The sequence below is a fragment of the Fringilla coelebs genome, assembly GCF_963513975.1.
Source record: "Fringilla coelebs genome assembly, chromosome: 4".
Classification (NCBI taxonomy): domain Eukaryota; kingdom Metazoa; phylum Chordata; class Aves; order Passeriformes; family Fringillidae; genus Fringilla; species Fringilla coelebs.
The window spans coordinates 47,701,454-47,773,542 of NC_140032.1; the positions used below are offsets into that span (position 1 = coordinate 47,701,454).

The following is a 72,089-nucleotide window of genomic DNA, read 5'->3' on the forward strand; positions in this document are numbered from 1 at the left end:
ATACAGTCTTCAGTTGTGACTGCTGAAGAAAACATGAAATCTGTTTATCAGACAACATGAAATAAATGTAATAAACACCAATCAGTTTTTTCAGTCCTTATTACAGCTAAGGTTGCAACACGGTTTCCATTCTAACCCTTTTTAACCTCATAATTTTCTACTGCTTTCATTTCAGAGAAGGGAATTTTCCTTACGGTTATTTTTCTTTGGAAAGTTTGAGTAACTTGGCTCAATATTGCTAAAAATATTGCAAAGAAAATGGGTGTATGTAGGCTTGCTAATTATAGATATTTTTCTTGTTTTAACAACTCTTCAACATATGCAGCTGGGGGAGGGAAAGAGGCTGAAATTTCAGCTATTTCCATATCAAGCCAGCCGCCTTTCTGAGCTACCGCAGATTCATGTTTTGGTTTGTGAGTTGTGATCCTCTGGAAAACCACGTGCTGAGCGTTCCTAGTGTCGCTCACAGACATCATCCCCAAGGCTCTTGGTGCTGGGCAAAGCTCTGGTGGGGCCAGCAGCATTCCTGCTCACACACACACATGGCAGGAACACGGGGAATAATGCCTGGCCAATGCTCTGCGCATGTGGCTGGCCCCCAGGGAGATTGTGGGGGCGACTGGGGGGTTTAGCTTGTGGTCTCCCAGGGGTGGGACCTGCCCCTTCATTGTGTTTGGCTGAAACTTTCCTTTTGGAAAGAACTTCTTTGTCTGATCAGTGCTAAAATACATGTGGCTTTGGGAGTGTGGTGAGGTGGTGTTTAGTTCACTGACACGGTGAAGGTGTTTCAGAGAAAAAAAATGAAATGGCTTGAAATAATTTAAGATTACCTATTATTGCATTGGCTTTTGAAGCAATGTTTATCAGTGGTTATTAATTTTGATGGGCTGGGAGTGCTTTGTCATCCTTCCAAGAAGTTGGTTATTCCTGCTCCAACGGGTTAATTGTTGTCAGAGAGGCTGATTGAAATCCTGGACTGTGAGCAACCAAGCTAGTCACAGCACACTGTGTTGTGAATTAACTCTGACACCATCCTGGACTGTTTTAATGAGGAAAAGGAGTTATTTATGAGGAATAACTGTAACATTCAGTACTCATCTTTTTCAAAAAATATCAGCGGGAGAAAAAAATATAAATAACAATTTCAAAACCGTTTTATTGCATCATTTGCCTTCCTGCTCACGAGGAGCATGGTGTTAGGAATTAGACCCAAAAATATAGAAATCAAAGGACGTGATATTTCTCCTCCAGCTTCCGTGCCCGGGGTTGCACGCTGTGAGCCTGCCTCTCTCCAGGCTGCGGTCGTGCCTCCCGCTCGGGCTGCAGCTGGAGCCTCCCGTCGCGACTCAGCCGGGTCAGGCGGCAATTACACCAGTGGCTGTGCTTGCTGACAGTTTTGGGGCGAGGGGAACCTTTGGAGAGGAAGAGGTGAGCTGGGGCTGCTTGATGTGGCCAGGCACGACGTCAGCGGGGGGATGCTCCGCAGCCGGCATCGAGCTCCCGCCAGGGGCGTTGTGGTGGCAGCCGGCGAGCTCTGGCAATGCCACCGCTGCCGGCACCTCCCTGCGCCACCCTGCAGGGCACCGACAGCGTGTCCCACCGCAGTGACTCGTAAGGGATGAAGGCAGAGGAGGAGGAGTTTTACTCCTCTGGCCGTCTGTCCCAGCATCTGCAGCAGGGTCTCCGTGGCACTCTTGGCTCGCAGGGCTATGGCCGCGGCTTTCACACACCATCTGCCAAGAGGGAAAGAGGAGGAGGAGGAGCAGGGGACAGTTCCTGGGGCAGGAGTCCCACCTATGGACTTCAGTGCAACGTGGCATAAGCTCTGATGAGGAGTTTCCTGGGTAGTAATATAGAAATGATGCCTGTGGAGAAGGGGTTTGTGGTGGCCATGGGTTGCATTACTGTGTGTTTCTGGTCACCCGTGTCATGGCTTCAGGCATCAGCTTGTCCTCCGAGGGCTTTGCTGGGGGGCACGGTCCCAGGCCACAAGGTGTTTGCTGGAAGTGCTGGAGTGCAGGCACCTGCCTGCACACTCTTGCCTGTCTACTGCTGTGCAAAGCCTTTTCTGTTGAGAGGGTTTGGTTGTGAGTTTAATACAGAAATGGTGAAAAAAGGAAGGAGGAGATCCTTAAATGTACTTAAAAAAAAATTATTGTTGAGCTATAGCCTTAGCAAAAGCTAGTTATTGTTTGATGGTCCTGACTGAATTTTTTAGTCAGAAATTAAATAAAAGACAGAGTAGGCCCCAGGAGCAGCGCTAGGAGAGATTTGGCCATATCCAAATTGTTAGAGTTTATGTGAGGGGCAATGGAAATTCAGTGCAGCTGGTAAACCTAAAAAATAACAATAAAAAACAATACACCTCTGTGTAATAGAATGTCTTTTGTATGACAAGTATTCCTAAATGCTTTATATAGAATTAAAAACAGATTTAATTTGAAGAACAGGTAATTTTGTTTGTTTAAGGGAAAGAAAAACATAGGACATTAGAGTGAACTAAAGCTGGTGTAAATCAAAAAGGGTTCAACTAAAGTCACATGGCTTAAAATGTAGATGCTGTAAAATACACAGGATTGTAATCGAGCCCATAATATTTTACATTTACAGTGTAATTTTGCCCCTTTGGAGGAGGTCAGGTAAAGGATCTCTTCATTACATTCTATTTCTCTTTTGTCTTTAAATTTGGTTTATCAATTTCTTCTGTTCCTTCATTTCTTCCTTTTGTCTTGACTTCTGCTAGATTCTGCCCTTTCCAAATATTTTGTCTTTTAAAACTTTCAGAGTCAAAGGAAGGGGAAGAGGACAAAAGGTTGCTTTTCTTTTCCATGTCTCTCCTGACACCAAATTCCCCCCACCAAATCCTATTCTCCTCGCAAGAAAAATGAAAAAAAGCCTACAATTAACTTAATGGAACTCCCTGGCAAAGAAAAACAATGAGACAGTAGAAAAGGAATTAAAATATTGATATCTGTGAATTAAAGTACCCCAAATTTAAATAAATTTTATGCATTTTTTTTGTCAAGAATAAGTTGTATAACTGGAAAAATTCTACAAAACTTCTGTTTGCTTAAGGCCACTCAATTCTCTCATTAAATTTATAAATAAGCTTAATTAAAAGAAGCACCAAAGCATTTGTGAAAACGAAGTATGTGTTTGAACCATTTAAACCTCCAACATTTATTCAGGGAATGAATACTGGGTTTAGAAATAAAGAGAATCTCTGTGGTGTGTCTCCTCTGCATGGGTGCAAGTGAGACAAATGAAAAACTCTATGTTTCTTACAGAAAGCATGCTAGTTTAGTTCCAAAGAGATTCAAATGCAGAGTTCTGTATTGCAATAAATGTGGTTTTTATCATGAAAGGAGAGCTGAACACTTGTGGCCCGCTGATGTAGTTCTCAGTGTTTGCACTGGAGGTCTCACTGGCATTTAATGAGCGAGCGAAGCCCTCTTGGCTGTCAGGCTCCTGTGCCTGGGTTGTAACCAGCTCGGCCTCTCTCTCCTTCTGCCTGCTGAAAATCTTCAGGAAGAAGCAGCAGTTACTGTGGAATGTACCCAGAGTCAAGGGATAAGTCCCACCTCTGGAGGATCCCAGGAAGATTTGTGGTTATGTATGCAGTGGTGAGGAGCAGATTCAGTCCCTGCAGGATGGGACTTGGTGAGAGATTTCTCGTGACCTTCCCACATGTGATGTGGGATTTGCCTTTCACGCTGGTTTTTTTGGAGGGTAGTGCTGCTTCCATTATTCTGTATGGTTACTTGCAAAGTGTCCTTTTGAGCAATACTGAATTGCTCTGGGTGGTGTGACTAATCACACACGAAGTATGTGGGCCTTAGCTTCTCCAGAATAGGCATCAAAATTAGAGGAGAACTTAGAGGTAGACTGTTTCTGCATGATGTGTAGTATGACAACCTCTGCTTAGTGCACTCCATGCACTTGGTTCTCTGGTAGAGGAGCCCCATGGCGAAACACAATGTACCCTGTGGCATTTTTATGTTTTAGAAGTTCTTGATGTTTCTCAAAACATAAGTTGCAGTGGCACAGTCATAAATCTAAAAAGCAGAGATGCTTCTTGATATTTTTGCCTCCATACTGTCTTATTTAAGTGGATATTGTGAAATCAGTCTGTATACAGACTCTGAGGTGCATCAGGGCTGCTGAAGTGAGGAGCACAGGCAATTTATGTGTCAGTTTGAAAGTCTGTATTTGACCAGTTTGAAGTAGAAAAGGTGTGGGTTGAATGCTAGTTAAAAGTGGGGGGAAAAAAACAAAACAAAAAACTCCCCATCAAACTACAAATAGCTAGTTTCTCTACAAGTATTTCTCTACTGCAAGCTTTTGTTAAAGGGAGAAAACAAAAGCTCCTCTCTAACAAAGATTTAGTGTCCTGCCCATCTACTTCTGCTTTCTGTGGTCTTGAACATCCTGTTGGTCTGGAAGCAGCTGCCCTGCAGTGAAATGGGTTGTTGCTTCCTCTGGAGGGAAATGTCTGTCAGGCTAATAAAGCAATACCTGTTCCCAGTTCCTCAGAGATGCTGCAAAATATCTTCCCTTCAGAGCAGTGAGTTACAAGATAGGTCTTGCCCTGTTGTAAAGTTACCCATTTCTGTTCCCACTAAATTTAAATTAATGCCCAGAAACTTAGTTGAATACAACTGACTGATGAACTTCATACTTCAGTGAATCCGGACTGATTGACAAAATGAGTTTGGGGCACCTGTTTTCTGAGATAGCTGAAAAGCTTTGATCATTCCTTCCCAGGTTTCTTCAAATTTCTAAGTGTTGTGGATACACAAGGACTTTGTTATTTACTTCTAAAAACTTGTGATGTGGCTTGAGTTTTCCATTTATTAACACAAGTAAAAATTTTAATAAGGTTTTAAACATACATTTAATTAATTTAAAGTCTACTTACTATCTGATCCTTTACGTGCTGTGTGTCTTTTTTAATACCACCCATGTCCATTTATTGCAAGAAGAGCTGCATGATATTTGCATGAGGTCATTGTATTGTGTTTTTAATGGCGTGAATTCTCTTTGCATGTCTCATCAAATTATTTTGTTCTCTTTATAATCTTCCCTTATTCTAAGAAACTCTGGTGGATATTACTCTACCACTGACTTAAAAATTTGTGTTCCCTCCTGGGTAAGAGAAACACAGGTGAGATAAGAATTTTCCGTATCATTACCTATTAGAGCTTTTCCTGTGGGCATGGATGACTGTTTCCTACTGGGTTTGGGAGAGCTGAAGTGCCATGAGGCCTGGGTGTCAAAAGCCAAGTCAAAAACAATCGAAAAAGACTGGCTTATATCTCTTCCCTGTGAAGTAGCAAATTCCTTTCTGATTTTTCAGAAACATTTCCTTAAAAATGTCTCCAAGCATTACCAAGAATTAAGTCTGAAAGGTAATTTTAGTTTATTTGAAGCGGCACAAAGATAGAAAAAAAGGAAATGCTATGAAGAAGACAAACTTGAGGGGTTTTTTTTCATTCTTTGCTCTTTGCCAAACTGAGTACAAAAAAATTTAAATTTTAATTTTGAACCTAAGTTTTTGAAATCAAGTCAAATAAAATTTCTTTTGGTTTCAAACCCAGTAAACCCAAACTCATCTGAAGCCTGAGTCAGACCAAGTGCCATACTCTGTAGGAGAGTTTAAAACTCCTAGAGTTTAAAACTCAGTCTTGGCGCTGACATGTCATTTCAGTTGTTCCTTAAAGGAACAAGAAAAAAAAAAGTAGTAATCCCCTGAAGAGATAATTTGGTAAAGAAGATAAAATATCCAAAAACTGCCCCAGGAGATGGATTTAAATTCTCTCAAACAATTCTAATATTTGAGCTGTGGATAAAGACACAAATTCCTCCATTCTTCACAAGGGGCTATGTTTAATATAATACAGTCCATGATGTTAGGACCCATTGCTAGTAGTCGCATGATGCTAGCTAGACAACATTTGACAAACCTTATCCAAGGTGGTGTGGTTCCTGGGGCATTCCTGCAGAGAGCTCCCAAGTCCCCAGGAGAGCTTCTGCTCACTGTGAGGGAATAGCAGCACTGGAGGCCAAAACGGTGCCCGGCTCCTTTCTGGTTTTTCTTGCCTTGGCAACTGCCATTTGCACAGCAGTTAATTTAGAATAAATGGAATTTCAAAATGCACATTTCTTGTTCCCCCCTTCTGCTATGTAAATGGCTAGAGTAAGAGGAAATGATTGATTAAGAGGAGGGGCCCTCCAGAAGAGGGGAAAAGCATGAAAATTCTCTCCACTGTTCCCAGACAAGGTAATGTTTATACAAGAACATGTGGGACAGCAAGAACGCTGTTCCCCTCTCCATCTTTTGTTCCCTCCACCGCCTTTCACATGTCCAGGGGAAGGACAAGGGCTTGTAGCTGCTCCATGGCAGTAACTGAGTGCCTCACAGTGATGTTCTCTGCTTTTTTCTAGAGCTTTTGCAGGGAAAAGTTAAGAGCTGTACCGTTCTGCTAATTTTATGCTCTGTGTCCCTGTATATCTTCTGTTTCTGAAACGCGCTGTTTTGGTGCCGCAGCGAGGTGATGCGTTGGATGGTGTGCATCTTCGTAGCACTGGGGGTTTTATTACAATCGAATGTGTGCTCATGCCAAAGAAATGGGGAAGGTGGATACGAAGAAAGTGTCTTGGATTGATATTGACATTGTGGTATGAGAAGGGGCAGGTGTGGGAGAGTGCAGAGCAGCCTTCTCGGCTGGACGTGCCCTTAGCTCGGACATCGCTGGCTCGGGCAGCAGGTTCGGCAGGATTCGCTTGCCGGCCCCGCGCCTTCCCAGTTCTGCGGGTGTGACGGACTTTGCGCGTCCGAGCGCTTTGGGGAGCCGGGGCACCTCGACAAGCGTCCCAGTGCGGCTGCCCGATGTCGGGGAGGGGGTCGGCACGGCAGGAGCCGCAGCCGGGAGCGGGGCACGCCCGGCCCGGGCTGACCTCGCCGCCGAGAGGGGGAACCCGCCGGGCTGGAGGGAAGGGGGACGGAAGGCGCTGCGCGGCGTGTCCCCCCGGGGATGGGGATTGCGGGCTGCGGAGGGGCCAGCGAGAGACTTCGAGACCACCGAGTGCGAGGGGCAGCGGCGCAGGAAGCCCGACGGGGACTCTGCCTCCTCTGCCGGGTCTCGGCGCTCCCGCCGCCAGTGGGGCTGGCGCTGGGGCTGTCCCGCCGCCGGATGCCCAGAACCCCTCACCCCGCACCGGCCGGGCTGCAGGAGGAGGAGGAGGAGGAGGAGGAGTAGGAGGAGACCGGGCGCTTTCACTCCTGCTGACTGCTGAGGCAAAAGGCAGAAAAAGGAGGAGGGGAATAAAAAGTAAAGAGGGGGGAGAGAGTGAGAGAAAACTAAGCCCAGCTTTTGCCGGTGCTGCTTGGATTGGATCTGGTTTGAGTTTCCTCTCTGCTGGCTTGAGCAGCAAGAGAAGGAGGAGTGGGGGGAAGTCGCTCACTCTTCCTCTGAAGCTTTAGCAAACGTGCTGGTGCCTGTGCTGGCGGGGAGTTGCCCGGGTGCAGTTCCTTCGCAGCATAATTGCTCTCATTGCCTGGACTTCTCGAAGATCTGGAGGAAAAAGGCATCACAGACCTGACAGTTGCTCACTGCCTATAGACTTGTCACTTTTTTTTTTTTTTTTTCCTAGGGGATTCTTTTTTAAAAATATTTTTCTCCCGGGTCACAGAACAGCAGTTCATTGAGTGGCTTTGAAATCCATTGCGTCCTTATCAACTTCGGGAGATATTTTAAAAAATTTTTCCCCCCTCTCTTCTGTTTTCATAGCCAAAAAAAAAAAAAAAAAAAAAAAAAGAAAAGAAAAGAAAAGAAAAAAAGGAGAAAAAAAGATAATCCTTTTGGGGGAGGGGAGATGATCGTGCTGATGTGGAATAAGTGCTCCTGCTGTCTCCTCTTACTAGCCGCGGTCCTGATCGTGGAGAGCTCCCAGCTAGACAGCTCCAGCTCCAAGGTGAACTCCATCAAGTCCACCCTGATGGGGGAGGCTCCAACTCAGGCAACCAACAGATCTGCAGGCATCCACCAGGGACTGATGCTTGCTAGCAGTAAGAAGGGCAAAATGCTAGAGCAGATGGGAAAACCTCCCAAGCACTATCACCGGCAAGGAGAGGTAGGACATGGTTTCATTGCTCGAGTGTCTGTCCATGTGCTGTATGTAAATAATTGCTAGTCTTCCCCCTCATATTATTTTCATAGCTTTAATATGCTAAATTAATTAATTTACTTCATTGGGCTTGCCTGGGACAATATATTCTTGTAATAGGTGTTAAGAACTGTGCAAGTGGGAGGTTTAAACCATTCATTTTTCTCTGTAGGGTTAATAACTGATGGAAGAAAGAGCAATCTAAAAAACTATCATCTTCAGCATTTCTTTTTTTGACTCCTTCAAAAGGCTGCCAGAAGCAAAGGAAGAAATTTCTTGTTAACTCTCAAGATAGTAAATGAGTTGAATTTAAATAGGTGAGGAAAATTTGAACATGAAGTAAAAAAATTCACAGCAGTGTAACAAACTTGGTTTTAGAAATCACACCTGGCAAGTTGATCTCTGGTATCTTTATCCTTGGTGAGAATAAAAAAGCATGCTATCCCTGTGGTATACTTTAAGGTGCAGTCCTTTGTTTAATAAGACAGAAAACAAATTCTATGTTCCTTGTCCAGAAGATGTTCCAATGATTGTGGAAGTTTTGTTTGGTTATGAGAATTTGAATGGAAAGAAGATAGAAAAGGTTATAGAAAAAGAAAAAGAAGGTTAAGAGGAAAAAACACAACACCCTGACTCGGTTGTGCAGTCTTCTTTCCTCTCTACCCAGCCTGGAAACTTGCAATTGTGATAGAAAATAATCTTCATTCAACTATCTTTGCGCTTAACTACAAAGCAGCACTTTAAGTCATCAGTCCTGTTCTTCCAAGTCTTAACTTGGATGGTACGAATGTTCATGTTGTGATGTTGAAAGAGGTAGACTTTTACAGAAAATGTAGATTTTATTGGGTATTATTAGTATCTCTAAATACAGCTGCTTTTCATATGCAACATTGTAGCAGCAAGAGAGTGTGCCAGTATTCAGCACTAAAAAGGCAAAATACTCAATGTCTGAAGGGTCTGTACTGGCATAAATTTTCCTTATAACAGCAGAGAAGCTGAAAATTCAAGTAATCCACTGAATTTGCTAAAGTTTCACATCAGCTTCCTAATAATTGAATGTTATAATTTGGTTTTGTGCATAGGCATAGTAACAGTAGTGGTAGTTTTGGTTTTTGTGTGTGAGAAATTTCCAAGCTTTTTTTTCCTAGCCTCAACTGCTTTATAATTTACCCAGAATTTGGTTGCCTCTCCTTACCTCTAAGCAAAGTTTAGCAAGAGATGCTGTGATGAAGTTTCATATTACTAAAGTACTGTGCTTTTCTCTAATTCACATTTTACTAATTACAATTACATTGCTATGTTGAATCGCCTTGAGAAGATAGAGGTGCCCAATGCACCTTCTTATATGTTCTCCTTGGATTTCCTTTTGTTTTCAACGAATTCACAAAATGTCCAAATGCAGGTCTTATTTTCCCACTGAGTGTTAGCAGTCTCATGAGTTTTTTGAGTCTGTGCTGCCCAGCTTTTGCCTTTTGGAGAAGTCTTGCCACCTTCCCCCATGTACAACATCCTCAGTGCTTCACAGTGTGTTCAGCGCAATGTTGAGAATAATTGATTATAATTCACCCAGTTCCTGAAAAACAATTTGTGCTACCCACTGATTGTATTTGCAAGATTTGCCCCTAACTTGCCAGCCTGGACTGGGATTTCTGGGTGCTTCTAGTTACTGGCATGAGCTCACAAGGCACACTTTAAATCAGAGACTGCGCTGTAAGTATCTGTAGTGGTAGAGGAGGTGTCATGCATGTTAAGATTTCATGTTTGTAGCATAAGCAAAGACCCCCAGAGAATTGGTGGCTGTGACTCCCAGGGAGGAAAACCTGACCTCCCATCAAGGGCTGTCAGCACTGAATTTACCCTCTCTCTAAGATTCTGTCCCCAGATCCGGCATGGCCTCACACAGATGTATGTGAAAATGACACAGATTTGCTCCCAATAATTCTAGATGCTACTTCTGGCCACCTGCCTGAAGCAACACGGTTAATGGAGAATTGCAATAGAAAAAGGAAAAAAAGGGAAAAGACAAGTAAAAGAAAATGAAAGAAAGGAAAGAAAATAGGAAAAGAAAAAAGTAAAGAAAAGAAAAAATAAAAAAGAGAAGAGAAAAAGAGTGTCTTTTCTGAAAAGGTTTTCTCTTTGGTGATACTTCCCGCTGTAGGGCTGGTAAGCCGCTGCATTTTTTTAACAGCAGGGTCACGCATATCAACCAATTAAGACATCATATTTTCATAATCTTTTTTGAAGTACTCTCTTATTAGGTTAGTATTTAATTTGTTTAGATTATGGGACTTTGCACTGAAGTTTACCAGGCCACTTGAAAAAGAGCAGGCCTATGCATTTCTTTCTAAAACAATCTGTTGAATTAGTGGAATTTGTAATGTCTCAAAAATAAGAGTATCTTTTATATCTTGGCAACATTAGATGGTGAGTTGAGTGTCTTGTTTACAACTAGGAAATAGTTTTAACAAAGACCAAGGATATGCATGTTAAAGACAAATTAATAGAATTTTGCTGTTGTGAAGTCTCTGAGCTGTGCTTTCAGGTCTGGACTTACACGTGGTGGAAATCACCAAAACTGATGAAAGGACCATCAGCCTACAACCTATTTGCTTTTCAGTTATGTTAATTTTCAGGACTAGGAGCAACTTGGGAGTGTTTAATCAGCAATAAATCAACTGATACAATAGCTGATGGCTTATCTGGAGTGTTGATGTTTTTCAGCTGGTAGTTACAGTGCTTCTGCCCAGAAAGGGAAGATCCAGCGCTCTTTTGTCAGGCAAAGTTCCAGTTTAAATTAATGAAAATACTCACATGAGCAAAGCAAGTTGATCCAGCTTGCAGAGAGACTGGCGGGGCAAATGGGGATTTTAGTAAGACTTAACATTTTTATGTCTTTCTGAGGAATATTATTTATTTTCTGGTCTTATTCCCTTTACTGCCTTGGATAAGCAGAGAATGAGAAGCACTGATGTGCTAATCGGTGAGATTTCATTCTCTTCACTGTTCTTTACTGTCACTGCTGCCTTTCCTTTTCTACAAACTGCTAATGTTTCCCCAATTTCACAGAGAATCAGAAAGTGTCTACAGCATTTGCACAAGGGAAATTTTTGCTCAAAGCCAGTATTGTACAGTGCATGCTAATCTAGGTTACTTTGGGGGAGTCAGGATTATATACTGTCAGCTGTTTATTTCCTTTCAAAACTTGATTTAGAGAAATGCTTCTAGGGATATCCAGCACCTCAGTTCCGTGAGCTGTCTGTGAAAGTGTTCTGGATATATCCCTCTCTAGGAAAATATGATACAGTGAACAGGGTCATAATTGACAGTGAAGATAGATTAATTTTTCTGTGTGTTAGCTATAGCTTCCACTATGTTTGGGCAAGGTCTCCCACAAGAGTGATGTAGCTCAACTATAGAGATGCAACCTGAAAGGAAAAACAGAACCTGAAAGGAAAAACAGAACATACTGTACGATGCTTGAAAGGCATAGCCATTCCACAGATTCCTGGTTGATGACTGTGTAGCCTCTTTAATTCACTTCACCATCTTTTAGACTTCTTGCCTCTGGGTTTTAGTCCCCTCTCTCCTCTGAGACGTGTCCCCTCTGTCAATGCTGGAGTTTGCATGCCTTCACACTCAATTACCTTTAATGATCTGGTAGGCTGTGACCTACCAAGCTTTATTTCCAGCTATTTTCCTTCTTTAATCTATGGGTGCTATTTTCTTCTTCCCTTCCCTCCTCCTGGCCACAAGCTGTCGCTTCGGTTCATTCCCCAGCAAGATGCGTCTCTCATTCCCTTTGTCCCTTTGCTACTGCATAGCTGTTTGGGTTTGTGCTTCCCCTTGAGACTTTCCCTTCCCCATGAACATGATGGGAGCAGTAGTAATGAAGGGAAGAACTGGGACATCCAGTAGAGGGAACTGACACATCTGTGGGGCTGACTAAGAGATAATGAGGTCTGGAAAAGGGAGAGAGAAGTGAAAAGCTGGGACAAGTTTTAGTGCTGTAGAGGCACAACAGACAGCTATCAGATAAGCCTTAGTATTCCAAATGCACTGGATTAAATGTTAAAATGTGTTTATTTTTTTTTAATTATACTGCAGCTTGAGCTAAGAGGTTCAAGACCACAGAAACCAAACCTAAGAGGCATTTATTCAAATGACTAATTTGATACTGATCTCATACCTATTAACGCATGGACATACATGTGTTTCTTGGACAGGACATAGTTACCCACAAGGACTTGCTAGAAAATGTTTGGATGATGCTTTGTAGCAAGTAAAGCAGCATGAGATGTAGTAATTGAATGCAGTGCCCTGACACTGTTACAATAAAATGTACCAAAGACACCAAAAATGTAACCACAATATATTAAATAGCCAGCAACCAAGACAGTAAAAATTATTTCTTCATGGGATTAAAAATAAATTAATTAAAATAGCTAGAAATTACATCCAGCAATCCAGCAATGCCTTTTTTAATTAAAAAAAATACAGAATTGCTAAATCTGCAGAGGCCACCAGAGGATTAATTCTTTGCTCTTGCTGTTTGGTGTTAGAAATCTGGGTGACATACTGGTTTACTGGCAGCAGTCTTGCTAAATAACCTACTAGCTTCCCTCTTAACTGCAAAAATGGGGTGCAGAGTATTATCTCCTTCCTGGTGTCCCCTTCAAATTGTTATTATTAACTGATGTCATAGTATAGAGCAAAAGCTCCTATAAAGTAGATTTACTGCCAGTATTTCATATTAGCTTTGCAACATTGCCTAGAAAATTTCTAGAACGCTGATGTGCTGCTGGGTGTGCAAGTACTTAGGAAGAGTCAGTTTCTGTATGGAAAGTCTGTCAGTGCTTAATGACAACACAGAAGACGATGAAGCATGATTACATTTTCCTCTCAGAAAAGTGAGTCTGATTAACTCATTATGTTTGATTATTAACTGATGCTTTGCAGATGCAAATATAGCACAAGTTTAATTTTGATCTTAATTATCTCAACACCGGATGTGTCTTGCAAGCACTTCGTATCTCATGGCTTGTCAATAGAGACTTTGGTCCTTTTACACTTGTTCTTACAAATGCCTCACCCTGGAAGTGTTGTTCAGGAGGAATTTAGCTCTGCAAAGGAGGAGCCCCATGAAGCTTCTGCTTCTGTTTGGTTTTCTAGCACGCCTTTCTTCTCCAGGTTTGGTATATCTGCTTATTTTTTTCAGTATATCCAAACAAATTTTAGATATATGTAAAATTGTTAATTTGGAGAACACCTTGAAAACAGAGAGCTTCCCCTCCTGCATGTGCTTGCCAAGGTCCCTACCAAGTCCATGCTACCGCCTGCATGCACACACGGGCTCTGGCTGGCAGGAATCAGGGTGTGGTGGGACACACCTGGAGCCAGCAGCCCCTGCTTGGCCCATCATTGCCATCATTGTAGGCTTGTCACCATGTCCTGTGGAGCTTTGTGTTGGTTTTGGCACTGCAGTCATGAAATGTTTAAGATGGATTTAAGGAGCTGGAGTTTGTGTGACACCATCGACATGGTGGACAAAGCTAGAAGCCATCATTCTGCTCTTCCTGCACTGGTAAAATTCCAAGTGTATTAAGAATTTTATATTTATTCTTTTTTTTTTGTGAACTGAAGATAATCCTTTTGAAATCTTTGTCTTTTACTGCTGTGTTTTAGGTGGTGTTTCTGGTACTTTTAGCTTGAAACCTATAGGAAACTTCTATGAGCTTAATATCCATGGGTGTGAAAGGCCAATACAAAAGCCAAGAAGATCAGAAGGTTTGCTTTGCTACTCTTTTAAAATTAATTTTGCCTGAAAAAGTTTTTATTTCTATTTGAGACCATGAACTTCATCTCATCTTTTTTTCACCAAGTGTAGGATGTGCATTGGCAGTGTGTGTCCCCAGACCATCACTTTTCTTCAGTGTAACTTCTTCCTTTTTGGTTGAAGGTCAAATTTATTCTAATGGAAATTGTAATGAACATTAGGCAATTTTCAAATGGTAATGACACGTGGAAATAAGTGATTTATGGTATTTCCAAGCTAATTGCAGAATTCTTTCCTTCAGAATGGGCTACAGAATGTAGTGTTAGGGAGTGAGCAAGATGGCTTAAAAGGATACATGTGTTCATACTAAGGGACAGCAAAATACTAAATCACAGCAATTTTCAAATAAAATACAGAGTTTTGTTCATCTTGGTTACTGTTTTTTGGGGATAGGCCTTAAATCCATCTATGATTTATACATTTGTGTTCACACAAACAGAACTTGAGTTATGAAAATAAATGGAATACAAATACGCAGTGGGAACATGGAGTTCACTCATTCAGCAGCTATTTTGTTCTTACTAACGGAAAGAGCAGAGCAATGCTACAAAAAAGAAAAAAAAAAACTTAAAAGTTGTTGGGTTTCCCCCCCTCAAAGCACATAAGCACACGGTTCAGCCCCTTGGGACTTTCTTAAAGCTAAGCTTTGATATGATTGAATTTTCATATGCATAGTAATGAATCTTTGAGACATGCATGTTGCACATGTGTAGTGCAAATGGCACTGGTTTAGCATTTTTAGCAGTAAGCAAAGGCAGACTGCTCTGCACATGCTTGGGAATGAGGTGTTGCTTCACTCTGCAAGCCCTCTGCCTCATTCTCTGTGCATCATGTAAGTGTGAACCAGGCTGTGCATGCTTTTAAAAGCATATTTATCGGTCCAGTGAATGAGAGGACAGGGTTCAGTTCTACGTGTTTTGGCAGCTTGCCTTGAGTAAAGCAATGACTTGCTGTCAGCATGATCTCCTCTCTGCAATCTGAAATGACTACAGTGGAGATCTCTTAAAGGAACTGTGAACACAATGCATTGATGTTCCAGCAGGAAACTTTTATTCTTGGAATCTCATTCCGTAACTGGAACAGCGTCAGGGAAAGTAGTGCATCTGCTGGGGAAGATCTCTTTTACTTTTCCTTTTGCATAGAGCAAGGTAGCTGCCCAAATTGGGTTCGTTTTTGGGGGTTTTTTGCTATATGTTCCTACAGCAAATGGTACACCTCTTCTTGGCAGTCTGAAAAGATACTAAACTGGACATTCTGCAGTGGCCTGACCTGTCAGGATTAGTATATGCAACTTGCCATATTTCTTTGTTTCTTTTCTTTTGGCTTGAAAATGAGAGCACAGAGCCCTCCCACCCAGTTTGCTGTGGACTCAGGATGCTGTTTTCTGCCTCAAAAAGTAAAAGTTTGTGTTTATTTCTGTCTTCTGGGGTTTTAGGTTGCCCACACAGAGACTGAGCTGAGTCTTTTACTCTCCTACACTTTGGTAGGAGTACTGGGTGCGTACTTCCTTTCTTTTTCAAACATCATCTCCCTGTCATTCTTCAGGAGGGAGGGAAGACAGGACATATCAAATGGTCATGTTTTACCAGACCTGCCATTCTTAAATTTCAGTTTATCATCCACTGAGGTAGCAATAATGACACCATCTGGCTCACATAACCAACCACTCTGCGTGAACTGAATGCAATGGAGTTGCCCAGTGAGACTGAAAGTTGTTCCTTCAGACCTGTTCAGTTGCTGTTACTCCCAACAAAGCTAAATTTCCATTTTTATATTATTCATAACTAATACCTGTGGTAGGGTGAGACAGTGTGGATGCAGGAATGGAAATTTTGGGAACCAAGGAAGGACCATGAAAACAGGAGGTTGCCATCCTCTCTCCACACTTTCTCCATATGGAGCCAAATGTTGATGTTGCCTCATGTCATATTACAGGTAAAGAGAAAAACTGCCAAGGCTTAGAAGTCTACTTTTTAGTTTGGTGGTTAGTACTAAACTGCTTAGCTGCATACAATGTTTTTGTAATTGTTTAAATAAACACAGAGTTCTTAAAATGCTCTTTAGGAATGCTTGTAAACTTCTGTGCTTGGATTTGTCCCCATTGCTATCTTCCAGACATCCCACTCCTCGCCAGGAAAATGGCTTTTTAACAAGAAGAATACTCTGGAAATTACTTTCTGAGAGGGTCCTGGCCACAGCAGCTGCAACAAATTGCCACTGAACTTCAGTCCCAATTGTTTTTTATTGCTAAAAGGATAAGTGACCAAGTGATTACTTGTATTATAGCTTCACGACAGTTTATTAAGTATCAAACTGTAGTGTGTGATCTTGTCTAACCAGATTAAGGTTTTCTCTGCGGAGAAAAATTTCCCTCAGACTTTGTACTGATGCTTAAGCTGCAAGAGGGTGAGAAAGTCCTGCCAGTCCCAAACTGTTCTGTGGTTAGGCTGGCTTGGGGTTTTCCTCTGCTGGGGCTGGTTGGTGATGTCAGCACAAGCAGAGCTATAACAGCATGAAGCAGCTGAGAAGTCAAGGCACTGCAGTCCATTGCATGTTGGTCCACCTCCTGCTGAGGAAACAAGTCCATGGGGGGCATTTCCTGAGCAAGAGGGTTTTGAGTGGCAGCACAGCTTCAGCATAGCTCCGATATGCTAACTGGGAAGCATTTTCAGCATGATTTTCCAAATACGCAATACAGAGCCCAGGAAGGTCAATAAAGGATGGAACAAAACTTTGAGATGGTACAGGAGGCATGCTTGTGTCCTTGAGCAGGATTTGCCACCTGGAAAGGAGGTGCAGGTATGCTTACCCTCTTCTCAGCCTCTCTGCTCTAACTCTGAGGATCCCTCCTTCCCCAGACACACTGCCCTCGCTGTCACTGCTGTAGCTTTGGGGCTTGGGTTTGGTTTTGTCCAATGCATTTAAAAGGATGATGCCTTTTCTTAAGCACTATCCTCTCAAGTTATCAGTGAAGAATAGATAAGAGAATCTTTATTTCAGGCACACATGTGCACTCCAGGTGTGAAGGGAACTCTTAAACTGTTTATGAGTGCACAAAGCCCCATGAACAAAGAGGGCAAAAAAGAACGTTGTCATTTTAAGGAAAAATATGTTTTAAGGCCCTGTTAAAAAATAAAGCCAAAACAGAGCTGCAAATGGGCTGCAGATTGTCTGTGTAAGAGGGATTAGCACTCTGAAAATCTCTGATAGGCTTATGCCACAGACAGTCCCAGGCAGCCAAGATGCCATTTGACAGTGGAGGGGGTATCCACTGTCAGGCTTGTGTCTTGGAGATCTACCCACAAAATCCACTTCCAATAGGCATACACAGGTAAGCAGGATAGCACTGCCTTGACTGTGTTTTAAAGGTTTTAGATGACTAGAAGTCAATGGAGACATTGTATGAAAGGTGTGAGATAGTGGGGTGTGAGTTCCAGATCTGGGTGCCCTAATCGCTTTTAAGTTTGGTGGGGTTGAAGTCTATTTTACTGTTAAAAGGTCAGAAGGGTCAAGGATGGCTAAAATGAGAGAAAACACATTACTTTAATAGCCATGTGAGGATGTCTTAATTTGTTTGGAGCAGCTTTCAGGTACACTGAGGGTAGCATCCATAATGGTGGTGACAATTCAAACAAACAAAAGTGATGTAACTCACTCCCCTCCTGCACTGTTTTCCAGCCAATGCACCAAAAAAGTTTGGCCATAGACACAAGTTCATGCTGCCAGAAATGCTACACTTCAGCTCTTTGCTCTGCAAAATATGCTTCTTTATTGCCCTTCTTATCCAAGAAGTGCCACACACTTCTGCACAGAAAGCCATCTCAAAGGTCTGGCCCTGTTTACCGATAGGGTAAGTCTGAAATGTACTTATGTACCTAACTCCCTGAATGTTTTCAGTGGGAATTAGGTTCTTCATGCATTTAGGGAGTGTAGTCATGGTCTTTGCCATGCACAAGAGAAGTTCAGAGGAAGTCATCTATCTGAGACTCGGTGCAAAGCATGCTCAGGAACAAGGACCTCTATTCTCCTTCATCACCTATGTAAGGTAGTCCGAGTCTGGTCATCAGAATAATTTGTTATAATTATTATTACAGAAAAGTTTAATTAGAATAATTTATGCTGTTGCCTCAATGATGAAATAATTATCAAAAAAATCAGTTATAAGTCATATCTAATATAGCAGACATGGTTACGCTGGCCCTTCTCTCTGGGTTACAATCTTTATCCAGAGTAACTTTTTTCTTAAACCAGCATATTTTTTTTTATTTTCTTTTTTCTGTAAAATTGGACATGGATGCAGAGATGTTGCAAGGAAAGCTGTAGAGCTTGTCTTTAATGAGCCTCTTCCTGACCCACCCTGTGTAAAGCAGTTGACACATCATGTGTTGTGCAGCTGGGACGGCTACCCTGGCACATATCTCTGATATGTGAATGTTTTGACTTTGGCCTTTTGGAAGCACTGGTCCCATGCTGTTCTCCAGAGTTGTGTTTAAGTCATTTCCCAGATACCGTGGATATAGGGCTGGTAGGAGCAAAAGCTGCAGTGGAATTCACGAGTACAGATTTAGCTGATTCTGTGAAAACAGATTGCACAACACAGACTGACAATTTCTGGATTTGATTTTCTCTCTTTCCTTGGTTTGACCTCCAGTGCTCTTTCTGTCAACTGGTCAGTATTTGGTTCTGAAGTTGTAGAGTTTGTGCATTGTGTGTGTATGTGTGAATGCTTTTTATTTGTTTGTTTTGGTTTTTTTGTGGGGTTGTTTTAATTTTGCAATGTAACCCTTTAAATTTGAATTTTACCCCTTGATCAAAAGTCAGGCCAGTTTCTGTGAGGCAGCAGCTAGAGGGCTTGAAGGGTGCTGAGGGGGTGCAGGGGTGAAATTCATGCAGGTTGATCCACACTGCTGAGCGGTCTGAGCAGACAAGAGCAGCCATGGACAAAGTTCATGCCTTGTCAGTGGAACAATGCACATCTCTGTCCCTGTAGTATGGGGAGCTCAGCTGCTCCTGATACTCTTGGCTCTATTGGAAGTGTTCTTGTTTGCTTTGTTAATAAAATGGTCACTGCTTTTACTTTTGATCCCCTTCTGCCCTAAATAACCCTATTGTCAGGAAATCAATTTAAAGAGTAGCTACTAGAGGACATTTTGTGAACATTCGATCAAAATCAAGTTACCCCATCTTTGCTCTTCAAATACTTATGCCAATGGAGCTATAGCTCAAGTACAAAAACTTTAAAAAAACAGAATTTCCAAGGTATAACCCATTTCGTAACTGATTAGAATAACTGATAATTGATCAAAAATAGCCAGGATTAAGCTGCCATATTTCACTATACAGGGAGGCTATGAGCAAAGCTTCACATAAATGTTTCAGGACTGATGCTGTTCAACTTACTGGCAAATTTTCTGGAAAATGGGCACAGAAATTTTGACAAAAATTTATGCACAACAGTAAAAACTTAAGTGAACCACAGAGTTGCAGTAAAAGCCATCTGACCATCTGAGAGATAGATCCCATGGGTAAAATTCCATTTCTAATTGTGTAAAGCAATATAATATGGCACCATGTGATGGCAATTTGGCACATAAGTGATAACCTGTAATTTAGAGTAAATTTAGCTATCTTTCATGGTGAAGCAGCAGCACAGAGACAAAAATTAAATACCAAGAACATATTAAAACAAATCCAATTGGAATATCAGGAAGTGGAAAAAAACCAGAGAGCATTTTTAAACTGGTTCTAATCTCATGTGCTGAGTAACTGTTAAAAGATATAAAAGCAGTCAGGATTAAATGGAGGAGGGATGATCATAACACCAGAACTGCTTAAACACTGGAGAAAGTAAATAGATTGCAAAGACCCAGTTTGGAAAAGGGATGCCCATGGGAGAACAGGAGGGAGAGAAATAAAGTACTGAAGAGTCAGAAGAAGGTGAGTGGGGAGCAATTGCTCAATGTTTGCTGTAGAAGAAGAGCCAAGAGCAGACAGTGTGAAATTATCAGACAGCCAGGAACTACTTTTTCATGTTGTGGAGCCACAAGATCCTGTGAGAGCCATGTGTGGGAACTGCTCACATGGGGAGGAGACAGACATAGAGGCAAGAGGTGCCACTAGTAGGTACTGAACATCCAGCCTCAGATGTGTCTAAGTGGCTGTTGGCAGAAGCTGAGAGAATGCAACTGGGAGAAGTCCTTCTGTGCTTGCCTATAACCTTATTCCTCTGAGTATTTGCATCTAGCTGGATGCTGGCCTGACCACTTTTCTCTGATAGGCTATAGCAACTTTTGTGTACTTATGCAGGTAATAATTTTTATCAACATAAAGATCAAGAATTTTTTTTATCAGTATCATAAGTAGCCCAGCTTGTTGCCTTAATTTATCAGGAAACTTAAGTATATCTTCTTCAAGGTATGCATTTGTGTTTTGTGTACTTCTGTTAGGATGTGCATATACAAATATGATGCAAAAACTTAACTTCTGAGCTGAACCCAATCCTTGGGTCTATGATAGTAGGCACTGATTTTCTTATCCTCTCCAGTGCCCATGAACATCAGTGTTAACACTCCCATGAATGCCAATGTGGCTTTGTTATCCACACTTCTAGTCAAAATGTTAAATAGTCCAAAGAGGTTGCTGCAGCAAATGGAAAACATGACTGCAATGAAAAGGAAATGGAAAAAAGAAGCAAGAGGCAAAGAGGCTTAGAACAGATTTACAAAGTATGTAGGATACAAAAGTCAGGGGAGACTTTTCAAAGATTTTTTCTAAAATTTAATCAGCTACAGAAGTAAATACTTTCTAAAAAGAGTAAGATTTTCAACTCATTCATTAATCAGAAGAAAGATTTTGGGGGTTTGCGGGGGAAAGGGGTGCGTCTTTTTTCTTTTCTTTCTAATTTCCTCAAGAATTTTGCTAATGAGTAAATCCTTCCCTTGCAAATTTTCATTATACAGAGGGCTGAGTATCTTCAAATTTTTAAAAAGTCTGATGTTTCCAAAGTTGTTACAGTTTTGATAGAAACTACTCTGATGCCAGGGAAGTACAGGGTTGGTTGGCTCTGTCTACAAATAGATAAAAAAAGCTGAGGACAAAGAGCAGCTCAGGATTACAGTCAAACTCCAATAATCTCCTGTTTTCTCTTTAATGCCAATTTGACCAGAGATTTTAGGAGCCTAAATAGAATTCTCAGTGTTGTAAGTGCTGGTATGTGTATGTTTGTGTGCATGTCTTTCCCTGCTTTCACCAGATCCTTCTCTGCATCAGGCAAAAGTTGGAGTACAGAAAATTTTGTGCTACCTCTGTTGTTTTCCTCTTGCAGCAGTCTCTGGTCACCATCTCTGACTTAATGAGTATTGATAGTATTAAAAAATTGATTTTTAAACCCTCCTTTGATCTCTTCCACCTGCAAACTCCAAAAGAGTTAAAAGCTGTGGTTAAAACACATGTTTAAATACTTTGGCATTCAAACTTGGATTCCAACCATGCAGGTTCAGTAAAAAACTCGGCAGGACTGCTGCCTCTCCACTGTGCTTGACAGCAAGGTGTGACATCTTATGACCAGTTGATTGATGTGAAGATATCTGGTGCATTTATGGCTAATGCAGTACATGAATTTTGGTAGATGAGACCAAGTCCAGTCTGCTCCTTTCTCAAAAGCACACCTGGAAAGGAACGTGCTATCCTGAACTTGTCTGCTTGCTAAAATCTCTGACACCTTTTTTGCTGGTGAAAAAAAAATCCCAGCTAATGGTGTGTATTTGCTCATTCTGCTGTTTTTGTGCATATGGTGTGTTAGCTATCTGAGCAGAGTGTTTTCAATGGCTCTGTGAAATGGTATTTTATAGGGTCACAAATACTATAGTATTTTATAGTATTATATGGGGCCACAAATGCTATGTTGATTCGACTTCAAGCATAATACTTGGTTGGCTCAATGATCAGTTATGCTAAATTTCTATGGCATTGATTCAAAAAAGCATGTCAGTGTTTGCCATCTGAATTTCCCCATCAGTAAAATGCTCCTCTTCAAAACAAATATATGTTTTAAGGAACAGAAAGCACTTGGAAGATCATAACATAGATAACCAATCCAAACATTTACACAATGGGGAGTACTTTTAGAGAAGAGACACACAGATGTTAAATGTCATAAAGTTTAATAGGAAGTGCACAGGTTGAATATGTCCCTGTTCAAGTCAATATGCTTTTAAACAGTAGTTTTTCTAAACATGCCTTGGCACATTTTTATTTTTAAATTTGCATACCTAACATAAAAATTCTTGTAATAAAAAGAATCTGTTTTTTTCTGTTTAGTTGTTCAATGTAAAAAAAAAGGTGCTGTTTTCACAATTGGTACAGATTCTAAGCAGAACAATATCATAATTTATTGCAGAAAGGAAAAATATTTGTTTTGAGAACCTGCATTTGCTCTTGAATCAGCAGGTTATGCTGCATTCATTTCATATCCTTCTCAGCTTTCATGCTCTCTCATCCATCTCTTTCTGATATTATATTAAACTCTTGAGTGCATAGAAATTTAGGTTCCCAGGACTCTGAGTTGGACTGGAACTCAATTCATCTGACAGACTTTGGAAACTGGGAGTGTAATTCCCAGTTCATTTAGATACTTAATGATCATTCAATCTTCTGTCTGTGTTTCTACTTGCTCACTCACTTTTTACACAGTAGGAGTCAGTCAGTCTTCAGATCAGAAGCATATGGTACCCCTCCAGCAGACAAACATTTTCCACCAACATTTTGAAGAGAATGAAAATCTAAATAAATAACCCCCTAGGCTGAAAGCAGCCTATTCACCAAACAGCAATTCCACAGGAAAAATAAATGTTCAGCAAAGTGATCTTTCATTTGAAAATTGGATCCAGACTCTACAAACCGAGAAGGGTGAACAACTGTGTCATATGTGGTGCAATGCAGTTTGTCTGCAAAGTGTGCTGCCACAAGGTACTGATGTTCTGCTTATGGGGAAAAGCAAACTGGGCAAAAGTTAAACAGTTTGTTTGTCAGCAAACTGTTGAAATCATGGTACCATGAATATTATCCCTCATGAATTATAAATGGTTAATGTGTATGGACCATCCATCAGCTAGTTCAGAATGATGCAATTCAGAACAGATTCATCTTTCAACACTTTGTTTTGAAAAGTGTAGATTTTTGTTCGTTGAGGAAAGATGGTAAAATCTGAAAGGCAAACAAAAATTAGTCTTTTAGGAAGGTCAGACACACAGTCCCATGTTTATCTTTTGGTCTAATATTGTAGTTTCTTGGTAAATTAATCATTGTTGCCTTGTTTTGTTTTTTTTTTTTTTTCCAAGGAATTCACTTCTTCCATGGAGCTAAGTTCAGTATTAGGAGTAGTAATAGTAGTAGTATCTTATTGAGGATGGAGGGAGGAGAAGTAGTGTAAGGACTGAAGGGGCAGTTATCCTGTCAAAATGGAGTGTTATAGCTCGTCTGCCTTTTCAAGCAGCCATGTGAATTTGAAATCTAAGTGTTCTTTTCTAAAAAGAAAAATCACCATAAGTATTATAACTTAGAAAATACCATTTTTCCTCAGTTGCACTGATTTTTTTTCCCCCTGTGCAAGTCATCTGAATTGAAAGGAAATTTCAACAATTCAATAATTATAAGTTTCAAATACTTATAATAACTAAATCTAGTATCTTTGTGCTTAAGGTGAATTTGTGCTTAAATTGATTTAGAAAGTGATTAGTCAGGAAAAGATTTTAAGAAGGTAACTAAAGCATTTCTACCTTTAAAATACTTACAAAATTTTAGCCAAGGACATAATTTTAGGGGTGGTATAGTAAAGACATTATCTATCATTTTCCTTCTGTAATAGCATACGCTAGTTTGATATTTTTAATATTATATTTGACTTAAATATCTGTACATATGTGCCTATATACTAAGACCGTTTATCATATGTGGATTAAGCAGGAAGTTTAAAATTTACTTTCTGGGTTTTTTTGCTGATACTGTGTTGTTATTAGAACTGCTTTTGCAATCTCTAGTAACAGAAAAAGGAAAAAACACCAGAAAAGAAGTTCAAGAAGTATTGATAAAAACACAAAACATTCAGTTCTTGTTAGGGGAAAAAAACCCTTAAAGAAATTTGGTCTTTTGAAAACTAAATTATTCATGATTTTAAAATTAATTATTCAGTCTTACTAAATGCTCAAAGCATAGCAAATTTCCTTTTCTAAATAGTTTTGAAGGTAAGATTGGAGTCTGGAAATAAAGTAAAATTATTATAAAACAGGTTGCTTTAAAAATGGCATAATGTACTTTCATATGTATTGTTTTCCAAAGCTTAAATTTAGTCAGTTCACAAAGGGGATGAGAATTATTCTGTCTCTTGGAGATTAAACCTTTCCTGAGATCAGGCTGTGCACTTTTTCTGGTTCACTCATTACCAATAGTAATTTGTGATTGCTTTTTGGTCAAGAACTTTGCTATTTATGTACATGCTAGAGAAGATTACTGTCTGGATGGTTAATAGGTGTGATAAATGAGGGGAAATTAAAATTTAGTGTGTTAAGGAAATTAGATCTGGTGGCACAGTTTAACATTATCCCTTACTTCAGCAACCTGATTTCACGTGGAAGGACTAATAAGGACATTTAGCACAAAGCCAGTGTTTCTTTGGTTAAAGAAGCATTGTTGAAACATGAACTAATTTCTACTTGAAGGAACTGCTTTGACAGTGTCCCCCCAAAAATAACTACAGTAATAATAAATGTAAAATTGGTCTCATATAGATGTGCAAGAAATGTGAATTGTTAACTACAAGGTACTACTTGTCATATTCCTGTGGAAATTAGTGGGAGATTACAAATTTCTACCAACAGCAAATCTGACTCTGCTAAAAACTCCATATTCTTTTAATTCCTATTGTTTTAAACCAAAAAAGCCTGCATTAATTCTTTCCTCTTATAAGTGTGTGTCTTGGCATATCTGACATCTAGCAGTAGTTAGGAATGCCAGCCAGCCTTCCATGTCTGTTTTTATAAAGTTGTATGTCAGTTGAAACTGCCCTACAAATATGTTGTCTTTGTCCTACCCCTCAGCTTCAGAGCCATGTTTTAAAACATGGCTATAATGCTTATTTGCTTACATAGATAGATCTGTTAGCTGGTGTTTCTGTGTTGTGTTTATCATGAAAACTTGTTGGAAAACTCGGTTATATCCAATTATTTCTAAACCACTTCCTACTTGGTAAGGTAAGGATGGGATTGATAAAACAAAGAAGTGTTCATTTGATGTGTGGTTTTGTGACTCACTGGGTAAAACTATTTATGCTGTATGACTCCAGTAGGTTTTCAAAGAACATCAAGGAGATATTTATTGGCACCGCTGTTTTTGTGGCACTGAGAAAAGAATAAATAAGTGTAAAGGAACAGCTGTTTGAAGTTCTTCTAGGAGAATTTAAATCCCATATTTTCCAACGATGTGAATGAGTCTGCATTTGAATGCTAAACCAGAAAGGTTTATAGTGCATATGGTACCTATTTGAATTTTTTAAATGTCTAATTTCTGCTGTGGAAATGGAGGCCAGCTTGAGTTATTTATTGTGGGATGCAGAAGGAAATCACGACCCTTTGCAGGGACACGTTAGAATCCCTGCACCATTCAGCCAGTTTTCTCCTGTCACACCTACTTAAATTTTCAAAAAGAAGCTTTAATGTATTGAGTGTGCTCTGGATCTTACTAGTTTCAAGCACTTATGACAGCTTTCAGAGATTGCTGGTGGCTCCCAGTAGATTGTAATTCTAGAAACAGGAGCCTGATGCTAAGCATCACCACCTGTTCCCCATTATTTTCCTTCAGAAGAAAACAATGCAAGTATAAGATTACATACTAATGGAACTCATTTTCACTAAATAGGTACATTTGGTCACATGTTATTTGGTGGCCCATAAAAGGAAAAGGGGAAAATAGTATTCTGTTTTCAAAAGGGAGAAGCAAATAAAACTTAAATTCAGAGTTTCCTAACTAGGATAGCTAAACCAAATTCTTCCACGGCAGGTATACCAATATGCAATATGTAAGTTCATACAGATTGCTAGTTGGAATAGCTGTGTTTTCAATTTGATTTGTTGTCATATCCTAAAAGGCTTTGGACTTCATTCATCTCTTTGTAAATTCCCTTTAGAGCTAGATTTGAACCTTTTTGGCATTTGCGCTGAATTCCTATTTCTGCTTTGCTTAAAGCAATGCAGGTCTCATCTCTAACCAAGGTTTCTCTACTGCCCCTCAGTAAAAAAAATGATAAGCAGATATAGCAGGGTTATAATGATACTTGCAAGTTGAGTAGTTATCTGTTATATTCTGTTATCACTTGCCATACACCAGCGTGGTGCCATGTGATATCTCAGCTATAGAGTCATGTGACATATATCTAGGTAAATGAAGGAATGTTTACATGAACTCATCACTGCATTTCTCATAGGTGTTAGTATGCACATGTAAGCAGTACATTTTTCAAGCATGGAAGCATGTGTATGTCTCCCTCCCTTGGAATCCTGAACACGTCAGCATTCATGTAGAGCCTGTGATAGCCTGGCCTGCTTGGGATGCTCACCAGTCCTGCTTTTGGGTGCAGACCAGCACCTAAATTGTATTTATATTTCTGCTTCTTGGCAATTCTTGTCACTGTTTTTCCTTTTGCTAATATCTTATTCCCAATTCTAAAAAAAACCAGCTTTTTTTTTTTCAAGAAGTTTTTTCCTGCTTGTGTTGCTTGGTGATTCTTCTCTGAGAATCCATGTCAGACTGCTGGTAGCCTTTCTTCTTAGTCTTGTTGTTAGTCTCCTTTCTAACCTTAGTCTTGTTGCAAACTCTTTAGTAAAAAGTGGTGGGTTTTTTGAGGTAGCATACTTTTTGAGGCATGTTATTTCCTGATTTTTGCAAGCAAGGTTCAGCAGTTCATTGAATGGCAGCAAATTAAGGGTGATTTTACCCATTTCTTGCAACTTTGGGGAGATGAGGTGCTGTTAGCAGTGTTTTTTTGCTGTGTTCGTGCTTGGGATACAAGCCCTTCAGTCAGTAATGCCATCAAAATGAATGGGGTCATATGTGTGGGACACTGTAGCTACTAAAAGTAATTTTCTGGCATAGGTTTGGTTTCTGTATGAGGCAGCCTAAATGGAAGTACTGACTCAGCCATAATTACCAATGGAAAAGACTTAGGATCAAGCCTTTGATCTGGTTTATTCTCTCAGATGTGTTTGTTCTGTAGTATTGGACTGGATTCTTAACTCTGAAACCGGGGTTTTGCACAGAGGAAGCAGAAATAGATTTATGGAGTGCTCTAGATCTGCTTTTTCTGAATGAAGTACTGCTCTAATGACATATATTCAGGGACTAGGTTTGTCTGCAAATCAGATTATTTAAGTTTTTAAGAGTTTCATTTCAGTTGTACCAAATAGATTTTGGTGGACATTGTCAGACCATGACATTACTCAGTACATAGATGAGTGGACGTGGTGTTTCTGAAAAATTGACAGACATGGTCTTAGCTTTTCTGTGATCAAAACAAAGCATTTCTCTGCCTCTTTTCAAAAGTGTGTCCAAGTTGATTTAAAATAACTGAAAGTGAATGCTTCCAACCAGCAGAAAATTTACATTTCATAATTTTTTTTCTGTCATGTATTGATGATCAGCTCTTCAAATCTTTTGTCATGAGCTAAGTCTGTAATGAGTGAAGCTCAGTGAAACCATGGGATCACTGTCACTACTACTCACATTAGGGAGAAATTACAAGAAAATTAATTTTTAGCATTTTGATTTACCAAACACCTTTAAAGCTTCATTCTAGTTTTGGCTGGGAAAGCCCCTTTGTTGGCCAAACACAAAATTTCCATTTGTTTACATCCGTTTTTTTCTCACAGAGCAGATAGCAGCAGTGTTGGATTCAAGATCTAAAAGCTCTCTGGCAGGATGGGTGCCTACACCCAACCTGGTAAGCACTGTAGCTTTCCTGTTATTCGTGTAGTTTACTAATAAAAACAGTGATCTGGGAGAGTCACGAGCAGAGTTCTGCCTAATGGAGTCTCATTTAAACTTGTGGCTTGCTGCTTTTCTTTTGAACTTCTCAAAAGTCTTTCTTGAGTTACACTTGATAGGAATGATAAGGGTACTGCTGCACGTTCCTCAGCAAATCTGTAACACACAGGGTGTTTTTCCACTTAGATGTGCGTGTATTTACATGGAAGTTGGGCCTAAGACACAGTCTTGTTTCCAGACCAGATGTACTTTGACTTGAAGACTCTAAGATCAGGAACTTTGATTTTTGGTGCATTGTAAACAACTTTGGCTTAGGCATTGGTAAAAAGCAGCTGACATTGAAAAGAAACGAGGAAAGAAAGTCAGCAAAAGTTTGTACACATAGCTGAAAGAGGTGCTGGGGAGGATCCAGGCATTTGTATTTTGCTCTTAGCATGCACTCTCTACTGGCCATCACTCTACAAATGGCTGGGTCTTAGTGGTGTGACAAATTGTTTCACTGCTGCTAATGCTGATATTTGTCAGTGCCTTCCATCTCGCTTCACTGGGTTTTATAATGAAGACTTAAAACTACAGCAGAGGAATAGGTCAGTGATTGCAAGGGGGTGTGTGTAGACCAGTTTTGTCCTCTGTTTAAAGAAAAATGGACTAACTGCACCAGGATGTGCTTTTTCCTGTTGTTTTTTTTATTTTTTCCCAGGTCTCATGATCAAGCATGGTAAGTGTCGCTAATACAAGATAAGAAAAAATAAGAAAATATTTGGAAAGGGATGTTTTGGAGCAGAATGATTATGTTCTTTCAGAATGTGTTAGAAAAACATCAAAATAGCAATGTAGTTGTATTTTATATTAAAGAAATATTCTGAAATATGCACAGGTCTAACTGATAGACAGTACACTTATGACATGTTTTACTCAATATCCATACTCATGCTCTTTCACATAAACCTGGATAAATACACTTACATTAGAATACATCTTTGACAGTACACTATGTGCAAATGCTTGAGTAATTAAGTATTGAGTAATTAATATACCCTATTGTTGCGAGTGAAGATAGCCTGACACCCTCAAACCAAGAATTTTGACTGATCATTTATTTATACTGACAAAGTTTGCCCCTCTAAAATTATATTATCTCTTGGCTGTTAACCCTTTAAGATAAGCATTGACTTGCCTTTGGGCCAAGACCTGAAGTGACATGCTTAAGTGAGGGGCTTTTGATTAAAATGAGAATAGTGCACCAAAATGACTAATTATGGGTTTTCAGGCAGAAAGTAGCACAAGGCTGTACACCAGTGCCTCAGTTTAGAGAGATCCTCTGAGTGGGCAAATGACTGAATGCTCCTATCTCATATGAACCTTTCAGTTGGTTTCATAGAAAATCCACCAGATTTAGGAAAAATTCTAATTTTTAAACAGTGGTACTTAGTTACCTTATGGGCTGATTTTCCTACTTGGGAGGAACTTATTAGGACAATAGGAACTGTGCCTGTTTTGAGAATGAATGGTCTGTGGAAAAGGGGTAATTTTCTGTTTCGGTTTGGGGTTTTTCCCCCTGTGATTTTTCACAAAACATGCAAACACTCAGGTGGATTTAGTCACTTGGCTATGCCAAGAACTGCCTAGTGGGTTTTGCAGCTCTTCCAGCAAGAGCAGGTGTGTAACCACCACTGATGTAAGAGTTGGTTTAGTGCAGGTGGAGGGAGATCCTCAGGGCCAGTTGCTCATCAGAGCTAAAGACATGGCCCAAAGGGAATTGTGCTGTCTCGTTGTTTTAGTTCCAATGTATTCTGAGCAATCCTGTCTCTTGGAGATTTAGAAGAGCAGGAAACTGAAAGGGAATTGCTTGACTTGGGAAATACCCTTCTCATGACTAAGGAAAACCACCTAGTGTTCATTACTTTTCTGTGATGAAGTACTTTTAATTCATGTCAGCCTGGTCTGTTTTTCTGCCTCCTTGTCATGTAGAAAAATAATCTGTTGCCCAATAGGTGAATCACAGCTTGTGTACAGTAAACTATTACAAATGTACATATATTGTCACAAATATAAATATGTAAACAACATCAATGATGCAAATAATATCACTAGTGCTAGTTGAACTACCCAAGACTTAATTATAAACAATTTTATCTGTCTAATTAAAATTCATTTTTTTTCCCTGGAGTGTCATATGAAGTATAGGGAAGCAGTAAGTAATATCTCCATATCTGCCGTATCTTCCAGCAAACACTGTAGCAAAAAGTAAGGAAGGAAATCTTCTCTTGTCATAATTACATAGCCATGGCCACTGTTTGATTTCAGCATGAAATTTAAGGAGAACTCTGCACATAGCCATGCTCTAAAACATTTTTGCCAGTTAAATAGTCTGAGTTTTTCTGTAAAATATGCTTTTAAAAATCAAGTTATTTCTCAAAAAAATGCTTCCATAGCTATCACTCAAAAGTAGGATATATTTTTTCCCATCTGGCTGGTAAATGTGGCCATCTTGATTTGTGTTTGTGTCTCGCTGTAAAAGGAGATAATTGTAACAGTCACTATCGCTTTTATTTAGCACATCTAAAAAGAAGGGTACAAATTAAAAAAAAAAAAAAGAAAGAATCATACAGTTAAATGAATTATTTCTGTTCTGTGTACTTGTGTGGCCTTGGCACAGCAAGACATTCATACCCCACTACCTTGGGTCCATCTGCTTAAAGCAAATAAGTAAGAAAAAAGAAAAGGCAGACAAAACCAATGAAGTAAAACACTTGAAATCTTTTCTGCCCTTGTTGGTTTTGCTGTGTAGGCTATCTAGCAGGTTAAAAACTGATCATGTACAATTTTAAGAAAGCAGAGCACCTAGAGGCTGCCTCTGGGCAAGGTTACAATGCCAGCAAGAGGAGGCCAGGTACAGGATGACTCTGTTTGCAATCCGGGGCATATAAATGTGAAAAATGCCTGCTAACGAAGCGTGCAGTACCCTGGGGAATGCAGCTCATGCAGAATAGAAGTTGTCAAGAAGGTGGTGCAATATTACCATGGTTCCTGCTTCTTGGCCTTTCCTAACAAGAATCAGATATACACGGAAGTTTTCACTACAATAAAGTTGCAAGAACTAAAAAGTAGTATCAGGTTGCTGCATCTGGCTTAGCTTTAGAAGTGGAAATATAGTAATGGGATAAATGAAAGGGCCACCCACTATAAAGTGTGGGTGACCAGTATAAGGAAAAAGCACCCCCCCTTTAATGCTTATTTATTCCAAAGGCTGTTACAAAGAAATTGCTCTCAGTCTGATGTAGTGCCAAACCCAGGGGATTAAACTTTTTAATGACTTTTTGTTGACCAACATCCAAGACATCGAGGAACAAAAGAGATTCTGTAACTCCGCATAAAGAATATTATTTTCAGACAAGAAAAGAATGCTTGAAAACATAAGTTCAGAAGATAGGATAAAAGGTAGCAGGGAAGAGGATAAATGCATGTCTCAGCAGCAGAACAGTTTATTTTGAGGGTGGAGAACAGATATAGAGCTAATTCCATGTTAAATGCCAGAATTCTAGGTAATTGCTTGCTACAATGACTGGAATAGGATGATGTCCATTTCAGCTGGATTCAGAAATTGTGTAGGATTATTCTTCTTTCTTTCTTTCCCCTCTCTTTTTTCTTTCATTTCTCTCAGATTAGGTGGGGGGTTTTTCCCTCTGAATTAGGTATTTTCTGAAATCCTACTGTTCTGTCTCTTTTGTGTTATGGTCTCTAGCACTGAAGGAATCCTTGCTTGAAAATGAAAAGGGGCCCATAAAATTGAGAAGAGGGTGTAGTCAGTACAGTGTTTGGAATGAAAGATGGTCCCCCAGTGACTATTGCAGACTGAAACTAAGAGCAGTCTCTACTAACTCAGGGGCTGCAGACATAAATGTAGTCTGAAGCCACCCTGTTCTTGCCTCCTGGACTGCATGTGCTCGCTCTCTCTTCTGAGAATTGGGGTCTGGGTTTGTTTGAATTAATAGTGAAGTCATTACACTATGTAAATATGTTAGTCTTCATCTGGTTTTACTCACAAGCTATTCTTGCCTTGCTGTGCTGTTCCTGTTTTCTTGTTTGTGCAAAATTAACCAGGAGCATTTTAAAAGAAAAGGGGGTAAAAGAGTGAATAGTGTTGAAACCTTGATTGCTACGTTATTTACCACAGGCTGAAGTTTGGTAGGCAGTTCCAACTTAATCATATAATAAGAGTACAATGGCATTTTTAATGGAGCTTTTAGGAATCCTTTCCCTTTGTCATCTTTGGCTGTCTTTGAGTAAACTGTGATAATTTGCCTTAATAGCCTAGTATTACAATTTTTCATTTTACTCTTACTGAGGAGTCAGCTGAGCAGCAGTATGAGTCTAAGCACTTCACAGAGGTTGCCTGTGCCCTCAGGGGGCTGTGACCAAGTGTTTTCCCAGGACAGCTGGTTTTCTGCAGGTAGTCCCACTGCATAAGCGCTGCTGGCTCCTCATCCAAGCACTCCTAGAATGAGTCAGGATGAGGAACTACACTCTCATACTGTAATTCTTCTTGGTGCTATGAAAAGGAAAGCCCCAAGCTGCATTATTGACTTGTCCTGTTTCTCAGTCTCACTCGTGCAGACCAATTGTAAAAACTGAAGAAATACTAACTTTTTTTGTTTCTTTCTTTTTCCTTAAAACACATGGACTCCTGTGGCAATGCCTCTGAATCATCTGTGGTACAAGAGATTGGAAAGTGGGAGCTGGTGCAGGTACTCCAGAGTTGGTTGGTTGTTCTGACATTAAAGCTGGACTGATGGAATTTTGATGTCTGATTTCATTCTCTGTAGGTGCTTTGGCATTCTCAGCTCCCCCTCCAATGGAGCAGTCACAGCCATCATGGTGCAGAGGGGTTCACATAGAACAGGAAAAGAGGGGAAGGTGTTTGGAATATCAGATGTCAGTGGTGGTTTCTGACACTCAGAGAAAGAACTGGGTGTTGGAAGAGGCATATGAGTCAGGTGTTCCCACACAGATGACCATCAGGGAAGGAGGCAATAATGCTGACATTCAGTGATGATGTTAGATTGTGGTCAGCAGTCTGCTGAGGTGGAGACTGCAGTTCATCCTTCTCAGACATATGGCATCTGGCTGTCTCTCCAGCTGCCACAAACTCATGTTTTCAGAGCTGTCCTTTTATATATGAGAAGCAGAGAAAGCGCATTTTGAAAAATGGTGTCTTAAATCCTTTGTAATCTGCAATGCAAAGTATATTCTGTAAGGAATACCAAAGTCATTTCCAGGGTGAGGATTGCAGATGCTGCACAAATGTTTATAACCTGAAAGCACTCTCTCTCCAGGCAGCGTAGCAGACAAAGGAGAGTTTTTGCACTGACTTCAATAAGATAGGTTTTCCCCCTCATTTTTCTAGAATTTGTGAATGTTTGAAAGCAAAGGTAGTTTACTTGCTTAGTAGGAATACTACAGAAGGTAAAGCTGTCATCTCATTTTTCTTGCTCTGTATACATGCTTGCAGAGATGGCTCTCAGTAAAAGCTCCACCTTGACAGCGTGCCATGATTTGTAGATGTTCAAACCCAGGTGTTAAGCAGTAACTCACTGCCAGTTTCCAGCAGTGTTATTCTACACCAAACCACATCATCTGAGTGTTTCCCTCTTTTTAATGCCTGGTACTTTGGGAGCCATAGGACCTGCTAGCTCTTTTCATCTGGATAGTATTCTCTGGATAGTATTCTTAGTATTCCAACTGCTCATCCATTGCAGTAAACATGTTGATCAAAAAGCCAGAAAACTCTCATGCTGCAACAGGTGATAAATAGCCAATTAGAGACAAAACTGAAAAGAAAAGCCTTCAGAGAAGGAGTGGGAAAAAGGCAGAGATAAAAGGGCAAGAACAGTCTGCTGAAAAGACTGGACATAGAACAAAGCATGTGTTAACAAACCTTCATTCTTTGAGCAGCCTTTGGTGATGTATTTGAAAATGACATAAAATCAAGATTTGGAGTCTTCCTGTCATATTGATTTAGAACTATACTGTTGACTTCAAAGATTACCAAACATTGTTTTGATGCTCTGTTGTGATGCTGCTGCTGGTAGTTCACCAAACAACTTGAATCAGATGCATTGGGACAGAGCCTGTAAGATTTGGGGTCAAACTGAATGTTCCCCAAATTTTTGTACCTTCTTTAATCATCTCTTCGGTAAGGTCCCGGTTCTACAGAGCAGGAAGCCACCTTCAAAATCAAGCAGAGTAGGTGGCTCGTGATCTCTCCAAATGTTGAGGAGGAAACATGCTATTTCACTGCTATGTAATATCATGGTCACAATACCAGGTAGACAGGGAAAAGCTGAACACCTCTGTATATATACTGTGCATGGGCAGGAAACACAGTTTGGCATCACTCTCCTTTGAGAAGCAGAGTGATGCCAATATGGACCTAAGGGTGATAATTTGTCTTAAGGATGGGATAGAATTGGAAAAATTGTACCTGTGCTCCCTCAGGGGCAACAATGTATTTGCTGTATTCTGGAGCAAGTTTGATGCTGTTCTGTGATAAGCAATGTACATCTGTGCCTATTTTGGGCATACTGTGTTGCCCTTTAAGTTACTTGGAAATGTAACTAATTTCTGGTTTTACCTGGTTTTACTGAGGTCAGCTTCCACCTCCTTCACAGTTATTATTTTAAAATTTATAGAAGTATGATGAGGAATTGAAGGTGAATTAAATTCAATAAAATTTTAACGTAGATTATTCTAAATGTGTTAAACATTTGTGTTTATACTTTCATGCCACATGTAAAATGCACTAAATTAGGGCAGGTTTAACTGAGATAATAGTATCCTCCCAGAAATTTTACTGATCCTCTTGCGTTCTTTCAGATTACCTTCCTCCATATGTCTTTCTGAAGCCAAGTCCAGCTTTATACAGACACTACCTTCTCGCAGTGGGACACAAAATGTAGGTAGTTCTGTAAGAGAAAGTGCAGATTTATAAGCTGTAGAATAGGTTGGAGTGATCTAGATAGTCTAGACCTAAAATGCTTGTTGAAATTCATTATGTGGGCTGAGAAACCCATAGGGTCACATTGAGTGAGATATCATTCAGGAAAATCTTGGGAGGCTTTTTCCTGTCTGCACTGGGAGTCACCACTAACACTGACTAGTGCTGTGTGAAATAGGGCAGCACAGCTCCCCTGTTTATTTGGAGGTGTTTGACTCTCTTTTCACCAGATGCAGCTACACACTCCCCCTGAGCACAGCTCCCTCTACAACTGCCTAGTGCTTGCAGAACAGGATGTTGTTTTCCATGGCATTATTGTTTGGACAAGGAAAAGCTAAAAGAGGACCCCTGTGAGTCTTGCCTCAGTTGGTTTGGAGGGACCTCAGTGAGGTTTGTTTTCTGGTTGTTAAGATCTGAGTTTTCTTTGGCTCTAGCAAATCATGAGAGCTGGACTACTGCAGGTCATAGAAATGCTCTTTCCCTGGTGGTCCTGCAGTGGATTGAGAATTCCTTTGAAAAATGAATATTTATTGTTTAATAATGCAGGCTTCTGGGACCATTATCCACACAGTTTGAAGGAATGATCTTTGGAAGCTGCAGTATATGTATCCATGATGTAGCACTCTGTGAATCAGACCTCATGTAACAGCAGTGTTGTGTTAAATAGAAGAGCTAAAAATAAATTATCTCTAGAAGAAAGTGCTTGTACTGAATCTAGAGGCTGAATATGGCTCTACTTTTCTCTGTAGGTCTGAGAGAGAAATGGGTCAGAGTTATATTATTTTAACAAAAACGAGGTTTGGTGAGAAAAATTAAGCTTGCTATGGCAACTGAAAGAAGTAAAACTGTTTCATTACAACTACTGTTAAGTTTTTCTTTTAGGAAAGATCTGTTCCACAGCAGTCACTGAGAGTTGAGAGTTTCTGGTTTCTCAGTCTGAGACAGGATCCATGTCTGGAGCTGTCTGAGAGCACAGCATGATTTCCTCTGTGGGATAAATTAACCATGGCTTTGTGCTTGCACACAGTGAGATCCCTCGCTATCATCTATGCCTATGCTGAGCTAAGAATAGAAAAAAGCAACATCAGCAGTGCTGTGGGAAAAATACATCACTCCAGATGGCTGCTGATAGACACTTTTCTTGTTTGGGATTAATAATAAAATAGTAAATTATGGTAATTTCTCATTCTCAGACCTACATGTCTGCTTAGCAGCTAAGAGAAAGTTAGGCTGAAGTCTGTCAAAGGTAGATTTTTCTGGATACACCTGAGAAGCTATCAGTAAGTAGTTTAGTTGCCTTGCAGGGAAAAAGACAACCCACAAAGAGCTGGGAGTTTGCTTTGTTTGTTGGTTATTAAAAGGCTTTTAATTCCCCTCTTACCCCCTCCACTCTGCTTTATCACATTCATGTGGTGCTGAATAAAGAACTGTTATTTCCATTGTTACTAAGGTTTATATCCTGTGAGATCATGTTAGGATTTCTCTCAGACTTCTGAGAGAATCTTCACTCTGTCTCCAAAGAGGCGAGTGGGACAAATCCCACATGTGATGTATTCATTTAGTTCTACAGGCCACATGTTGCATACAACTGTCCCACCAATGTTGATCTGTTAAAAGCCAAAATAAATTTGAGACCCAACTCAGAATCAGGCCCAACTGGGGAGCCAAACAATGACTTGCATTCTTTGTAGTTAGTCTTGACAGCAGGCTGCTTGGTTAAAGCATATGTTTGCATTTCCTAATTTATTGGCATGCTTTTAATTTGGATTACTAATTCTTCAGAGTAAGAGAAAAGAAAAAGAAAACATGGCACCCCTGTGGCTATTTCATATGTTTGCTCCATGGGGATCAAGTCCTTGCTCTGAAAGATAGTTCTGTCCTGTCCAAAGCAGGATGGGAAGGAGAGACTCTCACCATGATTGAGCCAGTTGGTTGCTTCATTGTGCCTGATGGCTTTGGAATATTAAGCAATATGCCCAAGACTAAAGGCAAACAGGCTCTTTTGTTCATCTCTCAAGTGGAGGTTGGAAACTCTGTCATCTTGCCTATAGTTCAGGACAGTTTTGATCATCTAGTCAGCATATTGGCTACAAAGAGGTCATCTTCCACCTCCTTCACAGTCATTATTTTAAAATTTACCGAAGCATGATTAATTGAAATAGAGAAAATAACTTTTTTTCCTTAACTAACAAGTGAGTAATAAACTGAGTTGCAGTACCAATTCATTTGTGGTGACCTGTCTCACAGACATTGTATGAATATAAATGATTGTGTAGATGTGATACAGAAGAGATTTTGACAGCAGAAGAAGATGTCTGTAGTATGTGGTAGCACAGCCTAGTGGCATAGGTATTTGCACAGGATATTAGTAAATAGAGGTAGTGTGTACAAGACTGAATAAAAGCCTAAATTAGTTTTCTGACATATGGTTACCTAGGAAGCAAGGCCCTTCCTAGGTTAATGTACGTGTCCATTTCCTTGAGTCCCTTGTCTCACCTTTGCAATATAGCTACTGCCTCTTTGCCAAGTGAGAGAGGATGATGGAGGACTGACCTGGTGGCTCTGGAGAGCTCTCACTTCCTGGCTGTACAACTGGTTGTAGCTTTTCTCCTCTTCTTCTGCTCAGTCCCCACTATCATCAGGGGATGATGGTATGCACCAAGTCTGGCAGAGTATGCAGAACAATAAGTGCAGCGGTACTGTCATTTCTGTGGTACATGAAATTCATCTGTCTTACTGAGTGCTGCTTGGCATCTGCAGTGAAAGGCTAATGGACAACCTCCATGCTGTTTCTTCTGCTGGGTGGGGTAGTAGCCATGATATTCTGCCAGGACTGACTCTGCACTTGGATTTTATGATGTGTTTGAAAAAAAAGTTAATTGCTTCTGGGGGAATCACTACTGAAATCTGTTCCATCAAAACACCTATTTGGGCACAGCTCCTGTCAGTGTTGAAGGTGGGTCTGAAGCCAGCAGAGTCTCAACTGCTTGTGCTGGATAAGTGATGACACAGTCTAGGTAAAAATGCCAGTGGCTCTTCCTGCCTTTCACTGACTTGTGATTACCTAGTACGGTTCAGCATAAAAACAAATGAAACATCCTGATATGAGCAGATGAGAGCCTGGTGACTAAGACACTGGCTGGGAATATTGTCTTCAAATATTTGCTGGAGGCCATGCTGAAATTCAAGAGCTTATCTCCCAAAGCTCAATGAAGTATGTTTGCCATCAGTCTTCTCACCCTTCAGCACATTACAGTGTCTGTCTTACTCTCCCCCTGGAGTGCTTCTCCATTACGTTTTATAGTGCCAGACAGAGAGACTCAAACTGTTTGACTTCTTAGCACTGTAGTCTCACCACTTAATCTTGCTACAGCTTACAGTGAAACTCTGTGGTGACTATAAAATATGTGTGATAGCAAATTACTCCAGCAAAAATATCAAGAAAGCGTCATTGCACTGAGAAAAGGGGCTAAGAGCTCCTCTGTCAAAAGGGGAAAACAAAGGTAAGCATAAACCTCACTGCTGCATGATTCTCAAATCATGGGAATGGCATTACCCACTTAGCCACAAAATGTAGGCAGACAGTTCCTTATGCCACCTTCCTGGGAAGTTAACATAAAAAGGAAGATCTGAGTGCTTGGAACAACTTGTTCAACTATAAAAATCCTCAACTTTTGTCCTCTATCCTCTGCGTAATTTTCCTTGAGTATTTCTATTATGTATTAATGAAATTTGGAATATAAATTCAGAAGGGAAGGAATATTCTCTCTCCCCAAGAGAAAAGTTTAACATCTCTGTGGTGTTGTGACCTGACTGGTAAGGGCTAGTCTTGGTGGACTGATGCAGGCGACATTTTGGTGCAGCACAAGCAACATCCATTTCAACATCTAGCCTGAATCCTCCAACATTGCAAAAAACCCTCTGCTGTACAGTTTTGGACAAGTAATCAACAGTATCTTTTATGCAAGGATACAGAACTAATTGGAATGGCTGAGGAAAAACCATGTCAGTAAACAATGCTCTTAATCAGACAACACATTCTGAAAATGTGACTCATTATCACAGGCACATCTAGTTCATGTCATGCTACGGGTAACTTGATTGCCTGCAAGCGGGATAAAAAAATAAGATTGTTTAAATGGAGCTTCAGAGAGTGCTACGTATTTTATCTCAGTTTCATCTGGTTTCCCATGCTGTCAAAGCTGTGTTTAGTGGATGGAGATTTACAACCAGAAAATGATATGTGTAGCTGAAGAATGTGAAGGGATGATGTGCCTTATAGAATTAGTTATCATTGCTGGGGAAGTAGAGCTGGTTTACAGCTTGCTTCTTCCCTCTCCATCTGGGACTGATCTGTGTCTTTGTGTTGTATATAGGAAATGTTCTCCACAATTCTCTGAACGTAAAGACTCTGTTCCAGGCACTGTGGTGCAGGAGATTTTGGAAAACCTTGACTTATACATAGATAATAGTTAACATGCACGTTTTTACAATTATGTTTTCTTTACCCTGTATTTTAAAGAAGTATACCTAGATTGATTCAACTGACAACAAAAAACTAATTATGGATGCATTTCCCTCCTGCTAACCAAGGCTAAGTACACAATATGTTATTTTAGTTTTCTGTTTCTATAATGAATGCTACACAGCAGTAGGAATTACTCTTCTGACAGCAGGAATTATGTCTATTCTAATGCATGTCTAGTGACTAGGAAACAGAAACAAGACCATATAGGCATTTTTGTTTCAAGGTCCCATGACTGATAGCCAGGCTATAAATGGATAGTGATTTTGGCAGATCAAAATAGTTGGTGGCAGCAGGCATTTGCAAGAGGGTTTCTTGTATGGCTGGCTGGTAGCTGGTCTTTTAAGTGGAACTATTAGTTATTATCTAAGCTACATGAAACAGACACATTTTTGGATGTGCTGCAGTCATTTGCCTTAGGTAGGTCAGTTTTGGCTTATTGTAATTTAGAAGTATCATTTTTATTTAGGAATGTGCTCTAAATTGGGAAGAAAGGCTGTGTTCTCTTGATTTTCTTAGCAATTTTTGAAGTTGTCTTTTGTAACTTTCACCATGCTCAAGAGCAGAGCATAGAGCTGGCAATTAGATGCGTATCTTAAAATATCTTTTCCGTGTCACTCAGCTTAAAAGCCAAAAGTAAAACAATCACTAGATATGGTATGGGAGAGCATTCATTAGCACCATTCAGGATCAGGGAACTCTTTTTTTTTAAGAAGCTATTTGAGGAACCAAAATAAAACTGCAAGTAGGCTTCTTGCTGACAAGTTGCAGGTGTATGCCACATGCCCATATTGGAAAAAAGATGCGGTTATGAAGGTCTTGATGACAGACAAGGGTCTAAAATGCCTTCATCTCCAGGTTTTAGCCAGTCCATCTGTTTTTTATTTGCATTTCCTCCAGCTAGCAGAGTTACTATTTTCCAAACTCAGTATAACCATGCACAAGTCTGTATAAAATTGCTTTTTTTTTTGCATTGTAAGATCCATAGGTTAGTAAGGTATAATTTAAATAAGGAAGTTTTACTTTTATGGTAACTATATAATAAATTTTAAGTTAGTTAGTTTTATTTATTAGTTTTGGAAAAATGAGGGAAAGGAGTGATAGGATTGAGGAAAGATTATTTTGCTCCACTTTCCTAGAATAAGTAGAATCTGTTTATGCCTTAAAAGTACCAAAAAGGTATTTCTATTTGTCTCTTATTGATACTTCTAGTTTAAAAGATCTGGCCTTCTTTGATTTCATCCTCTCCAGGAAATGTCCATTCATAAGGCTAAAAGACTTCCACATAGTTCAGATTACTCCAAACAGCTGCACCCTGGAAAAATTCTCAAAGGCACATATTCAGAGGGCAGAAGTAATGAGGCAACAGCACTTGGGAAATACCCAGCCAGCACTTTTGGTACTGTAATGTAAATTTTGACAAACAACTCATGAAGTCACATGAGAAATGGCATAGTTTCCCCTCCTACTACTGACATGAGAGAAATTAGGTTTTCTTTGAAGACCTCTTGTTTCTTATGCGATTCTCAACAGAATCGCATGAAGATAGGTAGACAAGAGTCTCTCCACCTAGGGAAACAACTTTCAAAGTGGATTCTTAAAGACCTTGAAGTTTTTCTTTTCTGAGATAAATATATGTCTTGATTTCAAAAATTATTACTGAAAAGTAATCATTCTACCTTGGAAATTAGTCAGTTGAGCTTTTTTTTTGGGGGGGTGATTAATTAATTGCAAAATCATTTTGAAAAGCAATAGTTTTATTTATTTGAAATACTGGAGAAAATTAGTTGAGGAAATGTAATTTTCCAGGAAGTGCACAAAATTTATTGTCATCTTTTGTTTTTATTTAAACAATTTCTTCAAGAATAATTTTGAGGAATGGAAAAAAATCTATAATTAATTTTACAGGCAGTAAAATTAGATTCAAACAGATAGCATAGTTGTAGCTGTGTGGGAGTCAGCAGAAAGCATCCTGGAATGTGGCAGTGTGTGTTATTGTGTCTCTTTCAAGAATCTTCTCTTTTCCTTTTGTAGGAACAAAGTTTTCTTTATCTTAATGGGAGAATGCAGTGCTTTTGCTTTTTTTTTTTTCCTTTTTCAAGTCGGTTTTCCTCTGAGGTAATGCTGGTTTCGATTAATAGAGAAGAATTTTATACCCATGTATCTACTTGTACAGAATTATATGTGCAAGATATTTTGTGCTCTGTAATACATTCCATGATGCATACCATAGGGTGCTGTTTAGCAGGTGGCAAGTATAAGGAGTATAGTGAGACCAGAAATGAATAAAAGGTTATCAAAGTGAAATGCTGATAAGTGACATTTGTTCACTTCCAAGGAGTCCGACTGGTGGGGGCCAGGGATGAGTGGTGGAGTTAGACATTTGAATGAGCGTGATGCACATACTCATGGTGACAACACTGAGCTTATTCATCATACACCAGTGTTTGACAAGTGCCAAAGGAAGAATGCCTCCTCAGAGTTTAAAATTAAATGTTACCTACTGGAGGGAGTGTTTCAGTATTGTCACTGGCTTTCATGGCTGTGTTGATTGTTCATTGAGGAGTTTTAAGTTCCTGCCTATGAGTCAGATACCTGGATCCACAAAAATATGAATTCTCTTGTGCCCATGTATGTTTGAAGTAAGGAAAGATGAAGTAAGATGAAAGAAGATGAAGTAAGGAAAGATGAACCATGAGCAAGAAGATTCTATCTCTTATTCTTTAAGCAATGACCAGCACTTGTGTGAGCTTGAAGGTTGCTGTGTGGCTGCAGTGGAGCACCCCTAGTTGTATCTCCTAGTCTCATGAATTGTCACCTCACTATTGTTTTATTTTGGAGGTTTCAGTGGTAGTTTGTTTTCTTGTTTTTTGTCTGTTTGCTTGTTTTGTTTTTTGGCTTTTTGACTGGGCTGCATCCATTCCTTGTGCAAAGGCGTGCCTCACTGCAGACCTTTCTCTTCCCCACCAGGCCTATCCCTGCACTAACGACAAGGAGTGCGAGGTTGGGCGCTACTGCCACAGCCCTCACCAAGCCACGTCCGCGTGCATGATGTGCCGGAGGAAGAAGAAGCGCTGCCACCGGGACGGGATGTGCTGCCCCGGGAACCGCTGCAACAACGGTACGGCTGCCAGCTCTGGGCTTTGCTGCAGAAAGTCAGCCTTCTTGACATCATCTGTTGCTATGAGTGTTCCCAGCAACAGTATTTTTTCCTGGGTGATAGCTCTTCTTTTTCTAAGCCAAGAAAACTTAATAGTCTACTTTGTTCCACTCTGCCTAATTTTCTTTAATAGTATTTCTATGTTTATGGCTCAGATATTGCCAGTCTTTTCTTCTATTTTGTGGTGGAAGAACACAAAAATTCTGCCTAAAATCACAGCTCTACATTCAGTGTGCTTTGATTCACTAGAAGACTGCACGGAAGTCATATTGTAAGGAAGCAAAGGAGACTTAATGAATCCTGAATCTATTCTCCCTGGGGAGGGTTATAACCATACATAACCATGTTTGCATTTCCATGGAGACTGGAGAGAGATGTCTGTAAGGAGCTCTCTAGGGGCTCAGACCATAAAGCCAGAGTGACAGAGACTGTCTGACAGTGAGTGAAGCAGAGATGTGGTGAGGCTAAGTGCCAGGAACCAGAGGTGAACGTGTGATTAGAGCTGAGCTTCACTGAGGCCAAACCCCAGTGCTTTCATCATTCTGACCTGGTCAGTGGATGTCTCTCAGCTGCTTTTCCTCTTATTCAAATCTTTGAGTGGCTGTCTTTTCCTTGCAGGTATTTGCATACCGGTAACTGAAAGCATCCTTACTCCTCACATCCCTGCTCTAGAAGGGCCACGCAACAAGAAGAATGGTCATTATGCGAGCAAGGACTTGGGATGGCACAACCTGGGGAGGCCCCGATCCAAGCTGTCACACATAAAGGGTAAGATCACATTTGGACCGGACTGCTGTGTTCCTTCATGTCATGAATCATGTTATTGCTGTTAAAATGCAGCAGTGGAAACCAGAAATAGGCAGTAATTTCACAGGGAGTGAATGTCTATTGTGAGAGATCACAGCATGACTCAGAAAGTGATGTAATGTCAACTGACAGTTCCTGTGATTGAAACAGCATCTGCTTTCTTCTCTGTATCAGATGTGGACTGACAATCATGTTATCAGTTGTGCAAGACTGCAGACATCCTCCTCTTGTAGCAGCCATGTAATTGAACACTTGTAATTCCGCTTACAATCCTGCAGCTGAATTTCTCCTTACTAAGTCATATGGCAGGTTTCATGAATTACCTCCTTGAACCTTCCTAATTAATATTTTCTCTTGCATTTACATCCTTCAAATAGCCACAGGTGGATAATAGCACCTCTCCTTGTTCTCAGTTCCATTTGTAGTTTCACGTTTTTCCATGAGATAAAGTAATTTGGTTGCTCTTTTTAGGACACGAAGGCGATCCCTGCCTAAGGTCATCAGACTGCATTGAGGGACACTGCTGTGCTCGCCACTTCTGGACCAAAATTTGCAAGCCTGTGTTGCATCAGGGGGAGGTGTGCACCAAACAGCGCAAGAAAGGGTCCCATGGACTGGAGATTTTCCAACGATGTGACTGTGCCAAGGGTTTGTCTTGTAAAGTATGGAAAGATGCGACCTCCTCTTCTAAATCAAGACTTCATGTGTGCCAGAAGATCTGAATGAGGATTGGGAAGATAGTGTTAAGTGACTGTGGCTTTATGTGTTTAATGCATTATGGCATGGTGGAAAAAGGGGACTGCAAATGAAAGTGGAGTGGCTAAAGTAACAGTTAGAGTATGAGTAGAAGTCACACCAAATGCATTTCTTTTTGAGCTGGCGGCAAACACAAGTGTAGCTGGAATTCACCTACCGCGCGGTTCTCCTGTAAATAATTCTCCAGTTTGTGGGAAATGCTAGTATGCAAACAAGTAGAGTGGAAATGAATGTCACTTACCTCGCTGTGTTGTCCCACGATGTTTCAGGGGTTCAGTGTTAGGGCTACAGCGGGTCTACAGCGTGGTAAGGATTTTCTACAGAAGTTGTATACATTGTACTCCTATAGGAAGCAGTGCATGCCAGGAAGACTCATCTGTCAACACATTATTGGCCACATTGCAGGTGTGAGAAATGGAAATAAAGTTACTGTGAATGTCCACATGCCCTTGTTATTCAGGGCTGACATTCAGCAAGGAAGCACTCCTGCAGGACAAGAGTGCTATGTTTTCCAGGCCCTTATGAAGGTGAAAACTGGCCATCTCAAAATTTCAACAGAGCAGCAGTTTACCTAAGAGGAGGCATTTTAACAGGGTTTTGTTTCCTATACATTGGTAAATTGAAGTGCTTTATGTAGTTCAGTGTCATAGTAAGGCACTTAATTACTTGTATTTTTCTCGGTTTACTGCTGATATGTGTTGGGTTGAACAGATGAAGCAAATATGTGTGCATGCTGAATCCAGAATTATATGCAGGCAGTTCCTTATTAGTCCTAAATATGCTTTCCTTGCCTAAGCATTCTTGCATTATAGACATTTCCAAAAGAAACAGCAGAGTGTTGAAGTGCTTAACACGAAGAGCTTTGAAGTTGGTTCTCTGTTGCTGTTATAATATATTCAACACCACAGCATTTGTTGAGGTGTTTTGAGCATAGTGCTACAAACTCAAATTTTTGTATCTTATGGCACTCTGCAGCAATATAATGGATTTGTTCTCGAGACAGCAGAGAAAAAGGAGTTGGGTCTTGTGAGCATCTCCTCTCCTGCAGAAGAGGTTGTAAGAAGATGGCATGACCACAAATGACTTGTCAAACACCATGTGATGTCACAGCATACCAGCCTCCAGCATGTATTCAGCCTGAAACTGATGTCCTCTCACTCTGGAGTGTTTTGCCAGGAATGGCAGAAATATATAGACTGTGGAAACAGCTGCCAACCCTACATTGTTTGTGTACTGGTTAAAAAAGGACAGCCTCTCTCCCATGACTTGTCTCCCAGGTCTTTTCAAACTTTTAAAATTTTACTTATTTTCAAATATTACTTTGTATAAACTTTGATAAAGAGACTGATATTACTTTAAAGAAGTCCGATTCTATAATTGACCTAATTGTAATTACCCATTTATAATTACCCATTTTCATGTTCTATGATACAAAGATAAAAAGATACTTTTCTGTTTATTCAGTTCTGCACCACATGGGTAGGCCAGTATGTAGTTTAACTTTGAAGTCCGCATTACCATTACCCGACACATTTTTCCACCAGTGGGATTCCTTAAAGCTTTGGCTTAGCTACACTACTTGACTCAGCCTTCCTAATTAGGACACAGACCTCAGCTTCATTGCCCTTATCTTTCATAGGAGTCTAAAGCACAAGAGTATTTCGCACACCTCCTTCCCTACTGGAAACAACTCTTCTTACTCCAGCATTTTCCAACGTCACTGAAACAGGAATAAGGCTCAGAAATTGCAAAATACTAAAAAAGTCCAGGAACCAATTTTGCAAGTTTTATTTACACTGACACAGCATGTACTCAGAAGAGGAACTCAAGCACTCTCGTTGCTTAAGTGCTCACTACATGTAAAAGAAAATAAACAGGGGGGTTGCAGAAATGGGGTCTCAGCATTTTTTAGCTCTTCTTATTGGCCTACCCGCCATTTTGCTCTTGCAAAACACAGTTATTTGGGATAATTTATTTACAGGAAATGTTTAATGAGATGTATTTTCTTATAGAGATATTTCTTACACAAAGCTTTGTAGCAAAATATATTTGCAGCCTGTTGAATTTAATGTAGAAAAATGTATAATAAGATTAAATATATTAAATTTCTTTTCACATTCCTCCCCAAGTATCTTACCCATATTCTTTTTCTTACCTGCTGCTTAAGAAGAATAGTTCTTTACAGAAAGACATGCAAATAAATTGAAAAAACAATCATGTTTCTTAGCTATGCAAGTAAAAACATCGGATTGTACTTGTGTCTGTGTGTAGGCTGAGTTCTGGTAAAGAACATGAAGATCATCTTAAAATCCCCAAACATCGTTTCTACAAAACTGGTTTAAGTGACAACTACCTGTATGCTTCTCTTGGGTTGGTTTAACCCCAAACACTCAAGAATGCATTTTGAAAATAATGCACCTGGTTGTGTCATGTAAAATCAACCAAGTTAAGTGGGAAAGGTATCCAGACACATTTCCTGGATAGTGATACATACCAGAGGGACTCACACTGGATAAAGGTGGTATTCAAATTACACAGCATTTTGTTAGAGGCTACAGCATGCAAATGCACTCCTGCAAAATCTATAACTTGCAATTCTGAAACAGCAACTCACAGCATTCAGCTCTAATAGCATGAAACAATTCATGTGACACAACTGCAAATACCGTTAATAAAACCAGCCAAGTTTTGATCCCAGGAAAACTCCTGCAGAGCACAATAAATATTGCAAAATAATGCCTGTGGTTATTGAGCAATGGTCTTGATATCCTTGTTAGTTGTTTCTGGTAACCCTTTGCTCCAACAGATGTACATTTGGGGGATGGAATGGTCTCCAAATTACACAAGTGATGGTATAAAATGAAAAGGTTTAGCTATTGTCATTTGCAATATTTGGTTGGTAGGCCTTTGAAAATCCCAACACTTTTAACATCAACATAATAAAGTTGTGAGCATTTTCAGAGCCTTTGACTTCAGCAAAGACTGCCAAAGCCTTCAGAGATTTAGTCTGGGAAGAAAAACAATAGGCAGAGGCAGTTCCTTGTGCACCACAAATGCTGAGCCACATAGCTGAACGGAGTAGCATGCAAGCAGTTTCGAAAGACTGAGCTTTGGTTGTTTAGAAGACAGTCAGTCAATGTTTTGTGGAAATATACATCAGTTTGAGAATAAAAGAACAGCTAAATTTTGGGATAATTGCTCTCACTCACTGTGTCACTCATCACAGGAATTAAGAATGAGTTTGGTTCAGTAACGTTTCAGAAATCTGCTGTCATGACACAAGTACACAAGATGTTACTGCTGAACAATTCAAATAATTTTCCTATTAGCCTAGAATAGCCTCAGCAATGCAACATCTCTTTGGAAATGCTTACTAACTTCCCTAAAATTAATGGATTTCTACTTTATAACTACGTGTATTTGATTTGCAGTATAAATGTGGGTGTGTATCTGTTACTGTACTATTTGCTTTGTCTCATTTTGTTTGCAATCTGTAGTATTTATGATTTTAAACACTTTTTAATGAAAACAATTAAAATTATTTATCTGCTTCTATAATAACACTTTCAACAGCATCCATCCAGCATCTGCCACCTTAACCAGAATTCACTGGTATTTAAGCCATTTTCTGCATATTCTGACTTTCCAGCTCATTGTCTCAGCAACAGCAAAAAAACCCTCAGCAAACACCCTAAAATATCTTGGGCAGAGGCTGAGAAGAGATGTTCCTAAACTATTCCTTCCCTCTCTGCTTTTACTTTGGAGCTCTGCATCATCACCCCCACTAGCAAAAGTAAGTGCTATCAAAGAAAATTTGTATTTTTCACCCCTTTGAGATTGCTTTCCTTCTAGGAATGCCATTTAAGAAAGAGAATCCTGATGGTCAAATCTGCAGAAACTCATAGAGGCTCTAAGCTCGTGCTTTTAGGAGTTTAGAGATCTATCCTTTAACTTTCAAAAACTTAATTGCTAGGAGAATTATGTAATATCAAGACCATGTTTATAAAAAATAAAGAAAACTTGTTCTTTGGGTTGTCAGTCATATTCTGAAAATAACTGCCCACAGTATTGGAGTAAAAACAAGCACTTCCTCCTCGCCCAGGCAAGTTTACCCGTAGTCCCTGACAAAAGGAAAGATTACAGATCTATCCTCTAACTTTCAAAAACTTAATTGCTAGGAGAATTATGTAATATCAAGACCACGTTTATAAAAAATAAAGAAAACTTCTTCTTTGGGTTGTCAGTCATATTCTGAAAATAACTGCCCACAGTGTTGGAGTAAAAACAAGCACTTCCTCATCGCCCAGGCAAGTTTACCCATAGTCCCTGACAAAAGGAAAGCAGTTGTTTTGGATTTCTTTTGCTCTGGGCACAGTGTACACAAAGGAATCATTAATTTTGTTTCATAATAAAGTTATGGTTTCTCACCTTGCTTACCAGTTTGAGGTACGATATCTCTCTTTTCTTGATCAGCTAGTACAGTTTTTGCTCACCACTACCAAAGAATGCTTACAGTACAACACAGACCCTGTACCCATTCTTACCATTTGTTCAACTTTACCTGGCTTCTCTGAGTTACTGAGGAGCCCCAGGTGTCTGCTGCAGCCCCCTCTCACTGCTCTGCCAGCTTTTCACAGCGCTGCTTGTGGCAGAAATGTGGGAGGTGAGGGGAAAGCACCGAAAAGCTGGAGGTGGCAAGGGTGGGAGCCAGCCCAAAGCTTGAAGCAGTGGGTACAGGGGGCAAGCTACCTCAAAAAGTGGTTAGATGCTATTGCAAACACTGTGAACATTAATGGTTTCCCACACAATTATTGAGAGCTGGGAAAGGCAAATGGCCTCTCTTTGTTCCTGAGCCACGACCCCGCCGTACTGACCCAAAGAGGGGAGGCATGATTTAGTGACTCTGGTCCCTCAAAAGCTGAAGTGTTGAGCCTATTTCTCCTGGAAGTAGTATGCCTCTCACCTTGGTCCTCTGTGTATCCAAATCCTGGTAATTCCAGAGGCTTTGGATTCAGGCACATTGTTTGGATAACATTGCTAGAACTCAGCCTGCCCGTGCAGAAGGATCCCACTGAAAGTCTTTGCAAGAGGAAGGAAGAGGCAAAAGCAGGAGACAACTGCTCTTTACAGAGCTCCAGCTGGTCCTGGAGCTGTTATTTTGACCACCACTGATGGGACTGACCCAGATGGATATATAGCATTGGGTAGAGCTTGTTGCAAATTTGTTTGTTCTGGCAGCTCCCTGGGTTTTTTTTCGGAATTGCTTATTGTTATAGCATGAGTGTCAATTACTTATTTGCAAATGTCTGGTGCCAATAAACTCTGCTTTTTGCAGTACCAGCTTGCAGCTTGATTTAAAAGGGGTTTGCTGCCTGCCAACTTCCTGAAGCACAGGAAATAATCTTTTAGAGGAAACTAAGGTTTGAATAAGCATAGGGGTGGATTTTGTTTGGTTTTTTTCTTTCCTTGTTAGGAAAAAAAAATATTTAGAATAAAAGAAGAAAACACCATTAGCACACAAAGATTTCTTGACACAAATAATAGTTTTAGGGTCTTTGGTAAAGCTTGTACTGTAATTCTCTATTGCTGTTATCAAAGTTGGCTGAAGAGCAGTTAACAAATCAGAAATGTATGCCAGTGTTGTTGCTATGGGATGGTTGTTCCAATTTTCTATTCCTCATGAGTTATTTATTTCTGAGAGTATCTTATTCAGCAATATTTGCTCAAACTTGCAAACTTTTTGTTAAAAAAACCAAACATTAAACATTCACTTAGTCCAATTTTAATTGTAAGGCTCACAAGTACTGTTTCTTTCCTTAGTGAAGGTAATTTTAATGGAGCCATCAAAGTATGTAGATACATTGAAAGTACTGAATGACACAATGAGTTCTGGAAGAAATTTGCCAGGAATTTTGGAATGCAGCACTCTAATGAATCCAATGACCACCCAAAGCTTTAGAAAAATCCACCTCAAAGTTATTTGGGCAATGTCTTTTTCCTCAATATCTGAGCAGTTTCGGATATTGCAACAGTGCTTAAAGGAAAATCTTAATGCATGTGCTCTTGAAGGCAGTTAACTCTACTGTTTCAAGAAACATTTCATTCTTCTGTGAAGTTCAGAGGAGGGTCATAACTGCCCTTGCCAATGCAGCACGCAGACAGCTGCTAATACTGTACACTTGGAGACCTATTGGATTAAGTCATAAAGACATTTTCGTTACCTGAAAGCCTGTGCTCTTTATCCTGGAGCTTCCTGCCAACCTGTGTGGAGATCCATGGCTATGGAGGGAACATTCAGCAGGTCATAGATTAATTTCATTAGAGGGATAGGAATAGAAAATTCATTAGAAATTCATCAGGATGGCTGTAAATAACTTTGGAGCTAGAGGCCTTCCCTCTGCTACCACACCTTCCAGTGAGAACTCAAAATGTATCAAAACCTATGAATTCATCAGATTAGCTTTGATTTCTCTGCATCTCTGGATTTTGCATTTTGGCAGAGTCAGATGTGAAAATGCCAAAATACAATTCTCATACTGTCTCTAGCCTTTCAGCATTTAGAATCTCACAATAATAAGTGCCATTGCAGAACTTGTTTCCATGAGATTTGCAGCTCAAAATATAGATCCAAAATGTTCAGAAGCTTTGAAGCAGAATACAGAATTCCTTATGTTTATTCAATTACCAACTCTGAAACGTGTGGAGATTCCCATGTTAAAAGCTCTTGTAGAAATGCATCCTTATATGATTGCAATTGAATACCATATTGTGCAATGCACAAAGGACATACTCAAAAAGCAGAAAAGATTAAATTTAGAAATTTTCTTTCCACATCTGATGCTGAAAATGAAAAGTCACCCATGAGAGAGTGCACTTATTCAGAACTCAGGTTGTATTGTACTGGGACTATATTAATGATTCAAACCAAAAATAGAGAAGTGTGTTAGCACAACTCACCTGAATGCTAGAGTGACACCAAGACTGTAATATTATATGCAATATAACATATAAATATATAAATATAAATATAAATAAATAAATAAATAAATAAATAAATAATTTCATGCCCTCCTCACTAACTAATCATTGCACTACTGTATACCTGTCAGCATTCACAGCAACAGGATTTCACCCATGTGAATATTACTTGTTGAAAATATTTGGTTGTAAACAGGCAATTCCCATCACGGAGCCATAAACTTGTCCATACAATTTGTGTTGATATAGTAATGTTGACAGTCATTATTATAATTAGTGACAATCTCTCTGATTAGGCAATCAGGAAGACACTCATTTGAAGGAATGTTGCTTTGCATGCATTCATTTTAACAAAAGCTGAAATCACTTACCTATAATAAGAGTCAACTTCCCTGGTGTTGCCTTTCCCATCTGGACAAAGAGATTCATTTTTATATGACCAAACATATTTAATGAGCTTCTCAGCTGTGTTAGCAGAGCAATTTAACATGTCCTAATTTTCCTAAAGGAAATTAGTTTTCATCTATGAGCTCAAATCTAGTTTTATTTTTGATCATATGTTCACATATCTGCATTTTTCAAAAAAGATAAACTGTCCTACTTTTCCAACTGTTTCAGGTTATTCCACATCTAACCCAGTTTCAGAATTTAATTCAAAGTAATTGCATGGAATGTAGTAGTAAACAGAACTGAATGATCATTTCTAATTTCTACTGAGCACTAAAGAAATCTACTGTCAGGGAAATGTGAGATGAAGCCTGCAACAGCTTGAAATAAATGCTAGAATTCCTGTTTCTTTCAGTACATTCTGAGTGTTTCCCTAAATACATCTCTGATATACAGACACAGAGTATATAGAGACTGATTTAGCAATGATCCCCTCACTTCAGTCCTCAGGAGTAACAACATTACAGGAACAGAAAATAGTTACAGGAGAAGATTCATGGAGGGGAATAAGGAGGTTTGGTTCAAGGGTTGAGAGTTTATTGACTTTAGAAAGAAAATTACTGTGAAGATGATGATGAAATGCTATAAAGTAATGAGAGGTGGAAAGAAGGTAACCTGATACAATAATTAAAATTTCTTCATGTTAGAAAGAAGCAGTGGGTCCTCACAATACTCATGTGCATAATGAGATACTTTATTTTACCTACTTAGCCCATTTAAACAGTCAAGAATACTGTCCTAAAGCACAGCTCACACATGATACCAAATAATATTTCCCTCAAAGTCATTTCCCTTTGAAATCACTAAGATAGAAGGTAGCTTGTTTCATGTTTAAATACATCTGGTTTATCCCTGTTTGGTTTAAATTGGATTTTTTTTTCTGTAAATTGGATTTTTTTTTTCTGTCTGGATGAAGAAGACACATCTAACCACTCACATTTCAATTCATCTAGGGAAATTGGTGAGTCTGTTAGAACATGCACAGAAACTGCTAAAGTGATCAACAGCTCAAATCAGCTTCATTGACACTTAAATTAGTGACTGTGGAGACACTCAAATACTGTAGTTTAAAGCTCATCAGAACTAGAACTTGTGGCAAAATCTATGGATTTTTTTTTTTTACTCTTTTGCTGCTTCCATTTGAGGCTAGAAAGCAGAGATGTTATCAGTGATTTTTTTTTTTTTTGATAGCTTTAGATAAAAATTCTTTTTGAGTACTCCTTCCAGCTCTGGGGCCTCAACATCAGACACACATGGATCTGTTGGAGTGAGTCCAGAGGAGGCCATGAAGATGCTCAGAGGGCTGGAGCACCTCTCCTCTGCAGACAGCCTGAGAGAGCTGGAATTGTTTAGCCTGGAAAAGAGAAGGTTCTGGGGAGACCTTACAGCACCTTCCAGTGCTTAAAGGGGGCCCACAGGAAAGGTGGAGAGGGGCTTTTTACAAGGGCAGGATAGTAGTGACAGGATAAGGGAGAATGGCTTTAAACTGACAGAGGGCAGGTTTAGTTTAGATGTTAGGAAGAAAGCCCTTCTTGTAAGGGTGGCGAAGCACTGGGATGGGTTGCCCAGGGAAGCTGTGGATGCCCCATCCCTGGAGGTGTTCAATACCAGAGCAACCAGAATTGATGGAAGTGTCCTTGCCTGTGGCATTGATCTAGATGATCTTTAAAGTCCCTTCCAAGCCAAACAATTTTTTTATTTTATCCTTAACCAAGTGTTCAATAGTGGTGTTGCATCTTTTTTTTGCAACAAACAAACAAACAAACAAACAACTCACTACAACACTGACATTTAGAAAATTTCCTTATGTGATAGCAAGAAATGTAGACTCCATGGCTCCCTAAGTCACAGGAATGGTTTCCAGTTCTTAGCAGGTAAATATCAGCAATGAGAAATTAATTGCAACTTCCCTTCTGTTTGATATAAGGATTGGAAAATACATTTTCTGTGGAAAAGTAGTTTGGATTATCCCTGGGATCTTTAGTGAAAAAGTTTAGTAGAAGACTTCTGTACAACCTACAATGTATTAACAATAAAAAAAAAATAACAACAACAACAACATTTTAACAGTAGTAAAATATTCTTCTAGTGTGCTGTTATTTTTAAGGCTTAAAAATGTACAGGACTTAATAAAGGATTTAGTCAAAGAGAAGATCTGGCACAGGATTCCTTCCAGCAAATTTGAACTGTCTGAAGGTCAAGTGTCATAACAAGGTTATTCAGACAAGAGACACTGAAAAAATAATTCACCTGCCCCATATCAGAGCCTGCTTCTGTAGAAGACTGCCTGGTGCTTGGTGCTTGCCTTTGTTTCTCCACAAAGTAGTGGGAGAGCTTCACCACTGAGTTCATACCACACCTGCTGCTTTCAGATGAGTGAGGAGCAGAGAACATGAAGTGTACCCTTTGTGCACAGGAGGGAAAGGTTTAAGCAGTGTATGCACAGCAGGAAGAGTGGGTCAAAACTGCCTGAGATCAATATTTGAAGATCTATCACTATCTATATTTTAACCTTCCCATATCTCACCCTAGCATGGTGCAATTTTTGCACACACCTAATGAATATTTTATAATCGGCCTCTCATTGCATCTGGTTCTTGATCTGTTCTTCAAACCTCTATCAGAGTACAGTGCTGCCTTGACCCTTGAGGGACACCTATCACGCCTATCCTGCCCTCCTGAGCATCCCTCCCTCCTGGCTCTGCCTGAGGATGCCCTCTTCACTAACTGATCATTAAATCTTCAGCCAGAGTTTTGACTCTCATTAACCCTTCATTTCTGGAAGACATTCCTTGTAGACACCAGGACATCCACAGGCATCTTTGACATCAGCTGAACCACCAGCATGGCCCTGTTATTTTGTTTTTATTTCTTCCCCCACCAGTCTGCAGCCACCTCTCTGAAAAAACCCTTTGGTGCTGGAGCTGAATTTTTCTCCTGTATTTGTACAGCACTTAGCACAAGAGCATACAAATTCACAGACAAAAGTCTATTACCATCCCTATTTTTACTACTACTTATTTATATTTACTGCAAATTTCAGATGGGATTATTCTGTTAACAATTCCTAGAGCTAAATGAATACAGAGCATTGTCCTGCCTCACGCTACAACAGTTTTCAAGTTGTTTCATGATCCCACCTTGTTCAGAGACCTTAAACTAGGAAGTATGCCTGTTGTCAGTAAGTTGAAAAAGAATTAGGAGTTTTCAAACCAAAAAAGGCAAGAAAAGTATTGTTAAACAAAAAAAAAAAAAAAAAAAGAAGAAAAAAAGGAAAACCTGCCTTATACTCTGCATAAAGGTGATCCTAATACAGGCTCTGGGAAGCTGTTCCACCTTTTCAGTGAGAATGTGAATCAAGCTGTGGGTATCCTGGAAGACAAGATGCAAACACAAGCAAGCTGATGGCAGTTCCTCAGTGTCTTCTCACAGGGAGGTAGAATTGCTGGTTCTGCATTTGAACATTTCCATCTACAACAAAAACTCTTTAAAGTATCTTGCCATCACACTTGATGTCATGCTAGCTGCAGAAACTCTTACTATCTGCTGTTCCCATCCCATGAAAAACATGACTTCACTATACTGGGATTACAAACTGCTCCTCAAGCAATGTGGTAATTTAAATTCCATTTCCCATATGGACAAGGCAAACAAGCTGTAGATGGACCTTCCAGCTATTCTTTCTTTTTAATAACTGATGCATGATGGTCATATGCTAAACTCATTCGTCAATCCTGGGTTTCTATCTATTGACTGGAAAATACAGCAACTTAACCCGGGACGGATGGAAGGGAGACTTCAGGGCTGTGAATGAAAACCAGCCTGCTTGGAGAAGCCAGGACAGGTGCTGGCTTTGGCCAGCTGAGCAGGTGGAGGAGCTGATTGTGAGCAGGAAGGGTCCAGACAGAGACAGACCCACTAATTAGGCGGGTGATAAGGACTGGGCACCTTGTGTAGCCAGTTTCAAACCCCGTAACCTTTCCCCTGAAGCGCCCTGGCTGAGCCCAGCCATGCCCAAGGATCCCCACCCCAGTTTGGCTCTAACGAGACCCAAGGTGGAAATAAGCTGGAGAGGTGCATTCCTGCTTCCCTCCTGACCAGTGCCTCTCCAGGGAGCTGCTTGCACACTGCTGTGGCCACGTGAGCTGAGCCATCGGCTCACACCGCCCTGGGATGAGAAAAGTGACACAACCCAGCCGTCTCACAGCCCATGGGGAGGGCTTTCCTCAGGAAAGGGAGAAGCCATGTGCACCTGTGGCTTTATTGGGGAAAAAAAAATAGCCTTAAGGACCATGTTTCTATATAATTCAAAAAAATTTTCAACCTCTTTAAAATGTTTTCAAACACTGACATCATGTCTCTAACAAAAAAATAGTGTAGTTCTACTTGTATTAGTTTTGTCCCTCAGAGACGTTTTCGTTGTACTTCAAACACATCTGAGCTAGGAAAACCAAAGACAAACTTAAAAAATCTGTATTTGGAGACACAAATTGGGAAACAGTATTTTGGAAATGGATTTGATTGGTGAAAGGAAAGACAGCCACTTTAACACAATACGTAAAAATGGTTTTGGAATATACTATACACAATAAACAGGGTGAAGAAAGATATTTATGCTACTTAGCTGTTCTAAAGCAAGGCATGCTCCTAGCCAGAGCTTAAAAACACAGATCCAACAATCTAATTTTCGTATTTTGAGCTTAATAAAAAATGCTTAAGCTTTTAAATTACTTTAATCTTACAGAAAAAATTTCAAGGGCTAGATTTCTACTGGTTTTTTTTTCCTGTATATGCAGTAAGTTGAACCAATCTTGTTTTTGAATGAGTTCACATTTTAAATCGTTATAATGATTTAATTGAATTTACAATTCTAGGGAAACAAACAAACTTTCCAGTACTTGTTTGTACAAGGTAAGTCTTTGGCAGAGGCAAACCACTTAATTTAGTATTCATAAGTCTTAAGACAGCAGTCCTGAGATGGGGGGCATTTTAAATTTATCGAAGATATCTGAAGATGTTGAATTGAGGCTTTCAGAAATATTTACCTTTTAGTAATTCTACTGGCTTTTAAGTTGAATTCTTCAATTATTTACATTAAGTATTTTTTTCTTATGACTGCTGTAATTGTTACACTGCTCTTGCAACCCTTGTACTTGTCGTGTCACTAGCAGACATACCTTCAGAATTCCAACTTGAATTTAAATCCCATCGATAAACTTCTAATCATCTGGGTATCCAAAGAGTCCATTTACTCTTGTCACACTTATAGACCCTGCATGTCATGTTACACTTCTTACTCAAGCGCAAGATCCACTCTGCATGCTTAAAAGCCTGGCTCAGGCTGGCAGAGCAGCCTCTCAGGGGCTCGGTCTGGAGGAAGGAGAGGAGGCAGTCCTGGTGCCACAGCCCATTCCCCACCTGCAGCACACCCTGCCCGGGGCTGCCACACCCTCTGTCCAGGGCAGTGTGTTCCCCTCCGACAGGAATTCCTCTGGCTCAAGCCACAGAAGCTTTGCAAAAGGAGCTTTGTGGAGTCAACAACCAGGCACTGACACCAGCAGAGAAGATGTAGAAAAAGCAAAAGCAGGAACTGAAAATATTCTCTCTATTCAGACTGGGCTTAAGCCGTTCTTGATGCTTGATCCAAGCTTGTCCCAATCTCATCTCAGTCCCTCCACCTCGGCAGTACTCCACAGCCCTTATCTTCTTCTCTTTCCCTTTTGTTTACTACAAATTTCCCCTAGTCCTTGTCTTTCTAATCCCTACACAATATTCCTCGGCCAAAAAGGGAGAATTAACATGCCATTTATCATCCCAACATTAACAGCAATGTATTACCACTCTTCCCTTATGACTATTCCTATACCACTCTCCAAGGCAGGAAATTGCCTCTTACCCCACCCTTTCTATCGTGCCCAGCAAAATGTGCCTGGTTTTGGTCGGTCCTTCCTAAACAACATGATCAGTAAAAACTCTGCAAGAAGGAAAGCAAGGAAACTTCCTCACCAGGATTTTTGCTGGTGATGAGATATTTTCTCAAGCTATACTCTGACAGAAAGTACCAGGGTCTCCCTAAGTAGAAAATTATATTTTTAGTTATTTGACTTAAATGGGTGAGTTGTTTATACTCACAGCACAGCCTATAATTCTTTGCTCATGGCCTAATAAAATGCTTCAATTTCTGAAGTTTACCACCTTTTCTTTTTCAATTTCTCTTCACTACTCAGATAGTACAGCTACAATACTTTGTTTCTTGAAAACCTAAAAACCAAAGCAACCAAACCAATGATTTCCATTTGTCCCAAGCTCCTGCACGTCCTTTTTCTAGGAGATTTTTAAACAGAATAATTACACCAAGACCCAGATAATCTATGTAACATCATGAGAAATCAGACAGTATGAGAAGAGCGCAGCATTCTGGAAACCTGTGAAACTTGCTCCAACGAAGCTACAAGAACAAACTGCCAGCAGTGCTTGCCAGGTTTCCTGATGTTCTTACCCATTGTCTTTCCCAACAGGCACTTGAGGCTCTTCAGAGCTTCCACTTGCCCCGGCCCTCGTTCCTGTGCGCTCCATCGCGGCCGGACTGGCTCACCCCGTGGGCACGACTCGCTGCAGATCCATCGCTGTGCCTGCCCTGAGCCATGGCTGGAACGTGCAGCACGGACCATCTGGCTCCCCAGCCTTCTGCCTCTCCGCTTGCCCTTCCCTGAAGCGTCTCTCTTACCCTCCTAAGGACACTGTCCCTTTGTTATTACCTGCAATAGCCACAAGCCCTGTGGGTTTTATGCTCCTGGCCAGGCTTCAGGTTCCAGCGCTTCCCTCGCTTCTCACCATCCACACACTCACTAATCAGAGGTTCCCTAGTGGGCTCTGGGATGTAGATGCCTGTTTAACTTCTGTCCTCAGCATTTCAAAACCATTAGTCAGGGCCTGGACTGTGGCCATCAGAATACGAGTACTGTAAGGTAAACAGTAACTCCCATATTTTCCTCACCCCCTGCATCTGGAAGACAAATAATGAGTCCCACAGTGCATTGTTTATTCTTATCCCATATTAATTTTGGTTGTAATGGTCAGCTAATGGCCATTTCCTGGACATTAGGTGGAGCATGGAGATGGGTACCATGAGATGGGAGGATGGCCAGCTCGTGCCTTCACACACTTCACCATGTTCTGAATTTTTTCTCCAGCTGTCAATCCTGCTCATTGTCACTCTAACGGGTTACCTGTGACAGTCTGTATTACCTGCAAAACAAATGCTTGATCCAGACCAACCTGTGGTCAGAGCAAGCTTCTCTGAGTTAAACCCCTGAAATCCCCAGGTGATCATGCCTCTACCTGAGTTGCTATAAATAACATCCAGCCCAACTGTTAAACTCATCTGCAAGCACAGAGCCTTCAGCCCATCGCTGTTAATTCATTCAGGCTCCCCTCTTCTTCATTTTAGGCAATGTCAGGTTGCTTCTCCCTTGGGTGAGATAATGCTGTGCTTACTAATTCCCAGCTTGTGGGAAGGACAGAAGACAATGGGAGCTTGAAGAAGACAGAAAGCTTGAAGACGATCTGCAGTTCCCCTGTCAGTCTCAGGCTTGAGACTATTGGGGTCTGTTGGTTTGCTTAAATTTTCTTTTGGCAACAGCCCTTTCCTAAAGTGTCCTTCATTTCTCTGATCATTTACCAAATCACTTCACTTCTACGTGTGCAAGTTGCAATGCTTTTCTTCATTTTAACTTGTCCCTTCGCTTACCAGTATCAGCTGTTATTGAAGATCAGCCTCTAAAACATGCTTACATTTGTATTACATAACTGGCATAAAATATACTATAGTTTAACAAAATATGTTAAAATACAGACTCGTCAAATTACATAAATCCTAATAAATATCCAAACCAAAGCTTTAGGGTCTCTTGTACTCACATCTGTTCACCTAACAGACCCACCCCTGTCTTTATCATAATAATAAATCCTAGTCCTCAACAAGTGCCAGTGAGACGTGCATGCAAACTGATTTGTTTTCATCAAAGCAATACCTCATCAAATTCTGCTACACATTAATGGTGGTCTTCATCATAAAAACACCAAAAACAAAACAGTGAACATGTGAAAATGGAAACAGATGTTTTCCTAAATACCATAATCAAGAAGACCAGTTTACAGAGTAGAAATAGTTATTTGCATGGTCAACAATGATGTAACAGATCATGTATCTTCTGCTACATGTTATAACAAATACCCCATTTTTTTGCCTTAGGATGAAGGATAAGGCCCTTACCCAAATAGACTGGGGAAACACCAGTGAAGGAATTGTTCAAAAGCATATATTTTTTTCAGTTTTATGCTTATGTTGTTTTCAATATTGCAATCTTCATCATTTACTGGTAAAGAAAAAAAAAGAAAAATGTTATAAAGGATTAAATGGTATTTTTGACACAATTTGTTGCTACTAAAAAGGTTATAAATCACAAAAGCACTGGATCTTGATTTGTGCCCGTACTACATGCAAAAAATTGGCTTTGAATGCAATGGAAACAAGCCTCTTCTTGGAATAATATTTTTATAGACTATGTGTTCATTTGAATCATGATTTGATACTTGAGGGTATCAAATTTTTATGGAAAATCAAAGGACCAAGAATTAAAAGGAGCAGAGAAGTGTAACTGTATCTAATATTTCAACAGGAGGCAAGATAAAGACTTATGCCTCAAGACTCCAAGGTCTAAACTGCTGCCACATCTCACTCACTAGATAAAACAAGCAATCTTTCCCTGTTCAAAAAGAAGTGGGAACATAAGACCACAGACAAAAGCAGTTTTACTAGGAGAGGTCTACACAGAGAAAAGTTCCAAAGAGAGGCTTGAATGACACAAAGAGAGATCCTTGGTGCTTGACAGATGGGGAGTGGGACAGCTTCATAAAGATGTTAAGCTATGACAGAGAGAAAATAATAAAATCAGAAAGAAGTTACTGGTGGTCAGCAGGGAAGAGCGAGTAAGTGCTCTCTGGGGATGTGCACCCCAAGCCCCTAGAAGTTTACAGGAGATTAAATTCATCTTTGTGTGACTGGAATATAGACTGAAGCCAAATAATTTTGCCCTTAGCTTCAGCCCTGTCAGGACTTCCACTTACTTCAATGCATCATCAGCATAAGAATACATTTAGCCTTGGTGCTAAACTGCAGTCCACACGAGGAAATGTCATCCAGAATCAAACTTGATACTGAGCTACGCTGATTTATGACATGTGTAGATCCAAAATTTTCAGAAAGAAACCTTCAGCTCAGAAAAAAATAGAGGAACGTGTAATTCCTGTGAAGCATCTAAATCAAGCACTTCCAGGAGGAAGCTGGGGTCCTGACAGCATTGGGGGGAGGCTAATTCCTTAATTCAGGTGGTCTGAATCATCACCTGGCAGGTCCCTCCACTCTGCAGGAGGCACCAGCACTGGGGCTTGGCAGCCCCTCTGCCATGCCCTCGGAATGCCCTTTGTCCAGACAAAGAGGAAGAAGCATTGCACAGATCCTCAGGTTTTACTGAATGCTTTGCTTTTCCTCTGAAGATTACTTTCTCACTCTCCCACAATGAAGTTTAAACATATTAATGAAGAAACCTACATAAGTTACTATGAGCAGAACTGCAGTCACCTCTCAGTTACGCGGTTGGAGTGTTCCATGGTGTGTGCACGGAGCACAGAACAGCTCTGGCACAAGCACTTCACTGGATTTGCCTCCCTCAGGAGCAGATTCCCTCTCTCTCTCTACTCCCCACAAACGGATGTAGTAATGAAATAAGCTATCCCAGGCCAGAAAATGCAGATGTGCTGCTCTGCGTGCTGTTGACACCCAACGCCGCGTCCAGCGAGAGTGAAGCCAGAAATGTCCACCACACCCAAACCGTCTCTGAAGAATCAGACACGTATGCCCTTCCTCCACCAGATTAAAAAGCTAAGGATTATAGGTTTTGTTAACTGCTTTCTCCATTTTTTTCCCTCTTGCCTGTCAGCCCGTTTATCTGAGTGAAGGCCCCTCTGAACACTGTTTCTAACAAAAAACGTATTCTCAGAGATACTTTACATTTTTTCCAAGAATCACACTTCGGCTACTGCATGGTCCACCTTCTGTTTCACACAATGCTCATCTTAGAATACAGCAAAAAGCAAACATGATTGTGGGGAAAGGAATGCTGGAAGAATGATAGGAGAAGGAGTGATTTTCAAAAAGTAAAATAAACAATTTCTCGAAGTCTCCTGCTGCTCCTCTTCGCTCCCTCTCCCTCCCTACCTGCTTCTATCTCATGCACAAACACTCCACTTTGGATAAGTTACAAAGTTTTGCACAGAATGAAGAGCAGTTATTCTTACTGACAGTACTATATGAAGCCAGTAACTAGGAGTAACTGGGGCCAGCTCCTTTGGGAAAAAGGTCAGCAGAATTCCAAGGTATTTTTTCTGTCAGCACTAAGCAATCCGCAGGGAGTCAAAATTTATCATTATACCTGACTCATGCTTGAGCCTATCAACTTTTTCTTCCAGGAACTTTGGTCCATATATAAATATAGACTAAATATATTCTTACATGCTGAAATGCTTGGCTTTTGTTTTTGCCACAGGCATTCAAATATAGTTATAAAACAATGAACACGAGGAAGGATATATGCACAAATCAGAAAGAGTGCTTAAGACATAAATCTATGGTCTAAGGAAAATAAGTTTTTCTTTAACCATGTGTAACAGTTTATGAACCTGATTTTACTGAGAAATTGTATTTACTCATTTGACATTTGCATGCAGTATTATAAAATTAACCTAAGTTTCTTTATAAAATAAATATAATTTTTCAATCATACGATTCTGTGAAAACAGTATTTATGGAGACACACGGAACAAAAAACCAAAAGAACAAAAATCAAAACTCTGTGCAGAACTGCACATGGTCAAAAACCTACAAAATGCATATGGGGTTTCATTGCTAATAAAATAATGTGACAATTATTATGAATCCTGTGCTTCACTTCCCTCAGAAGAGCAGAAGAAAAGGCAAACCTGAACTTTTGCAGAAATACCCAGAAAACCATCCCAATAGCCCTGCGCTGGGTTAGAGTTAATTTTCTTCACAGTGGCTGCTATGGGGCTGTGTTTTGGATTTGTGCTGAACACAGAGTTGATAACACAAAGATGTTTTTGCCATTTCTGAGCAGACAAAAGAGCCTTTTTGTACGGCCACGCTGGCAAGGGGACTGGGAGGAGACACAGCCAGCACAGGTGACCCACACTGACCCAAGGGATATTCCAGACCCACGACATCATGCTCAGAGTAGAGTGTGGGAGGAAGAAGTAGGAGGGGAGGGGCATTTGGAATGGTGGTGTTTGTCTTCCCAAGTACCTGCTGTGCGGGATGGGGCCCTGCTCTCCTGGGGATGGCTGAACACCCGCCTGCCCGTGGGAAGCACTGAATTCATTCCTGGTTTTGCTTTGCTCGCCTGGGCATCTTTGGCTCTCCCTATTAAACTGTCTTTATCTCAGCCCACGAGGTTTTGACCTTTTACCCTTGCAATTCTCTCCCCAGTCCCACTGGTGGGGGAGTGAGAGAGTGGCTGTGTGGGGCTTGGCTGCTGGCTGGTTAAACCACGGCAAATAATCCACACATTCCCTTGGCATAAGGTAACCAGCTCCCCTGTGTACAACTTCCCCTCAAATTTGCTCCGTTATTTTTCCCCAAAAATGATAAAAACTTCAGCCTTGAGAAGACTAGGCTGAGGGGAGACCTTATTTTGGCTTTTAATGTCCTCACAAGGGGACACAGGCACTGATATCTTCGCTCTTGTGACCAGTGACAGAACCTGAGGGAATGGCACGAAGCAGAGTTCCAGGAGGTTTAGATTGGACACCAGGAAAAAGTTCTTCACCCAGAGGGTGGCAGGGCACTGGAACAGGCTCCCCAGGGAAGTGGTCACAGCCCCAAGCCTGTCTGAGCTCAAGAAGTTCACACAATGCTCTCAGGCACAGGGTGTGATCCTTGAGGAGTCCTGCAGGGACACGAGCTGGACTCCATGAGCCTGATGGGTCCCTTCCAACTCAGCTTATCCAGGGATTCTATGACAGAGGATCTGGAAACAGGGAAACTCAAGGATGGCTAATACATCCTCCTTCATTTTAAAACCAAATCAAGAGCCACAAACTTTCTCAGGTCCTCAAGCACTTGCTCTGAGCCACGGGCCAGTCATATACTTTTAGTTCGGCATCAGTCCAGCAAAGCACTTACACATGCACTTAACTTTGAGCACTTGAGCAGTCCCATGGATTTCAGTGGGACTTCTCACAAGTTTGATGTTAAGGGAGGGCAAAAGTGACTTACCTGGACCAGTGCCATAAACCGGAAAGCCCGTACTGCTGAGACTGAATATTTTCATGCATGAAGTGCCTGTCCTATTTTGTGGGAATGGGTACTTAGAGATAATGCTAAAAATCACAAGAACCTCTGTTATTTCAGGTACAGGAAGGAATGGAAGACTGGAAGATTTTTTTGGACAGAAAAGAAAACAAACATCAATCCAAACTGGTACAACAACCACTGTCAGGTGTTGCGCCTGTGTTTCCTAGGACGACGAAAATAATATTATTGTGTTTCCACAGCAACACAAATGTATATGCCATGATGCAAAATACATTCACAGTATGCAAAGGAAAAAAAATGTCTTCTATATAGTAACATAACAGATGAAAGATCCCTATCCTGCTCAAGGACAGTTTTTCCTCCCAGTAACCCGCATAAAATGAAATCAATCTAGCATTTACATTTTTCTGTTTCTATGCTGTGCACTGACACAGATCTACTGTGCATCCATGAAGAAACACTCTTTTTTTTGGGTTTTGAGCCCGATAGGTGCTTTACTTTGTGTGGTTAATGAAGGATATCAGCCAGGATCTGTCTTTTTCCTCTGTTTTCAGATGTAGATTGAAAATGCTTTTCTAACCCATTCATTATTTTTAACTTAGTGTATTTGTCCATTCTATAGTGTGGAACACTAGAGAATGGACAAATAAATAGCACCATGGGCAAAAAAATGAAGCCTGAACCTGTAGGCACAGTGATGATTGACTGGGTCTTGGCTGTCAGCCTGGGCCCTGGAGGATGCAGCAGTGCTCAGGTGCAGGGTGCCAGGGCTGCAGCACACACCAGGCTTGCCAAGAATCAACCCCGTGGTGTGAAATAGAGCCAGTTCCAGGTTGTATTTGTTGGTTTCATTAGAACGGCCTTACAGGGAAGATTTACCTGCACAAAGGCTTTGCCATGCATATGCAATAACTTCTAAACACATCATGTACACAGAGGTTGCTGTTCATATCCCATGTACCACATTTTTCTTCAGGATGACTCTGGCAGACATAGAAAATCTTCATCCATCACCTATTAAAAACCACAACCAAAACTATCACTCAATCCTTAGCAGAGGTGCCAGTAACTGAAAGCTATGGAGGTGAAAGAAGGGATTTTGCCTACAAAACCATTTTTCTGATGGTGCATGATGACTCATTGTTAATCTAAAATCTGTAAAGGAAAGGAGAAATTGTTTTCATTACTACCAGACTACCCCCAGTTGAACCTGTGCACCAACAGGATCTTATCAACTGTGAATGGGATATAACTGAACCAAATATATTTCTGCTTCCAGAAAGTCATAGCCAGCATCTTCTAGGAGTCAGTTCCTCCCAGCTCTGTTCCTGATTTTACCATGAAATGTCAGCCTCGGGTTACAGCAAAACTGAAACAGAACTGTGGGACAACGCAGGAAAGGTTGGCTGGCTGAACTATTTGTGAAATATAATTATTTCATTTTTGATGAGAAAAGAGTGATCAGGGTCACAGATACAAGTATTTACAAGTGCAAACTATTATCCTAAGAACTCTAGGATTTAGCTAGGGAAAAATACATTTACTGGAATGAACAGTGACAAGTAAAATATTTAATCCCTAAAGTTTTATTTCCCCCTAACATAAAATAATATTACTTTGAATGGTCCATAAATAACGTTAATGGAGAGATTTTGAATGGTAAATCTCTAATGATATACGAGAGAGGACTTAAATAGATTTAACTGGGCTCTTTCTCAAACTTGGCAACTGCGTTACAAATGGTTTTAGGGTTTTTTAAGCAACATTATAATCTGTTATCTTTTTGGATCAAGTCCTAAAAAAGCTTTTTCTTCCAAATTTGCGAACACCACCACTGCAGAAGCAACTAGAGGAAAAGCATTTTTTACTGCCCCTACCAAGTTCAGAGAAAACACCACTCCAGTGCTCTGTGGTGTGATGGGAACTCTCCCTACAGATGCCAAGGAGTGTTTGTGCAAAGCCTCAACTGGGCTTCCACACATGGAGTATGTAAAGGGAAGCTTTGTAGCAAACAGAGCTGCTACCTGAGTCCACATCTAGAGCCCAAATGTGTTAAATGCTGCTTTTCAAAATGAGTGTGCCAATACAGCATTACTCGAAAACAGCCTGAGATAGTCAGGGGTTATTGATCATATTTTTGTAAGTTAAATAAGAGAAACAGAAAGATGGAGAAGAGTTTGTCCAAATTAGCATAGGAATGCTTTCCTTCCCACCCTCTGCTGAGCCCCTTCTAGTCCTCAACTCTGTGCCTCAAGCAAAACTAGTAACACTGGGACATAAACCACAGGTCAGAATTTAAGGTCATGTGAATTGACAATATTCCCCCCACACGATAATTTCAAGCAAAATAAAAATTCCATCAATAGTGAGTCATCAACAGAGGTTCAGTCTAAGATCAGAAACAGGACTAAAACTGTGGCTGGAGTAGGAAACAGCCCAAAGCATTGTCTTAGAAAGTGTGCAATGAATTTGTGTGAAAAAGGCTTCGGCCGCGCACACTCGCAGCAAAATTGTGAATTAATCTATAACCTTCCCTGGTTCACATGCTGAACAATTTTGAATGCAATAAAATAAGAGTTAAATTTACTGGACTGATGATATACGCATGCCACAGCTTACCCCTCTGAAAATATAAAACTGTATCTAATATGATTTAGAGAAGCAATTGTGAAAAAGCATTTTGCATATAAATAACAAATCGAAATCCCTCTAACTAGCAAGCTTTTAAGCATATAGAAGGAGAGAATCATTCAAGAGTATAATTATAGAGGGAAGGGGTTTTTTAAATTTTTGTTTTGATATTTATTTTAATTTTGGTTATGTGACAAAAAAAAAAAAAGGAAAATTATTTAAATGTGTATTCAGCATGCATTACCTTGGTTAAAATGCCGTACAGAGGATTTTACTAAGCCAACGTTAAGATACCTTAATTCCAGCATTAGAAAGAAATACTATTTAAAAATACAATAAGATTTCATCTCTGCTGTAAAATTTCTGAGCTACCTAGATGTTATGCTTTACAAATATTTCTATGCTGGGAATATAAATTAAGAAAAAATATCCACAATCAGAAATTCCACCTCTCCCCCTTCTTATAACACACACTTCCAGAGTAACTTTCTTCATCTTTATCAGCTTTTGTATCTAAATATTTTTTCCAAAAAGTTTCCACAGTATGACTCCCTAAATTGAGCATTAATTTCCTACAGATCACATTTTCAATGAGATATTGAAAAAAAAGCATTTTTGACTAATAAAAATTATAGTCAACTGAAGTTCATGGTTTTAATATTAATAAAGATGAGTATTACATTAAGCAAAACTTATGCCTTTCAAAATGCAAGAAAAGAGGTGTATATTCAGAATTTAAATTGCACATTTACACAATCAGAATTTCTATACAAATCAAACTCCCGGCCAAGGTATTCTAAAACAATAACAATAATAATCAGCTCAAATGAGAATGAGATCAACTTGTACTTTTACTTTCTCTGCCTCAATCAAAAGTATTTATTTATTTTTATTTCTGTGTAATTAATCATCTGGACAAACTAAACTCTGCCATCAATGAAATCAGTTCTAGCAAAGTCAAAATATTATTCAGTGGAAATTTTTCTTCAGTTTTTTGTACAAAAATTAGGCATTCTTTCACTGAATAGACTTACCTGGGTACACAGTCAGCAAGAAAAAAGAATTCAAAGCCAGTGGCTGAACAGATTTTTTGCAAATGGACGATCACTGCTGCTTATTTTTTTCACATCTTGAAATGAAATTTTCAAGGCTTGTTTTTCTCTAATGGCCATTGTAGAATAGAATACCTTCAGCATCATATTTTTTTTCCTTTTATTTAAGTGCAATATGGGAGAAAAACAATACTGAGGCTGAATTACATCTGTTAGTGATCATATAATTTTATATTCATATATAATCTTTGTTACACAAGATTTCAGCAGTGCTATGCTTCATATAATAAGGATAGCAATTACTGAGAGAGTTTTAACACCCCTCCCAAAATCAGAACCCCTTTCAAAAGCCAAATTAGATATACTGGAAATAATGTGTGCTAGAAATCTTTTTATCAAAAAGAAAGAACTTTTTATGTAAGTTTTCTTATGACTTCTCAACCTTTTTTTCCACTTTACTTTTCATTTTTGTATTTTCTGTGCTCTCACCAAATTCCTCCAGTTGGTCTTGCAGCATGTAATGATTGCTTTGCTTTCAGATAATGAAAATAGTTCTGTATTTTTTGCAAATTTAGGTGTCTAAACCAAAAAATGCAGTCACGTGTCCCATCACTCAAGCAAAAAGGATATCTTCAAAGCCATTCAAGTAAAAGGGAAGGAGTCATGTATGGTAACCCTGAATGGAGTATTTTGAGAAGGAAATAAAGAGAATGAGACTGTGCATCTTTTAGACAGGGTGTGAAGAATGCAGTCAGGAAAAGACAGCAGGCAGCACACTGTGTTGAATGAAAGACTCAAACAGCTACAGAAAAAAAAGTCTTCTGCCACATTTCTCCTTCAATTGAGGAAATTATGCATTCTGTATTGAAGACAATCAGTTTTGCTTCAAAGGTCAATCTATTAAACAAATATTCTCTCCTACTTTGAAGAACTTGTATTTTTTACTAACTCAAATGAAATGAAGTTGCTAAAATTAATGTGTGCTAATTGTATATGCTCATCTTCTGATATTTTCATCTTCAGTCTCTTTGGTGGAAAATATGGATATTTTGTTCAGCTCTTCAAGGTCACTACCTTAAAGCTAATTACAGCACACTTAATTTTGACACTGTTTCAATTAAAATACTTCAGTAGAAAGAAATTATGAAAAAATAGCTGTACCCAAATGCTACCACCTAAGCCTTTTTGAACCACACTAAGTTATTACCCCACAAGTCCCCTGAACTGTTTGCAAGACTCCCTGCAATAATAATTGGAATGATGGAAGCAGTTCCAAGCCATTTAGTAGAAAATTAATGTCTTGGATTTAATGCTGAGAAAAAAACAAAAAAAAACCCAAACAAACCACCTAAACCAAAACCAAACCAAAACAGAAAAAACCCACAAGCACAAAACAAAACCCAAAAAACCTAAACAAATAAAAACAAACAAATCAACCCATTGTTTCCTGTGTAATTTTTGATCAAATTTGTAAGACATTGCCGTAGTCCTGATGTTAATACCTCTCTCTGCTGAAAGTCCCAATGAAGTAACTTTTCATTGTTATTCACGGAATAAAGAAAATTGTTCTGCCAGAGGGAGACTATCAGAATATAGCTTTTTTCTCCCAGTTCAAAGTCACTGTTCAGTGTTTGCTGAAGATTCGATTTTGCAACACCTTGAGCCTGATTCAGTTGGTGCCAAATTCCATGGAACTGCACCTCTTCCTTCAGTTAACTGTTGGATCATATCCCATCACAAGACAAACTATTCCCTATGATTAACACTTGGGAAACACAGCACTCTGAGTGCCACAAAACATTTGTAGAAAGGATTAAAATGCTTTCAAGATGTGAGAAGTAAAATTAAAAATTAAGCTTCAAACAGGACAAGGTTACTTTTAATCAAATACATCACGCAGATAAAACCTTATTTTTACGGATTTGTTTTGTTTAATCAGAAATACTGATTTGGTATTCCAGAAGATTAAAGTTTCCTTACATCTAACCATGGCAATAAATCATCTGTATTTTTAACACATTTAAAAGTGTTGAGTTCCCTGTGCCTCGGTCACACAAGTTCAGAATTTTCCTACATTTAATTTAAGATCTTTGTCATTTCCAGATTCTTCAGGAATCTTTTCTCACAGGTCAGATTAAGATGTTTCTAGTGTGCCAGAATCATCATCTTTTTCTGTTTGTTTGTTTAAATGAGGATTCCTGTAGGAATTCTGTGAAATGTCAGCATAAAAATACCTTTTTTTCTGTCCTTTGACTGGAGTAGGGCAGCTTGAAAATTCCTAAATTCAACTGCAGCTAGCACTTCTCGTCCTGCAGGGATTCCTGCAGTTCCTGTATTCCTGCTTTCACTTCATTTTTAAGCTGTTACAGATACCTTTTTATGAACTGATATATCTTCACAACTACTTTACAGGCATTTTGTGCTTCAGAATATTTTGCAGACTGAGCCTTCATCTTTCACTCAAGCGAAGAAGTTCATCGCATCTCCTTGCATATCTCTCTGTTTAGTTTCCCAAATATATTTTTGAGCTAGATTTAACTGGAATGAAGCCCTAACACCACACCTCTCAATGACCAGAGTGTGACCTTACTCACACCACATAGATCATCGATAGTGGTACCAAAAGCTCCCATATAAATTCAATCAGATAAAAATGGACTCTCTTCATATACTTAGATGGAGTAACTCTGTATTTCTAAGGCTCGCCCGTTAGCTGATGCTTCAAATCATACTTTGCTGCTGCCTTGTCTTTTGAGAAATCCTCCTTTACTTGCTTTCCTCTCCTCTATTTTTGTTCCTCTGCCAGCCTATGAAGCACACTGTAATTACTGGTATCTTCTGAGTGAGCTGATGGAGCAGAGCCTGGAGCCCACTCTGTGTGGGAGAAGCAGGGCTGATAATCCCAAACTGAGGGAGCCACATTCAATGGAAGTGGTCTGCTCAACCTGCTGATTTTTGAAATCGGTCCCAAATATCAAATATTACAGCATAAGTGGTGCACTTTACTCCAGATAAGAACTTTTTTCTCCTGGCTCAGATCAGAGGACTTCACATCTGGTTTGAAAGAGTGATGGAAAAGAGAAAAGAAAGAAGAAAGGGAAAAATGAAAGAGGAAAAATGTGGAATCCAGGGAAAGAAAGAAGGAAAGGGGAAAACAAAAAGAAATGAAAAAAGGAAACAATGAAAAAAATAAAAGGAAAATGGAAAGAAAGGAAAAAATGAAAACAACACAAAGCAAAGTTGGGGGGAGTGAGGGGAAAGGAGAGGTTCACAGCATCCAGCTCTGTTTCCCAGCCTGAAGCAGTTGTGGGTTTGGACTCAGAGTCACAGATTATCCGGGAATGTTTCTGTCCCTGTTTGATCACCACACCTCAGATAACCACTTGCATTTAAGGGAATGGATCTCCCCTTGCAGAGCTACAAGAATCTTCCTAATTACACCAGCAAGATCCTGGTCAGCACCTTTATGAGGATAACTACTAGAACTGCTAAAAACATCCTAAATTCTATCTCTAAATGAAAGTACTCTAAATGAAGGTACTGTTGCTGCCTTGCAAAAGACTTGCTCAAATTTGTGTAAATCAGCACAGCCCTTGGCTCACACAATTTTAATAAGACCCATGTGTATTTAACCAGATTATATGACACATGTTACGGTTCATGTTTGATATCAAATTAAGTATACGGATGATTTATGGAAAAGAGTTCACCTCCCTTTCCCCCACGTGAGGTTTAAAGACTAATTTTCAACCAGATCTTCCAACACTTTCTGCATTTAGGCCTTTCCCACTTGAAACCTTCAATGTTGTTTTTATTATCACGAGAGACCGATACCCAGCCTAGCATCTGTTATTGTTCCCTTACCTTCTCTCCCTGGGAGAATGCATGAACCCAGCACATATCACTGTGATTACTGGATGCTGCTAAATTCCTAGAAAAAGAGCAGCATTGCTTTCCTTGTAGAAGGATTTGATTGCACTATTACTCTGTGCACTAATGTGCTGCTTGGCTATAAAGGGAATTGTTGAGTGGTTTCTTTTAAAAAAGTCTAACATACCAATAAAGCAAGTTCCATAAAATAAATGAACACCCACCACTAGTTCTTACCCACAAGGATCAGCAGGACAGATGCATTGCTAATGACAGATATTTGGCTGGAAGAACTTTGGGAGGCAAAAATGTGAGTTAACACCTCTCTCTCCCCAACAAGATGCTGTGCTTTAGCATCTGCTATCAAAAGCAGACAGGTGATGCTGTAGGTCATTCACTCCCTCCTGTCATTTCTACTGACAGAGAAGCTTCACAGGTCACCAGG

At 39.9% G+C, this 72,089-nt stretch overlaps 1 protein-coding gene across 1 annotated transcript; it reads left to right on the plus strand.

Moving 5' to 3' along the window:
• Positions 1 to 7,461: 7,461 nt before the first annotated feature.
• DKK2 (dickkopf WNT signaling pathway inhibitor 2) lies at positions 7,462 to 44,241 on the plus strand (the record flags this gene model as incomplete). The annotated part of the gene is made up of 4 exons (XM_084203821.1): positions 7,462 to 8,133; positions 42,523 to 42,673; positions 43,331 to 43,480; positions 43,991 to 44,241. The coding sequence occupies exons 1-4, from the start codon at positions 7,876 to 7,878 to the stop codon at positions 44,239 to 44,241; spliced, it is 810 nt and encodes a 269-aa protein (XP_084059947.1). The 5' UTR covers positions 7,462 to 7,875.
• Positions 44,242 to 72,089: the final 27,848 nt, after the last annotated feature.